Genomic DNA, 54173 nt, shown 5'->3' with positions numbered 1-54173 from the left:
GGTGGGGCTTTCGTGCTATGTTGTCACAAGATGAGTTACTCTCCACCGGTTCCATATGGTTTCAGTCATCTGTTGGGCTCATTTCTCTCTTTCCCCTTTTCTTTCTGCCTATTTATAAATACATGAAGCCGTTCGCGACGGTCTGGCCTTGGCCTGAGCCTGGGGTTAAGAATGGGAGAAACCACCAAAACACAAATTAGTTCATGTTTCATTCCAGTGTCTCTGAGGAGGTTGGTTTGTTCTGGGGCAGAAGTACGTGCCTTTACAGTAGACATGCCTGAGGATGCATAATAGTGGTCATTGTTTCAGGGTTACGCTGGTCAGCCAGCAGTCTCTCAGCAGAAGAGCACAAGTTTAATTGACCTCAAATGGCCAATTGTCGTCCTGGAAGAGTTTGTCTTTTGTACTTTGTGGGTCAACAAAGATTATATAAAAATTACAGACTGTTATATTGATGTAGGAGAAAATTGCACTGTATGTTACCTATGCTACCACAGTATAACAATCTCACTATAAAATAGATTTTCTCTGTGAACCCGCTGACTTGTGCTAACGCCCATAATTCTCCAAGTCATTTCAAGCTCAAGAGTACATTTACAACATTACAGCTGTCCAGTGAGGATGAGGCAATGGGGCGACCAGTGACCTGCTCTGTAAATACTTCCATGGAGCTTTTTACGCCTCAAAGACCATTGTGTCAGTGTGAATGTACTCGTCTGTGTCAGTTCTGTCAAGTTGTAATTGGGTGACCATGCAGAAGTTGCAAGAAACTATTCAGTGAATCCCCAACAAATGTGTTCAACTTTAGGTCAGAGGGCGAAGCAATGTAACTATCACTGGTGACAAAGTAACACGATTAATTCTCACCCGACTTTTTGTAGAGTATTTTTTCCTTGGTCAACAGGAAAATAAATACAATATTTTGGTTGTAAATGACTTCGAAAGCATAGGATTATTCATTATTCATAGTTAATATTAAGGTTGTCTTTAATGCAGAGAGAAGAGAGAAGCTTCAAATTGGAAAATACATGTTTGTATTTCTTATAAGTGGCAAAGGTATTGTCAGACTTGAAGATAGAACCCAATGGACACAAAAGATTCCAAAAGACTTAGTTAGTTAGTGAACGTTTTATAGTAGTAAATAGTAGTATACTGATAAAACTGACAGTTTACATCTCACAAGATTAGCATTACTCAGGGTTCACTGAAAAAGTAATCATTATCGAGATAATTACATATAATTGACTTTTGGTGGATCAAGCTAAAATGTAACTTTGATCTTAAAAATAAAACATTCCATGAGTTTTAATAGAGAAATTGTAATTCTAGTATTCATAGTCGATTTGTCAGTGGGTATCATGCACTCCCCCTTGATTACATAGACTCCAGCTCAAAAGTAAGTTGCGATTGGGAATGTCAGGTTGCCATTTTCTTATGATTGGCTGATGAAAGGTATAATTTGGGACTGCCAAGACAGCAACTTCAAAAGCTTCCAATGCCATATTAAGCTGGAATGTGAAAGCTGTCCAGGCAAAAAATGATCCAATTTTCTACTGGCTTTAATTACAAAGAGGATCCCCTTTCATTGGTGGGGCAATTGCTGTCCATTTCTGAAGACCATTGTGGAAAATGATCAAGTCAACCATATCCAGAATGCTTAAATCTGGACTGTCGTAGTGTGGCCATGGCATGATTATATCATATTTGAAACTCACATATCCACACACTCTGTAAAACAACCTCCAGACTGATGGTAACCAAGACCATTTTTGTGCCAAACAAGACACAATGATAACAGCAATGGCCATAGTCCAATTACTCTATGTCCAAAAAGTAGTTTCTTTAATAACCATTTTGTTTGTGCTTGTGGTGACGGGTAGGACAAAATAAAATAAGTGGGAAAAGGGTAATGTGCCTTGTAACCGTGTCTTTTTAGAAAGTTTCCCTTTCTTGGCTGTCACCACGCCAAAAAAATAAAAGCATAAATTGTGGTTAATCCCTGGAGCAGAGACATTGTGCCTGAAGCCTGTTGGTAATGGGCAATGCCCTTTCTAATCTAAATAAAGTTAAGCATTCGTAACAGCGACTGCATTATGGAAAATCCAATTTGTGATTGCAACATCTGTACTTAACCTATGGGTAGTTCTTTGTTGGTCCAAGCAGCTAAGCTGCATGTCTTTTCCATGATTAGTTTTCCAGGAAACTTACATGCACATGACCTTGCATGCAATGCTTATGATTCATATGCAAAAACTGGGTCCTGGTTATTATGGTGGTAAAAAAGAATTAACATCTAAATATTCTCAGACATGCAAACCCATGCACAGAGAACAGCATCCAGAGATACTGTATATGCACACAAGACAGCCTTGTCCTTTTCTCACATTCTTACACAAACACACATGCAAACAGTCATACTGTATGCATACACAGTATCATGCATACTACATACTAATAATAAGATGTTAGCTTACCATTTGTTTGAAAAATGGAATATATATCAACATGACATCATGAGACAAAGAAGCTTAGATGATTAGGGCCTGACTTAAACGTCATCACTGGCACCAAATATCTTTTCTTCTCTGCTCTAAAAATGCTTCTTCTATTTGTCTTGTTGACATAATGCCAAACCAAGCAAACAAGATGAGTTATTCTTCACCATCTTAGCCAACCCTTCCCTCTTTACCCCCACCTGTCAAATCCTGTCAGACCATATGTCATGAGGAGAAGGACACGAAGAAAAGGGACCATTCTCACACATTTGGAACGTGTCCTGAGGCTTATTTGTAAGCCTGCAGGGTGTGGCAGGTAAGCTACTACCTCAAAAGCAACAGCTCCCTCCCATGTAATTGCTCTTCATCAGATCAAGCTGCGTGACATTCCATCAGACTGTTTCAAGTGACTACTGCCAAAAGACAGAGTCAGTCAACTGCCCTCAAAGGGGGCTATCTCCAGTCTGTACCAGTGGAGGTTGATTGTGTCATTAGCTCGGGTTTCAGACTACACCCAGCTAATAAACAAGGCTAACACAAATACAGTACATTGAGAGACTTTAACAAGCAAAATACAACCGGAAAACATGAAGCTAATAAGCAGGTGACATGCAGCCCTTACACAAAACAGTGTTATTCACCCCAATAAGAGATCCTCTTATCAGAGCTGGGACCATTCTAGCGAGGCAGAGGAAGGATGCATCCTCAGGCAAACCAGAGATAAGGGCCTTTGATAGAATTAAGCCAACGTCAAACAGCCAGTAGATGAGTTCTGTGAAGATAAAGCAGCCAGGACTGACAGGTCTGATAATAGTCCAAACAAAGAGAAAGTGGAGATTAAGGGGTTTCTTTTCAGGCAGTTAAGTGGACTGCCCAGAGGACACTCCAAAACATGGCTCATCTGTCAGGGATGGGAGGAATAGATACCATCACTGACGCTTCATCCAGGGGACAGATAGTATCTAGGAATGCCTGTAAAGAATGCTTAGGCTGTTGTACCATAGTTCAGGATATTAACAGTCGTCTACTTTATCAACAAGTTTGCATTTTACATTACTGGAATAATAGAAATAGAAAATGCAAAGGAGAACAAGAACAACATACAGAAATACCACCTTCCAAGCAAACAAAATGAAAGTGCTATCAGGAGTATAGCTGTCTGAGGGTAATCTATATGGAAAACTCAACCAATTCTGACTGAATTCAACTGAACACAAATAAAACTGATTTATTTTTTTTGTTCACATTTGTGTTAAACAGGAAAATAAACAGACAAATAGGATAACAAATTGTAGCAAGCTCCCTATCAATCTGAGTAAGTTGTAACGAGAGCATGTGAAAGCAGACAAACACAGAGAAGTTGAAATAGTTCGTTAAAAGTAATGAATAAACAGCTGAAAAAGCTAAAAGTAATGGATAAACAATTGAAATATTTAGTAATGTAATGTAATGGATAAATGGTTGTATGTTCATTCATTCATTCATAAAAACATATTTGAGTGGTGCAGGTGAAGGAGTATTTGAACTCATCTGAAAGGGGTGTGGGGTGAAAAAGGGTCTCCAATACAGTGGTTCCTACTGTATTGCAGAATGATCAGCAAAAAGATGGTCTTTCAGCATATGAAGGAACACAGTGTGACTCTATGAAATATATTTAGATAAAATCAGTTGTTGAATGTGAGGTCTGTCATCCTTCTTCTCTAGCCCAGTGCAGTACATGCTCGCAACAAGCTCAATTAGTGTGCTTTATCCCGTGGTTAAGATAAAAGTTAGGAAACTTTAATGCTCTGTTAGACTTCTCATATCAACACATTAAAGGCAGTCATGCCTTTTTGTGCCCATAACCTTAGTCCTTGAAAAGCTGCTCTCTTTCCACAGTCAAAGCTAAAAGAGTGAATGAAAAAATGATGAGGAGTTAATGCTGAGGCAGCAGAAAGGAGAGACAGTCACAGCACTCAGTTGTAACACAGTCTGGCACAACACTAACAAAGGAAATGAGCAAACCACACAGCAAATAACAGACTTTTATTCAACACTCTGGGCCCCACTGCTTACATCTGGGTGCCAACCTCAGTCACATACAAATGAACGGATTTATGAGAAATATTACGCACAAATTACTACATTTGTCTAGACAGGACATTATTGTTGCTTTACTTACATTGGCATGACCAAGCAGAATTTTCATAAATATGTATATTGGTATATGTCAAACATTTACAGCTTCCAAATTTGCACTTAGGAGTAAATGGCATGAATCAGCAAATAAACTAAATTTCTCACAGTGTAAAACTATACATATGAGTGAGACTTCACTGCCAGATAAACTAAATTATACTTCCTACTGAGAATACATTTTCAAGAATTTGAGAATGTAATAGTTGTAATTCCACAGTTATATGGCACATTACATTCACCTGGGAAAATATTTCAACGTTATGTGAGGTTTTGTTAGTGAGTAAAGTTTTCTCTTTGTAGCCTACTAATAAGTATAAGCAATATTCTCATTATTGTGTATCAATAACTATAACAGTTTCAATCCACGACAATAATTTTACTATATTGCACTGACTGATCTGTCTTTCAGTCTGAGACTTCAAGTGGTAATGAGGCAATGCAAGGTACCAAACATCATGAATTCCTTCATTTTCATCATACACAACAAAAGCAGAACTTGATGTCATGATAGATCTTATTCTACAAAATATGCATTGATGCAAATAAACAGAAAACACAAACAAACCTTGCGGGATTGCTTTTTTAAAAAACTTTAAAAGTTTAAAAGGAAACTTAATCCCTCATTACAATGGGACCAAGTGTGAAAGAGCAAACTCTGAGTAGCTCACTAATGTAACAATTACAGTACAATACAAAGAATTCAAAAAGACTTCTGTAATGAGTATAATCAAGTAGAACACCAGAAAAAATGTCATAAATAAAGCGCACTAATTTCATCAGGTTTTGGGGTTTTGGTTTGTTCTGATGCCATAATACATAATAGTAATGTTTTAAAATGTAGTGTGGTCTTAGCATTATGGTTGTCTGGTGCAGACAAAATGGCTCTTGGGGCCATAACCATGGACACAGATATATGCACGCTGAGAATAAAAAAAACAGGCTAAAGGCTATATTCAAATCTGCAATTGGTCTTCCTGCATGTTCAAACTACACAGACTTGTGAAGCCAAGTTCAGTTCCAAGTAATCTGACCTTGAGCTCACTCTTGTTTGCACGTGGGAAGCAAGTGGGAGATCATTTTTATCACACCAATGACTGCTACTGGTTGGTTACAGCACCTGCATGAATGGAAGTGAGACCTAGGGGAGCCAACTACTGCATGCATTACACACTCCTGGTGAATTGTGAAGAAGTAATCGGTTGCTTCATATGTATAAATACATGGCTCTCCACAGTCTCCCCAGACCAGCAGTACACGGGGAAAAACTCAGATATTTTCAGGTCATAGCAGAAAAAGCACAGGTATAACCCATAATACTAATTATGGCTGCATTCCATTTAGGTTTCCCAGTTCCATGCTCATGATACTGATAAGCTCTGCTGTTCCTGTTATAAGTCAAAATGTGTACTGTGAAAAAAGTCAATCGACCATTCCAGTTTGGGAAGAAAACACCAAAAGACCAGATAAACATAATATAAATATTTTTTTTACTGAAATTATAAGAAAAGCAGACTTGTGGTAAAAGTAGTCAGTCTCAAGGCAGCCTAAACCTAACTCATGATCCCTGTTAAGCAGGTATTATACTTTAGTATGCTACGGTCCACTGGGGTCCGTGTCACAAAACTATCGCCATCAGACTTCAGAAAGTAGAATAAACATAACTATTATCAAGCATTTTCAGGCCTTTAGTGGATGAACAATCCAACGCTTGGTGAATCCTGCTTCACAATGAGAGGTGACATTGCTATTAGAGCTGGGCCGCGGTATTGTCACGTGTGACCTCACAAACCTGATCAATATTTCAAAACAGCTCTGTTGACTTGAATGGTCACAGTTCACAGGCTCAACAAGTCGTTCTCTACAGCTACTTCAGTCCTTTGAAACGGGCTCTTCCATTTGCTTTTTCATTAGCTTAATTTTGAGTGTGTAATATTCCTCTTGCAGCTTGAGGACGGCCTCTTGTCTTCTCAGCACAGATATTTCCAAATCCATTCGCTCTTGCAAAGTTGGGCAGTGTACTGAGGGCGGAGAAGTAGAGCAGGGAGTATCTAGTCGTTCTGCAGACGCAGAAAAGCCAGCAGCACGATGAGCACTAAACTGCACTGCGAGTGATTTCGGGACGTTGGTGAAAGTCACTTTCTGTTCTGCTGAAAAAGTAGAAGGATCTGGATACGTAGGGAGATCAAGCTCAGTCAGTGGATGTTTGTTTGAGAATCTTTCATCTATTGTGTGGTCATCTCCATCTTCATCACAGCTGAAAAAACAAGAATTGTTGACAAGAATTTGCATTTCATCCTTAACACATAAGGGTGGGTTCATCCAAATGACAAAAAAACAGGCCTCAATGCAGCCCTATTACAGATGCATATTTTCAATAAATTACTGCTTTCTAAGCACACAAAAAGAAAAAAAAATGTATTACCTGTTTTGTTGAGTTTCCACCAACTCTGAGATTGAAGAGTTTTCTCCATCCTGTTGCAGCATGTCTGAGAGGTTCATCACAGAAATCACTACTTGAGTCACAGTACTGAACTGATCAAGGGACATGCCTTCTGTGAATGAAAAATCAGGATGTCCATCGATTAATATGAAATACAATAAATTCAATACGGAAATCAACAATGGGGATTTGCTTAATTGCAGCAATCCCCACATATCCACCCTCAAGGTCTTGGCTTCTTTAAACAGTCTTAGACTGTAGATTTAATGATATTAATTATAAGGTATAAGGATTTTATTCCTAACAAACTTTTCCTCACCTGTTCCCGCTTGCCTTTTTTGTCGTTTGATCTCCTCCCTTGACTTTGCCAGCAAATTCTCCCACTTTTTGTTACAGTCAGAAACTGTACGCTGAATCTGTGGAAAGGCAGCATTGATGGCTTGGGCTATTTCCTCCCAGGCTTGTCTTTTATCCTGTATTGAAACTCCGGTGCTGCACTTCCCTCGGATTATGCCTTTCCTCTCCTGCATTAACTGAGCAAGGAGAAGACACTCCTGGTCTGTCCAGTTAGGTCTTCGCTTCCGGGTGGACATCCCTTCAATAAGTTGTAGGGGCATTTTACTGAGAAACACACACAGATTGATTAGATGATTGATTATCTGTATGTGCATTTGGTCCCTATTACATCCCTATTACACATGCATACAGTGCAAAAAATTCAACATGATTGAATTTAAACATATTATTTAACATGGTCATCTAACTAAAAGGTAAAGCCTTCCACTTAAGTCTCTTTAAACTTAAGTTGTTATATTTAAGAGATTTTTTGAAATGTTAAGATTTTCTCTACCTGCAACTCAATCAAGGCGAAGAGCAACTTGATACCAGCTCAGACGCTCTAAGGTTGTTAATACTATAAGGTAAAATACACGCTATAGTAAATAATAACTGATACACGCTTAAGGTAAAATGTAAGGCTTTCCTCTCCGTCTCAGGGAAAATCCACAGCGTCGCAGGATACTGACGTCCTCCGCTGGTGACGTGTCGGTTTGTTTACAGCGGTCGCAGCAGACATGGCTGTGGACATCACTCTGCTCTTCAAAGCCAGCGTGAAGACGGTCAAGACGAGGAACAAAGCGATAGGAATAGGCTTTGACTCGCCGAAAGATGACATTTTCAAGAGGAGCAGACCAAAGAGTGGCTTCTCCCCGAAGGCGAGAGAAGTGGTGAGTGTTTGCTCCAGCTAACTTTAGCTCACTGGGCTAGCGTCGACACAGACACACTGTGCATGCAGTGACAGATAACGTTAAGTGCTGGGCTGTGGTGGTGGTGGTGGAGTTACTGCTCGTGGTGTATTGTAGGAGCAGCAGCACGTTTAGGAAATGTGAACTTAAAGTTAGGCAGTTCTCTGGTGTGGTTGGGGATTAAACTGAACCTCAATGCGTGACTTTAGTACAGTGTGGACTAGCTAGCTGTTCATAGTTAGCAAGGCCTTTCTCTTTAGTGTCACAACTTCGCTAAATGCAAAATCAATCCAGTGTGACTGGGCTATATGAATAAAATCCTCTATTACAATGTATATGTTACTTTATAGGATGGTATTGCCTAGCAAATACACTGATGAACTATTGATTGATAAAATATCCAGGCAACAATGTCTGTTTTATGCTAATCAAGTAAAGTTAATAACTGACTAATCAAGGCACTTTAACACATTGATGCTGAAATCTAGTTACCATAAAGCTGACATGTTTATCCTTTATTGCACCCAGAGATATTAAAGGAATAACCATATTGGTGTAAAGTGTGTGGCAAAATGTGCCTTGTGTAGGCCAGTGATATATGATGTTCAAGAAACATTTTCATATGACCATATAGTATTGACTATGTAAACTTTATTCTCTAATTCTTCAAACACTCTTTCAAACCAGAAACTATGACCATATCACACAGTGAGTCAGAGCTGTATGTTTCTCCCTCTGAATTGTGTTATTTATTTGCAACTCTCAAAAAGGAAATCACTTTTCTTAAACTGTACAGTAGTAATAGTAGTGATGCACTAGTTTAGTCTTTTCTGTAAACCCAAATGTACATGTTAAAGGATGCATTGTCATTCCATGTATTCAAGACAAAGTAGCTTTCCACAGAGCCATTACCTACACAACGGCGCTAGGCTGGAACGATCTGTCTGCTGTTGACTCTGCGTCTTTCTCCAACTCGCCTTGCAGGGTGCCTACTCTTTTGGCATTAAGGTTGTAAATTGAAGTTAACAAATAGGTTAGATTAAAATTCTTACAGCTGGCATTTAGTTTTTTGCAGTTAATCTAATGTCTCTTTTGGCACATATTTGTACATCTTTGGCACAGGTTTTACACGTAACTGATCGACAGAGCAGAGATTCATGCATTGCACATGTTTTGTGTACAGTCCTGCTTGTCTGTACCCACTCACAAAGCAGGGAGGGACTGATGTTTCTACATAATTAAAAATAAATTGTCTCTCTCAGACAAAGCAATGTCCTCTTCTGCCCTGCTTTATTGTGCGCCTGCTTGACCATTATATTCCTGTGAAATGTGAGCATATCATGGCCAGCAATTATTGTTTTCAAGTAGACATGAATAAATACTGTATGGACTAAAGACTGCAAAGAATATTACAAAAACTTAACCTAAGTTAGACCACTTCTGAAGATAAATCACTGCAAAAATGTCATCTACTGTACACAGGGAACATACTGAAATAACATAGCATTCATACAATTGTCCCTATTTTTACTTGAACTTTGGTTGGACTACAGGAATTTTCAAATCCTGCCCAGTCTGGGCAGTTCAGAATAAATGACTGCTCTGCTTGAGATCTGGGAAGACAAAGGCTAAGTTGTTTGAAAAAAAAATCATAGTGGGCCAACTGGCCAGACTCAGCAGTTTTGAGCCCAGAATATTTTGTGCCAACTGTCAGGTTCAAATGTCACTTCTCCCCCAACACTGACAGGCCTGGATTCTGGGCTTTGAACTGACCCGGAAAATTGCCCAATGTGATCTAGACTTTAGGCTGCTGAAGCAGAAACATTACTTATAAAAGTAGTGGAGAGCCTTCTCCTCACTTCATTTAGATTGAAAGGACATGGCAAGTTTTCCTATAATGTCGTGAACTATTTGAAACGAGCATTCAAACCTAGCTCAATGTTTATCTATAGGTTGTAATTGTATTGACAGCTTTGGTTTCAGTACGTCTGTTGAAAGACTTAGCTTACTGTGTACTAATCTTGATTTAAATTGTTGAAAATTTCACATAGCCTTAAATATATTGTTGGGGGAAAAAAGTTGTTTTGAACCTCTTGTCATGGGAAACTGACCTTAAAAACTTGGCAGGGCACCATTGGCGTTTAATTAGTTCAGGAATTTTGACAAAACAGCTCAAATTTTATTCTTCCATTGAGGCACTTAGACATTGTCAATGGTTGGCAGTAGGAGATGAATTATTGGCAACTAAAAGGCTTTGCTCCATGCCACGATTGTTGCTTCTACAGCCAGAAGTCTTTGGCCTGACATGTATACCATGAACACAAACCTCTTCAAAGGCACCTTGAAGAACCACTTTACGTTTCCCTCGGGGAGTCAGGACTTTAAGTTGTACCTGATGTCTCCAACCATCAGTCTGAGGCAAACGTGAGCCCAGTCGCAGCAGCTCTGCACAACCAGGGTTTTGTTATGTTCTGTTACATTGATATTAGAAATGGTGGTTTAATAAAAGCAGTGGTGCTGATTCAAAGAAACCCAAACCTATCCTGTGGTGCCTTCCCTCTGCTCTCCTCCCCCCTACTGCTGTCTCCCTCGTGCTGCAGATATAATCTCAAACCATCTCGATGAAGCAGCTTTTGTAGAAATTGAAATTGCGAGTTTGGAATGTCCTGACTGCTTACAGTTATGTTGCGGTTTTCACCCACAACTCAACTCTCCATTCTTCTCTGTACAGCCTGACATAGGCAGCATTTTTTGTGCAAGTCCGCTCTTCACATGTATGATTCCATAAACATGCTGCAATAACATTTTCTTTCGGCTCTTGAACAATTTCTTGGGGAAAGCCGATCCTCCCAAGAGCCAGTGATTAAAGGTGGAAGATCAAAACAGAGAAAATATTAAATTAGGTCCTCAGTAACAATGTTGACGGCCGGCACCTAATGCACAACAGATGTGGGTGCCCTTCAAGACATGCATAACTCTCCAAGTTCCCACCGAAGCTTCACAAAAATAGAAAGAAAACATCAAAGTTGACAAATACACAGTGGTCCTATGAGGTTTTTTCCCATTCAAAAAGCAACTCAATGAGAAAGGAAATGCAGCTTCTTTCAAGGCAATTCAAAAAAGGCCTGATTGACTAATAAGAGGGCCAGTGTTTACAGGGTGGGGTTTGGTCAGGGGAATCTTTTACCTCATAGGGGTCGGTTTGGGGCACTATGATCTCCATTTCACCGCTCACCTCGTCTCTCTCCACAGCATGCTGCCCTTCTCGAGTTTAAATGGAGGAGGTCACTTTAAAATTGGTAAATTGTGTGTAGAAAATAGTGCTTCGCTCCCTACTGTGCCTTTAGTATTGGTATTCCAAAATAGGCTGCTTCTCACAGTGATTTCTTAGAAACCCTGAAAAGTGTGGCCCTCAGCCAGCACTTAAAAGTATGTTGTGCTGTTAGGGAGGGGGGGTCTCTTCCCTATGACAACTTTCACATTGAAAGAGTATGCTAGTATATTCTCAAAACATTTCGTTTGAATTTTAAGAGTCGGGTTTGCTTGATATTTGTGTTAGTAATGATACATGTCAAAGCCAAAATGTTTTTTTTAAACATTCACAATTTCATAAAAGGTATGTTTTGGAGATACTCTGGACTATATCTGCCCAAATAATTTCTTTATCTGATGATCTTCTGCATTTATTAGGTCATGTTGGGCAGATGGTGTACAGCAGTGACATTTATGAGTTAATGTCAGCCATTTAGGGAATAAAGTGCACTAGTGTGGAAAACTGCCCTTTTGACTTTTTTATATATAAATATATATAGTACTATATAATTACTGACTCATATATTCATTATACTAAATATTCTTCCTTAGGTATATATATTTGCCAGGCCTCTAATTAAAATAAAAGTTATTGTCGGTCAGGTAACAAAGTTAAAACATTTATGGTAAAAGCACAAAGCCTAAGTACTGTAGAGCCTTATAGAGAGAATAAAAAAAATATATATAGCAAATAAAAAACAAAATCCTGACTTTGATTTGATAGGATATTGTCTCATGAGACAACATAATTTCATTGAAGCTTCTTTATATTGCACATTTTATGGAGGTTTGCAATATATATTTTTATGTAACATTATTTCCAAAAACATATGAATAAAAGTGGAATAATCTTTCCAACCCCAAGACACCTCAAAACGTTTCCTCTTTCATTTCTACACTCATCGAGCTACATCGGCACATAGGTAAAAACATGCTCACGTATAGCTGTCAAAGCCAAGACTATACTAAGTCAGTGCTTCAGCCATGGGGAAGTGATTTGCAGGGATCACCATGAGATGAACGTGCTGCTAAATGGTCTCTTTACCAGTCGGCCTAATCTCTGCACTGTTTTCCCATGAAAGCCAGGCAAATTGAATTTTGAAGCATCTGCTGTCATGCCTGAGCACAGTCTTGATTTGGTTTCACTGCATGCAACAAAATGTTCCTGCATGATTCATGAAAATGAAAATAAAAGAGGAAAAAGAGGTGAAATGCAGATTTACAGATGTATGTCAAACTCTAAATCATAAGATGGACACCAGATACTGTACTCTGCAGACCAAATAGTTTAAGCGGAACAAAAGTAATGTTGAGCTCAATAGACTAGGTTCAGTTTAAACATTTAAATGTGTTCCCAAACCAAAGCAGCAGCTGTTGATGCTTTTTGAAGAATGTTGTCAGGCTTTGTCATTAGACAATCTTAGTTATTGTGAGTTACAAATGCTGAAATACTACCAATACAGATGACAGCAGACTGCATACTTAACCCTGACACTCCAAATACAGAGAGTCTGAACCATGAAACTGCAACAGATGTGTGCTCCTCTACTTAGAGACAGCTCTAAAAGAGACTAGTGTTCTTGTTGGTCTAGATTAAGATGTTGGTGCTATAACACATGAGGTATTAATTATGCATAGTCATTTCTCATTGATATTTAATACAGCAATTCAAACTAAAGCAGAAAATGTTGTTTACTGTAACAGTAAACACATTGTTTACTTTTCAGCTGTGATCACCATTCCTCTACAGTACATTAAATTCATTGTTTAAGGCAAAGGTCAAGAGAAAAAGTTACTCTGGTGCTTGTTTGTTTGTTCAAGCCTGAGTATTAGATACAGTATTAGAATTCTAGTCTGTTTCCAGGCATACCCACTTTGCTTATAGTTACTTTCGTCATTCCTCAAATTAAATGACTTTATTTAAATCAATACTGTATTAGATACTTATCCGACATTTTTTCTATATGCACAGTTCCTCTGGTTTTTGTCTTTACAACAGTTGTCTGACCTCGACCTTAAATGTGAAATTTGGAAACCAGAGCGAGAGTGTTTTTCTCTCCAGAAGTACCCACACAAATTTAGCAACACCACCTATGGCATAGAGATGGAAAGCTGCTGTATAAGCATATTTATTACTTATTATTAAATGACTTGACAGAAATAAATCAAAAAGAAGGCACTTTGCCAGTGTAAATCCAAGGTGTGTGCAAAGTCTTCAGGGCAAGTTAGTTACTGTATATTACAATAGTAAGTACTATCTAGATGTGAACACTGAGTGAGAGGAAGGGAGGGGAACTGGTGATTTACCTGACTAACAGACAGATAATTTGACATGTTCTGATTGTTCAAAGATTTGTTGCAGGAATCACAAACTACTATCACAGTGTTACATAATCACGCTCCTTAAAGGATCGCAATACATTCTGTACAATATATCAGATCTTGTGTGACGTGTGTCACTTGATGTTACCGCTGCCTGTTTTTATTCTTTTATTTTGTGCACTCTAGTGTCCACGTTTTGTGAGTTAAACGTGACAGTCCCAGCCAATACATCTGTTTCTTGTGAAATTGATTGTTAAAATGTGATTTAATAGCCTCAGAATGCAGCTGTGTAGTTTCCATCGAATTTTGTCCAAAACAGAACACAAGACCTGTCTCAACGGTGATGTCACCTACACGGCCGGTCTCAGTCGGATCTCTGATTCGCGACTGACAAAGATGCTTCTAAAACACTTTCAATTTGTTGTAAAAGGGAAAAGATATAGAGATGTGACTCAGCGTTACAGCACAGTGGCAGCTTTGTACTCTTTCAAACATACAACATCGCCACTGATGTGCCTCAGTATTTGTTTTTTGTATCCATGTAGGATCTGACCTGCATGATCAACAAACGGCAAGACTGTATACAAATGTCGCTTACTACAGCTTTGAATCTAAATGAAACACGTAGATATAACTTTAGCACATTTCAAAATAGGTCAAAGACCCTGTTCATAAATAATCTGAAAAGCTTTCGTTGGGGGAACCTTTTGTTTGTTTATAGAGCTGACTAAAGCACTTTAGCTGTAAATAGACATAAGAAGACAAAACTGAACCCATTAGAGAGTCAGACATAAACATGATAATAGAATCAACATGCGTCTTCTCCGCTGAAGCATCCTCTCTGTATCAGGCCCACATACACAACATAGCGTGGCGTCAGTATGGATAGCCTTCGGTCAGGACACACAGGGACTTAAACCAAAGCGGGGCAGTCATCATCAAATTCTGTCAGTTACCTGCATTTAACAAAACAAAGAGCCATCCAAGCTCTTTAGAAATCTGCTAGCTAAGCCTTTTCTCTTTTCTTCCTCATAATAATCCCCCCTGATGGTTTGTTTGGGCTCAATTGGGGCTGGAGGGAAGCAAGGGGGAAGGAGAAAGTGAGGAGGTAAAGTGGGGGTCTTTGATGATGACGAGATTAGATGTAGCCCGGCAGACTGTCTCCTTCTGCCTTCGCTGTGAGCTCTGCCTGACACACACCTATGGCGGTTGCATGTATACACGCACACACGCTCACATATAGCTGCATACACACACACACATATATACGGTGAGCCACATGCACATGGCCACCCCCTTCCTCATTGTTGAGGAATTACTTGCTCTTTGGGGTCTTAAGTTACAAGAGCAATTGATCCCTCTGACCCCCTACAAACCCTTGAGGTTGTGCGGGGAATCTGAGCTCCAATGTATACACACAAGAGACAGCTCAACCCCCAGAGCAGCAGTCTTGACACTCCCCGGCACCCCCACAACACACACACACACGCACACCTCCCACTCGTTCCTTGTCCGACTCAGCATGTTCCAATGCTGTGGATTTAGCACTGCCTGCTGGTCAAACATGTGCAGTGCCATGGACAGAGGTCTGCAGGCAAATATAGTTAGCACATAAATAAAAGGCTGAGGCTAAGTATAAAATATAATTTATAGTTAAAGATAAATTAGTCATGCCATGTAAGAGGTTATATTTTCCACTTTGTGGCAGGCCAAGGATAGTCTTAAAAACTGAGAATTACTGAAACTCAAAAGTGTGCTTCCACAGTGGTTTTTGTGGCTGTAAATAACCATTTTACCACCAGAGCTGGTTTTACTTGAGATAAGGGAGTCGAAGGCTTAATGAGATCATGACAATTGCCTCATCATGCTTCATCTTTAGCACTCAAAGGTCAGGTCTGGACAAATTTGGCCTCCTTTTAAAAATACAGATAAATATATTGACAGTAGTTTTACAAGATGACATTAGGGCAGTATTGAGCAGTTATTTTTTATTATCCATTGATTAGTTGATTATAGAATGTCAGAAAGAGCCCAGAGCCCATGTCATAAAACATCTTGTTTTCTCAGACGAATAATCCACCAAAAATATTTAATTCACAATCACAGAAGATTAAAAAAATATTCACATTTGATGATGATGGGGATAGTAGTAGTTATTTTTGCTTAAACAATGACTTATTATAAAAAAATAGTTGCAGGTGATTTTGTTTGATTGACTTATTGATTAATCAACTAATTGTTTCAGCTCTAGGCCAGGTTAAATACTTCACAATAGACTTGAGTGTTTCTTATAGGAGGTGAGCTATAATACTCCTAGATGAACCACCAATCAAAATGATCACAAAAGACTATGAATGAAGAAAAACATTTGTTTTCTTTTTGTACTGTAAGATACATATTGAGTTGGATGAATCCATGATTTAATTGCTGAAGAAAACATTATTGTCTGTTTGTTTAAAAAAAAGATCTTTTCCAACCAACAGGATCACGCAGGACATTATAAAAAGCAGCTTATTCAGTGGAGGTTTTATGGCTGCACTTTTGGAAAATCCTACCAATCTCGCAGGAGCTCGTTTCAAAGTTTCCTCATTCACTGCGACACTACAACACAGACGGAGTTTTAATACACTTTGAACCATGAGAAAGGTTGTCTTCTCCCCTGAACCCCCTCTAAGCTCAACTGCTCTGAACAACAATTAACTCTTGACCTCAAATAATTGTATTATTACAAGGGTCGGCTTGCCTTAACAGCCCTTGCCCGAGTTAGCGCCCCACAGCAGTGTCATACGTCACTGAATTACCTTCTAAACCAAAGACTGAGTTCTAGCTTTCTAACAAATTGCTTACCTCTGTTTATCTTGACACCTTCTTTCAGCATTGAAAAACTTGTCATTTTTCAAATGTCAGCTCAAATAAAACACTGCTTCAAGTCACCGTTAGGCTAGGAATGAATGTTTAGAGACATTATTAGACGGCTGGTGCCAGGTTACCCCTCACAGCCAAGGCAATTTGATAATTGAGGTTGTTAGAGTGAAAAAGCCGAAGGCCGAAGACAGCGTCGTTATGCTATCAAAATAATCTCCCACGCTCTGGGGTCCCTGTCACAGTCAAACTCATTGTGTCATTTTTCAATCCTTAGCTTGTCTGAGTTCTGTCTTCTTCTGGATCTAACAGAGCCTGCTGTGTGCGTATTCACACCCACTTGTACCCTGCCAGCAGAGCTCTGTGGACAGGGAAGCAATTTGGTCTTTTTTAATATTTGACCGAATTACAGGAGCAAATATTGGATTGAACCAAGTTTCCTCTGGTTTCCCTGTGCACACACACACACTTGGACATTTTCTCAGTGATAAATAGTAACAGATCATGAATTTAAAGCTTATTAGAGATGGCTCTTTCAGTGCTCTGTATGCAGCCGCTCATGGTTTTATTTATGAGAGCTGTTTGACGAGGAAATTGCAGGTTTGATTTTTGTATGTCCCAGACTTGATGAATTGTCAAAAGCAAATATTGAGAATTCACAGAGTTATACGGACATTGGTCGCCTGTCACATCCAATAAACACAAAATTATACATTTACTCTGGCTCTGTCTAAATGTAGTTGGGAGAAAATAGTTTCCTGGTACACGTCTAAAAACTTCTTTCTTGAGCATACACATTTGACGGAGCAACTGAGGCACAGCATTTAAACAGACTCATTGACATGATGGTAATGCAGTCAAGTAATGCTTCTTCTCACTTTATTTTGACAGATCACAAACATCACCAAGCTCAAAGACTTTCTACTACAACACAGGAAAGATTATGTGAGCGCCGGAAGGTAAGCCTCTCCAAACGGTCGCAGTAATCCACCACAATCGACAACAGCAGTGGTAAAAGCCCCTCAAGGTTGCAGAGGGAGGCCGGAGAAGAGACAAACACTTTGATTTTGACAAAATTCAGAGAAGGTCAGGAGTCAGGGCTACTTGAAGGTACTGTCAGATATGTCTCTGGTGTGTATGTGTGTGTGCTGCAGGGGCTGTCTGCTGGCACAAGGTCAGCAGCGAGTAGGGTGGTCTGTAGCGGCAGTCTCCAGTCTAATTGTCTGGAATAATTGAGCTGCAACCAAGTGAAGAACAAATCACGCCCTGGGACTAATCCAGGCCTTCCTCCCTTCAAGGCCCCCTCTGTGTTTTGTAGGTGTGGGTGTGTGGAGTAGCCAGTGTTTTGTTAGGTTTGTTGATAAAGCCTCAACAGAGCGCATTAACTAAACATTAGAGATGTCAGTGGGTGGAGCGCAGCAGTATTTAGTGGTGGGAAAATCCATCGAGAAGCCATCAGTGGTATGTGTGCAAGTCTCGTCATTAGCCGTTCCTGTTTTCCAATTTACTTATCAACTTCCTTTTTCCTCCACAGACAGAATAATTATAGACTATGGATTATACAGAGTTTACTTCCAAATGCTTACAGAATAGGCTTAGCTAGTAATCATTTCAGACCAAGTATTACTACGGTTAAAGTAAAAGCCCGATTGATGGTGCTCTTGAATCAAATAGAATATGTTATAACACGTTACGGCGGCATCTTAAAGTCCTTCTGTAGGTCACTGTAAGTAGGTTGAAGGATGACTTGTTCAACTTTGTGTTTTATCACTGCATCTTTGTTCTTTCATGTTTGATTTCTTTAGTGGCTGCCTCTAATGCTTATTTTCATTATCAATACATCTGTCAATTATTTTCTCAAAAGACAAGATCACAATTTCCCAGACATGCAACATCAATAAATTCTGATGTACAACCAGCAGTCCAAAAGCCAAACATATGAAGAAAATGTTTGCCATTTTTTTCTGAAAAATTACTTTAACGATTGAGTGAAGATGGGATAAATGATTCTAGGTAATGCGATTCTAATACAGTACATTTTTTTTCAAGTATCTCCTAGCAGTTTGCTAGCTTTCCACTCTGTGTACTCTGCACTGTATACAGCCCTGGCTCTGTAAATGGGAAACAAAGTGGATTGGACAAAGCCACACAATTCTAACTTGTTATTCCAGCTATTCCAGCCAGGATTTGTGTGTCAATAATAATAAGGTAATATTAAATGACTTGCCCCATGGAAATTCATTCATTCATTGATGTATTTATACAGTTTAAAGTTACAGGCACAGTGCACATTAATGGACATTCTGTAAATGTGGCAGTTTTGCCACTCACACTTTTTAACCGCAGTCCCTGGGCAAGTCAGCTTACTGTCTACTTTGTCTGGAGCTGGTGTGCTAGCTGTGGAAAACATTTCATCCTCTCTGCGTGTCAGCTTCACAGCAGCAACATTAGCAACAGTTTGCAAACCCACAACATAACGTTACATCACAATGTTACAACCTTCTCGGTTGTTGTTCACATGAAATCATTTGTCATAGTATTGGATTTCTCCAGAATTGCTTACCCCACCTTTAATTATCTAAGTAGTTGCTGACTTACCATTTTAAAATCCAATCTAACCAGTCCGAATCCACCTTTACAGCAGAATAGAATCATCACCATCCCTTCATGTTCTTAGCTACGGAGAGTCATTGTGTCTTGTGTCCACCAGAGGGAGACAATCTCAGATCTGACAGCAAGAAGGTCCTACAGTATGTTTCAGTCACAATAATGAGTTTTCATGTTTTCCTCATGTTTGTAAAGGTTTCCTCAGATTGTTTCAATTTCCTCTTCATGTAATAAAACCTGAACACAGGAATTGGAAACTTTAACTGGCCCATTTGTGGTCTGAAGGCATTTTCAGGGGTTTCTCTGCCATCTTCCCAGTGCTTGATGGGATTGGTCTCTGCTGCACATAATGCTTGATAGGGTTTGTTTGGATATAAGTATAAGGTTCAGCTTTTGAAACATGCCCTCAAAGAAATCACTGTGATTGTTCTTGTGTGTTTTACAGTCTCATCTCGTCAGATCTTACCCGTATGACGGACAATGAACGAGACCAGATTGACCAGGACGCTCAGATCTTCATGAGGACTTGTTCTGAGGCCATCAAGCAGCTACGCAATGAAGGTGTGTGCTTCTTTTACTGTGCAGCACATTAACCACTCTATAAATATAATTATATATTATAATAATAATATCATTGTAAATGTAGAATATGCTTTCAGGTGGTGCTAGTTCCGTCTTGCATTGTGCAGCATACATTAAAGATACAACTCAGATTAAACTGGCCTCTGAAGTTTATTGACTTTTAAATCAACCTGGGAGCTGAGAGGAAATTGGATTTGTCTGTACTTTTTTTGAGTTTGTTTTTAATAAGTGAATGTGTTACTCTTGTCACGATAGCGGAGAAGCAGGTGACATCAGCCCAGATAAAGGAGCATAGAGGAGCCGTGCTGGACCTCATTGAAATGTATCTGAGAGGTGAGTTCATGCATTCAGACAGCACACGTCTTATAGCTTGTCTTCTATGGACTATTGTGTATGCATCCATTTGTTTATCTTTAGGACATTTAAAGGCTCAGGGAGTAGTGGGTATGAGCCCCGATTGCTGTTTGCATTGGAAAACAACGTGAGGACCGCATGGTAACATCATGTGAATGTCGATTGTTTTTCAGGAGTATGCAAGCTGTACTCTGAGCAGAGAGCCATCCGGGTCAAGAGAATGGTGGACAAGAAGAGGCTGTGAGTAGTAAAATGTGCTTCTATGAGGAGGACTTTTTAGGACTGTTGCAACTTTTTGCAACAGTTTGCTCCTGATTCACATGACGCTTTGCTCTGTGGTTTCAGGTCCAGACTGGCCCCAGAGCACCACAGTAAGGTTGAGAGAGCGCCAGAAGTGGAGCCCACGGAGGAGAAGACTGTCAAGGAGGAAAGTACTGGTAAGTGAGTCCCCTGAGACACTGGACTCTATTTATGTGGCAGCACACAAAGAGGTACAAGATATTCTGCTACATGTTCGTGTTTACTGACCATGACTTGTTCTTTGCTGGTTTGGCATTATTGTGTATTTAGCTATTTCTGTGCCCTGTAAAGTGCACTTTTCCACGCATTCTGTGCAGGGCAAGAAAATGTGGAACTAATGATAGAAATGCACCGTAACTATGTCAACGGACAGAGGTTTATAGTCCCAAGAACAAAGTGGTATAAAATTGGCCTTGTAGTAGCAGTTTTTTACCTGCCCTTTCACCTCATCTATTCTAGTGACTGTCTATTTTAATGGTTTGTTTTTGTTATTTCTCGTTTTTATAATGGCACTTTTTCAAGTTGTGTCATGTTTGTCAATTGTCTGAGTTGTAAGGAATTCATTGTCTTTTACTGCAAACTAAATCTACCTATTGGTACAATTATGTACCCTGAACCTGAATCTAAATATAAAAGTAAAAGCCCAGGTTAAACCAGTAGGTACATTTGATTGAAGCCTATCATATTCTGCAATAAAGATGAATGGGTGGTTATTACCTGTATATTATCTGTCTTTACATTGTATAAAAGTATACAATGTAACATGTTATATACATTATTTACATTTCCACAGCCATCTAAAGTTAGCAGGCCGGTCTTTGTGTTTCATCTGCAGCCTCAAATTTGAAAAGTGCCATGACACAGTCAGCACCATTATGCCTGACGACGGTGCTTTGATGAAGCCACAACCATTACCTTGTAATTCTGCAGGTTTATGTAATCAGGAATCATTCACATGTAGGGATGCACCGCACAGTTCACAGGGACACATTTTTAGAGGCAATAAGATAAAAGTTCCCAGTCCTCTCTACATCACTCAACGTTCTCAGGGCCATCGTCAACTTCATTCCAGCTCTAATGGCAACAGCAGCATTACATTTTTAATTTTAAAATGGATTTTTAATGGCATTATAATGTGTTATAGCGTAATTATGGTAATAACAATGTTAGTTAGGTTTGATAGTAGTCAGTCAAAAAGCAATTAGTCTCATTGTTGTTATCATGTTAACAGGATTATTATGTGTACCATGAAAACTGCTTAAAGACACTACTTCCTCAACCTTATTATCACTTTAGAGAAACAAACTGAAGGCATCAAAATGATTTTAGTTTAAATTGACTCATTTTCACTTTAAAAAAATGCACATAATTGCTATTAAATTGCTGTCACTGTGTTGCATTATAAAATATATGTCATTATATAAACATCATACCTGGACCTTTTTAAGAATCTCTATAAACAGTCATTAAAGAGGCTGATCATTTGTGTTTGGCAGCACAATGTTTGTACTGTATATTGTCACCTTGCCACTGAACCTCTCAGACAACAATGATATTTCTGTTACCCTTTTCACTCTCCTATCCTATTAATGAGCCATTTTCATCAAGCCCCACTGAGTCCACAGCCAAGGTGTAATGTCTCATGATAACGATTAATTACTGCACTCCTTCAATTTATATTACTGTCAGTCCAATGTGCTGAAATGTGAAGTGACTACAAGGCACTAAATAATCATCTAAATAAATTAATCTAAATAAACACACAGGGTTATATTTTTCCCTCCAAAGACAGAATTAGGAACTAATCGAGGGATTTAGATGGACAGAGGGAATGATGGAGTGAGCGTTTGGAGTTTTTGTAGACAAGTGAAGTTGTCTGTTTTCTGTCCTGTAGAAAAGAGTGTATCAGAGGTCCTGGACAACCCTGTCAACCTGTGGGAGGAGGGCCGAGCGGAGGATGAGCTCTCTCCGGAGGAGATCCAGATGGTGTGGCACCTCAGACATATTCAGTATTTATGTCATACAGAATGATGTAGATTTGTATGATTCATGTGTGTCTCATGAGGATTAAGAAGTCTAAATGCACAGGGATTCAGTAAAGAACACATTCAATGCTTTACTGAGGAGGTTCAAATAACAGACTCATTTAGGCTTTTGTCATTACAAATATAACTTGCAGTCTGTCAAGTCACAAAAGTACACAGTTATTTTAATTTAGCCTTTTTGGCTAGATAGTTTACATAATACAGCATATCCTAACTTGTAGTTACTCTACAATCTACAATCTACATAGGCATTATTGATGAATATGTTCTATTTTTGTGGGTTTATGACTAGTTTGAGCAGGAGAACCAGAGGTTGGTGAGTGAGATGAACAGCCTGGTGGATGAAGTGAGGTGAGTCCCACTCAGCACAGACGTTACTTCCCCCTTTTTTTCCTTTTTATCTGTTCTGAACAGCATGGCTATTACCAGGGGATGTCAGTGCTTGCATTCTGTTTACACACACCAGAACAGTAAAATTATTTACCAGCGAGCTGTGGTAAAATCCAGAGGCACTCTTGTGTGAATGTGTTACGCAATGTCACTTCCCCTCCCACTAAATTACATTGCCCCACTGATTGAAATGCCAGGTGAGCAATACAACAATTATGTGAAATACCAGATGTCGATCCAGACAGGATTAAATTGACCCAAGGACATAGGTGTTTGCAGATGAGATTATAACTGTGGTTATATGTTTGTTCCAGATGGAACTAAATGGTCCTGAGGTGAAAATTATTAAACACCAGACCTGTCCCTGTAATCCTAATGTCATCTGGAAAGGCTTAAATATGCTAAGCACCCAGTTTTTATTCGATATTTCATGTGCTCCTTTTGTGTGTGGCAGGCAAATCGAGGGAAAGGTGGTGGAGATCTCTCGACTGCAGGAGATCTTTGCTGAGAAAGTCCTGCACCAAGTGAGTTCTTTCCATTCCAGTCACTTAAAAACACAGTATTTTGAGGACAAGGTGTACCTAAACTCATTTTCCACCTCACTTTCTTTGACAGGAAACGGAGATAGACAGTATTCATCAGCTGGTTGTGGGTGCTACAGAAAATGTCAAAGAAGGCAATGAGGATATACGAGAGGTAACATTCCCTAAATGAAAACAACCATTCCATCTAGTCCACATGTGCTATTCATTTTTTATTTTATGTTTTCCTTTGGTTGATAAATCTGAGCAGTAAAGGTAATTTTGTTTACTTCTATCATAAGGCAATCAAAAACAACGCCGGCTTCCGGGTATGGATCCTCTTCTTCCTGGTCATGTGCTCTTTCTCTCTCCTCTTCCTGGACTGGTATGACAGCTAACACAGCTGGTCAGCATGGACTCTATACGACAGGAAACAGTCTAGCTCCGGCACATTTTGGTTATCTCGATAAGAAACGACGACAACACTGAGACTGAATGTACAGTTTACCACGCTGGACCTGATGTACAAAGCAACAGCATGTTCTTCATGAAGATTCTGTGTTCAAGTGAAGACGGCAGTTTGTTCTTCCCTAATGCTATCTAGTTTCAGTCTTTAAAAGCACTTCTGTGGAGGAGAACTTTGTATGGAGCACTGTCTGTGTGTCTGTGTGTGTGTGTGTGTGGTTGGACAATTGGTCTTTGTCCGCCACTAAAAGCAGTGATAATGGTTTGATTGGCTACTACTCTTGTTCTGACTGACTGAAAAAAACCATTGATTTCTGTTGATGCCTTTTGGAACAGACTAAAGGATACTGTGCAGACTGACATTACATTGCCTTGCTGTCTCATGTACATTATTTATATACATTATAAACTTGTGTCCCTCAGTGACATATACATTATACTTCACTGTCAAATGTAAGGAATGTTTTCCTTTCCAGGCAATTATGAGAAGCAGAACAATTTATTTGATGTCTATCACAGCGTAACTGTACTGACACACCACTCACATTCTAGTAAAACTAAGTAATTCTCTTAATTAAATTCTGTATCGTCTTTCTTTACCTCAGGGTATAACAGTTAATGAATTTCATATTTATGTCAAGCTTTCAGATAACATCAAGAGCAAGGGCCTGTCTTGGCTCATGTCAGCGAAAGAAAGGAAGCTGTTGACAGGAGATTTGATTCACACAGCCTCCTGATATTTCAGCTAATCTGTTTATTAGGATTAACCTATATTCTGGGTAAAGCATTACAAGGCTTAGACATTTTTCTTTGATCTTAACTCAAGGGAACTGGAGCTGTTAACTGTATTTATTTTCTGCACTGAGGGAGTTTCAGCATTACTGACTAGACTTACTCTTGAAATAGTTCATGTTGTTATCCATACATTAATTCCACTTGGACATTGATGTGAAATGTGGGCACTTTATTTCAGTTTTTCATTTAACATTTGTATGTAGCAAATGCACTTCAATGGTAATCATTACATTGTTTGAAAAAGGTACATAATTTGTGACAGTTTAAGTTAAATGACAAATACAGAAAAAAGCAACAGGACAAGCGACTACTGTCAGATTGTTCCACTACATCAACCTAAGTCTAGTATCTGTGATGGCTACCAACAGCCATCTGTGGTGACATTAATCAATGCAAAGCATTGCACAATACAGTGTCTTCACTAGCAATGCAAAAACATTCAATACAGTAGCATAAAATGTATGCTATTAAAGTAACCATTAACTAAGTCTTGTGGAGCTGGCAAAGAAAAGCACATGGTGTTCACAAGAGTTCAAATGAATGGAGACAATCATTAATGCTGGTTAAAAAGATTTGATGCATCAAATACTAAAAACTCCTTAACAGCACTATATGCAGAGAGCAGTATGGGCTGCGTCAAAAACAACACGATTAAAATAGTTTTTTTTTCCGCTGGTTAAAAGGTTTCCTCCAGGTCAAGCCTCATTTATTCACAATACCATGACAGTAAAATATTTTGACACAGATAACCTTGGTTGCAAATATGCTGCAAACTTCGGCACTTTATGAAAAAGTTACCACTTGCTGGACCTCACGAGGTCTGACATGCGCTATCAGTACTTGATGTATTTGAAAAGAGGTTCAAAGCAAAATGATTGTTTTTAGAGTCGTGCGTGCATGTGCGTTAAAACAAGCGACGCAGACACGAGATGGTTCACAGTCATTTCACAATGTGAGTACTAAAGTGAGTTCTGTTACATATGTGTATGTACAAAGACAGTGTGTGTGTGTCTGTTTGTATTTCTGTGGCTTTTTCTACACGTTTGCCACTCTGTTTTGAAGTGTGAATAAATAATAACATATGCTATTCAAACAAACCATGAATCCACCCAACTGTAAGGCTTGCTTTGCTAAAAACGCTCAAGATTTCCACAGATTTCCTGCTACAGTACACATCAGCTGACCAAACTACATCAACAAGGCAGCAGAGCACCTCAGGTAAGAGAAGTTGATTTTTCACCCACAGGACTCTGAGGTTTGCTTGAATGGCACAACCATATTATTTATTATTTCCTGCAGCAGGTGAGGCCACCTCCTGAGCCCAGGTTGGTTAAGCCAGTTTCTGGGCAGTCTCCGTCTCCTGCTGGGTGACCTTCTCCTCAGACATGATGGTCATCCATGGTGATACTGACCGGGTGATGGTCTGCTTGGCTATGTTGTAGTGGTTGATGAGGGTAAAGAGGCGCCCGCGGCCCCCAGGGCCCTGAGGGGGGTAGTTGCCATACATCCCAGCCGGCATGCAGCGACCTTGCTGCTCCAAAGAGAGAGAGAACGAGATTGAGAATATTCAGACGAGACAATGTGAAAAGAAAAGAAAAACAACCACAAGGTGATAAAATTACAATTCGGGAAAAGTGTCATGGAATTCTGGGAAAGAAACTGCAGTTAGATGACAAAAGCTGTCGCTTAATACCAAAAACAGACCGGAAAAAAAGATTCAATACAAGTTCAGCGTCATTACCTAATCTGTACAGGTGTCTATGAAATTGAATAAGGTTTATTTAGAAAATAAGTAAAACCCCATTTTACAGTAAGATCATGTAACTTTTGCCGAACAATGCCACTACAAGCGACAGTTGTGGGACATACTAAATGCTACTGTTAAGCAAATAGTTAAATGCTAAGCTACTGGAAGAGTAACACAAGTGGAATATTGTCAGATATTCGAAGGGTAGATTTGAGGGGGCCTGCAAATGCTTTGCTTCTTTGCAACGAATTGTAATATAAACACCGTTATATGACAGGCTGGCTGTCTATATGGTTAATCTATATGGCATACTTTCTGTATAATAAACTTAATTTATATATCACTTTTTAAAACAATGCTAAAAGAACATTGGTTAACTCAGGTAACAATAAAACAAAATGATCGCTGTCAGTCAGGGTAAAAAACGAGTGTTTACCGTGTAAATGAAGCTGTCGGGACAAGGCTGCTCGTACTGGTAGACCTTGTAGACGACCAGGAACACCACACACACCAGGAAGGCCAGGGCACAGATCACCAGCAAGGTCACCTAAAGGAGACACAGCCCCATCATCAGACCTGTGTGACAGCTCTGCTAAAGGACACCACAAATCAAAAGTCTTCAAAAGATTTTATTCATATTGTTTTCTCTTTTCTTTATATTACAGGTTAAACAGCGGTGCAAGGCAGCAGAATTCAAATAAGAAAGGTACATGGAGTTGCACACTGGTGTAGGCGAGCTGTACAGCAAGTTATACATCTAAATATATGGATGTATATATAACAGTAACTAAGAGCCAGTCAGGGCTACAGGACATTCTGCATATAGTAACTCAACTAGAAAATAGCTTGTGTGACCATCTGTACTGCCCAGCTCTCACCTCTCAGGGGAGTTATGTAACTGCCACTGGTGTTTCGGGAGGGGGGACCCCTGGGAGGGCTTTAAGACAAGGTGTGGGAGAAACTGCCTCATTATTGCCGAAGATGTTAAGCCCCAAGGTGTGCGCAAATTATATTTATGAGTCGATAAGAATGAACAAGCTACTTTGCTTGTGCAGAAATTGATTATTTCAAGTACCAGCTGAGATTTCTTTTATATTTCTGTAATAAACAGTGAAAAAATTTTGATTTTTAATGCATGCTGTGCTGAACATTTCTTGGATTGGGAGCAAGGTGCCATGAGTACTTTTTGTATTGTTCCCCAGTATGTTTGGCACAGGTTTGATAAGATTGTTAACAGCATGTATCAATTTAATAAAAAAAAAAAAGATATTCTTTTTATCTGTCTGTACGAATCCTGCAGTTGCACAGCAGACAGTACGACATGTACAAAGCAAAGCAACAGGAGATTATGAAAGAGAGACTATCTGCGATGAAAGGGCTGCCTGCAGCATTTCAAAGCACTGAGGATGCGAGCTGTGTTCTCTGAGACAGTGATGTGCCTCCTTGCCTTTCAGATGTTTGAGAATTAAAGCTCCACTACTAAAGGAAGCTTGACACACCTCACAGGTACGGTTTCATCTGTTGATTTTGAATGCACCGGGAGAGTACTGCACAGTCTGTATGCAGAACATGTTTTATGCGTTTTATGAATTTTAAAGTATGCAAGGAAGTCTTCTACATAATGCAATTCAGTCAGCCAAAGTCAAGATGTGGATTGCGTTCTGATCTTTTCTTTCACAAGAGCATATGCTTTAATCCTTCTATATGGTGTGAACGGTTGCCAGCCACGGGGGGCGTTGAGGGAGGTGGGAGAGATGCTGCCGTTTGGAGGCCATCGCCATGGCAGCAGCTGAATTAATGAGGGTTTCAGGGCGGGGTTAAGTGAATCATTGTGCATTATGTCTCCCTGTGTAGCCCGACAAGATGACAGGCTGCACAGGACACAGGAGATGAAGGTGGCCCGAGCAAAGAAGGGTATAACTTGGATTGGAGAGGGGAAATATTATGACGGCGGTGACAAATGTCCTGAGCTGCAGGGCGACAGCTGTCTGCTCTCCTGGCATATGGATGTGTAGGAGCGTGAGAGATACTGGAAATGGGATGATGTAAGAAACACATGATGGCAGCGACATAATTCTTACCTTGAGTCGCTCGGATACACCTTCGATGATGCTTATTGAGAACTCTGCAATTTTAGGAGATCGTAGCTTTCCCTTCTTGCTCTCACCATCATAGTCTGCCTTTGTCTTCACCACCACCTGGTAGGAAACACATAACAGACACATGTACATGAGAGAAAATCCAATCAGCTTGCAGCTATAGCTTTAGGAGGAAATGAGAGTTCACAGAAGCAGGATGGGTAACATTATTTGTATTGTTCTACAGAAAGAAACAGTAGATCTGTAAAGATTATTGGTTACCCCCCAAAAATGTAGTTTTACTTCATTTTCACCAGCTTAATTGGACTAATTGGAATTACATAATTACACTAATCACTCACTCGCTGACTCTCCTAATCAATGGAAAAAAATATCAAACAAAAAAATCATTCTTACCTTATCTGGCGGAGGAAACTGCAGTTGACTGGCATCTAATGGTGTTATGAGAGGGATGGTGTCAAATCCGTCTTCAGAAACCACCTTCCCGTTATTTTTCTCGCTGAAATTATTCCCCAGTTTAACCATTTTCCCTGCACGAAAAAACACCAACCTGAGGGGGGTGAAACAAGCGCTCATTATTCCTCAACGTGAGGCATTAACGATTATTCTCTGCTCCTTTGTGATTACATCAATCGTTCAAGGAACCATAGTGTGGAATTGTGATTTTGTTTTGTTGTTTCGTTACACATGCAAACAGCAGTACAAATCCAACACAACGATGTGCATGATGTGAGGCGCTTTGTGGGCCACGAGAAATCCTGTTAACCACAAAAGCGCAGGAGAGGACACGCAAGGCTTCGCCATAATGGGACTGATGCATCACCGTGAAAAAAACATATATGCGATTTACCGCATCCGAACACTTACCAGCTCAGCCGTGGACCGTTTTGAAAAGAGCGAATTTCTCCTGATGTGCGGACTTTATTGCTCCAGCGCTGCTTTTTGTGTTTTTCAGGTGTGACGCAGCCGATTTGCGGAGAGCTGGTGCACAATATGGCCAGCTGGGTTTGTGCGCCGCGTTACCTCCGAGCTGGATGCTGCTGCTGGCGTCTGGCTGCACTGCAAGTGATGTAACATCCTCATCACAGCCGTCCATACATCTGATCGGTGGCAGTAAACCCAGGAGCTGGAGCCCATTACCGGCAAAGATGTAGAGCATCAATCTGAATGTACTTCATTTTGTATTGAGGGAATCCTGCTTTGTTTTTGGGTTGTTGGTTTTTTTTTGTCTTTATGAAGAAGTTTTTTTTTACTGGCAGTGCAAAAGCAGAGTGTACATGTAGGACATTTCAATATGTGGTTAGCATACTGCCAGTAAGTGTCCTGTAAAATTAACAGATTTTTCTTTGCATTTATGTGCAAGGTTGTTGCAGATTTAATGGAAGATAAACTGACATAAATTCATGTAAAATGTTAAGTAATCTGGAGATTAGGTATTTGAGAGTATTGTTTACTGAAAAATGTTGATTTAGTGCATGGTTGGTTGGCTGGCTGGCTGGCTGGCTGGCTGAGGATGTTGCTTGAAAAATCAATATTTTTATAATCACAATGTATCAAATAACAATGTGAAAACAATGTGGCAGGTGTAAGGTGTTGCACATAGCAATGCACCTTCTGAGAATTATCACCTGAATCTGCAGCTCCCCTCAGCTTTATGGAGCTTTATGGAGCTTTATGGTGAGTTTCAGCTCTTTGTTGAGCTGTCTGGCTGCAACTGTCCTGGTTCACTCTCACTGCCCTCAAAGCGTTGTTTTCAGCAAAAAAAAAGCTCTAAAAGCTCACTGCTCACTACTTGCTCGGCACCAAACAGTTAAACAGACACAGTTAGAGACTAGTTGGTAAACATAGTGGAGCATTTAGGAGCTATTGAGGCAAATATTTCCCCCAAGAGATGGTAGAGACCAAAAAAAGAGCTAAAAAGAGAATGAATATTGGACTCAAGTGGCCAAAAACGTCAGGTAGGCTATTGCAGGTTTAAAGAGCAACTTGACAACAGGCTGGAATGCAGTGTTTCACTGATTCAAGCCTTTCTTAATTCTGGCTGGGTGCAGGATTCAGTGGCATCTATAGCAGTGAAGTTGCAGATTGTAACCAACTAAGTACTGCCTTCCAAGCATGTGGGGAAACTACAGTGGCTGTGAAACTTGCAAAAAAAAGCCTCTAGAGCCAGTGTTTGGTTTGGCTGTTCGCTACTGTAGAAACATGGCGGTTCAACATGGCGTCCTCCGTAGAAGAGGACCAGCTCCCTCTGTAGATGAAAACAGCTCATTCTAAGGTAACAACAAACACAACAATTCTTATTTTCAGTTCCAATAGACCCTCCTAAATGTTACACACTAGACCTTTAACAAAAACACTTCCCATCATGTACATAATCCCAGAAAAAAATACACAACATTTTGACTTTACTTAAGTCTTTTATATGACTCCTCATAATGTACCGAGACATTGTGAAATTAAGCTGTGTCAGTGCATATTATCCAGTAGCTTGTTGCCAGGCTACAGCGTGAATGAAAGGGGGTTAGAAGAGAGGATGCATGAATGATCAAGTCCAGTGTGTTAATCCATAGTGAGAAGGAAGCAGCAGAAGAGGAAATGACAGTGATCTCAGCTCATATTTAGACAGAAACTACAGCTCTTTGGTGGACTGTTAACGTGGCCTTCTGGCTCTGTGACAGCTGCAGTGCCTCCGCGTGATGCCGTTTGCTGCAGATAAAGAGTATGTGTTGATGAGTCAATGGTACAAAGTCATCAGATTTTCTTTCCTGAGGCCCAAGAGGTGAAGTCATTGTGTTTCCTGAAAGCAAATATGGTGTGGTGAGGAGGTGACTGTACAGTGGCACAGTTTGATAGCTTGGAAGTGTATTCCTTTACTGTTTTTTTTTTACCAGCGCTGGGTGTGGGAAAGCATTAGTTTTTGAATTTTATTCTGGATTCCAATTTAGAAATATCAACATTATAAACAAGTAAACATTCATGAATGCGTTAAAGATACATATGGACTATTCAAGAAGTCCCTGTCAGATATTGTTATTCTTATATAGATCTAATCAGTCATCAGTGCATAATCTGATTTTAGCAAGCGACTGTTGCTGCTGGTTCTTATTTATAGTATATAGACTGGCACAAACACACAGTCTGAAAGCATTGAAAGCACATAGAAAAGTAAAAATATTAAATGATAAAGCAAACTTGTTTCTTATTTTATTTATTCATTCGTTTCTGGTAACCGGGAGGTGTGGGCCAGGGCCTTCTGCTGCAGTTGCCTTTTCAGGAAAAACCACTAGAGGGAGACACCAGCTCACTTATTTACAACCCATGGTTGTTTCTTATGACTAATGTGATGATTCTTTTTGAGTGTGATCATTACCATCACTATAAACTGTGAAATTATGATACAGAACTCAGTGTTTTTTCTTTAAACAGGCACTACAAAGAGCAGCACAGAACCAACTGAACACATGTTTCCTTTTCATTACATTTATGCTGGACATTTAAATTCAATATAATAATACTCATTTCCAAGGGGATTTGGGTTAGATCAAATCACTACTGAGTTTGAGCATAAAGTAACATAAAATTACTCAAGTAATGTACAAACACCTCAAAGTTGTACTTACATACAGTACTTGAGTAAATGTACTACTTTTCACCACAGAAAGAGGAAAATCCTCTAAATGTCAATGTAGATTTCAGCTAAAGTTGTGAGTATGAAGCTATAATATTGATAGACGATATGACTATACAGCCTTTTTAGTCTATTGCAATGTTAAATGCTCATTAAAACCTAATTTTATACCATTAAGTAAGAGTGAACATAAACTCAGCAGTATGCATGGAACTGATAAATACAGCAGGTGAAAATGCCTTTAACTTGCACAGTAAAGCGTGACTAAACCTTATATAGCACTGTAAACTGTGTCTTTAAAACCCACTCTGTTCTTGGCTCTTTGCCCAGAAAGTTCATTTCCCATTTCCCATCCAGCCACATGGACTAAGCTCCGCCACGCAGAGAGAACAAGTATTTTCACTCAGAGAACAGCCCCTCCAACAGCAGTCGGAGCACAGACTCCCTGAAGGACCTCTGTCACTGACCACGGACTTTTCCATCCAGTGTGTTGTGAAGGACACAAACCTCCCAGCAGATCCGTCACGGCCTGTCAGCTCTCAGAGAAGTCGAGGTATGATTTACACTCTGAAACTTAAAGTGTGACAGCCAGTCTGCCTGTCAGGTATACCCGTTATTCGTATCATTATGTGCTTTGAGTACAGTTTGTGTTTGCTTTAGTTAACTGTGTGTTTTCTGGTGTTGATCTGCTGACGTTTCAACAGTATGTCAGATGACTCATTGAATGTGCTGTGTCTGGTTTAAAAAGTCCAGCTGCCATGTGGAACCTATTGTCTTTTGCATTAACACAAAGCCTCTTTTCATGAATCTATAACTCCCGTCACTTGTCTACTCAGCAGTTTGTGGTGGGTGTGATGTATGGTAGAAGTACCTCTGTTCATGTAGACTGTTTTGGTGAAGGCTCACAGTAACAGGCAGGTTACTGAAAGTCTGCCCACATGAGATTGTTGCACTTGAGGAAGAATTAGTCACAAAGATTTGAATGGCAAGAACTTAGGCAAGAACAATAAGGTTGAGACTCAAAGTTTGGTTAGTTTAAGTTCCCACAGCAGGCAGCAGTAACCAGGCTGTATAAACAGGATGCTGCACACAGACACTCACACACTCTGCTTCATGCTCTGGTTGAATGAACAGGCTGGGGCGCCGGCACCACCATCAATGCTAAGTCAGATGTTTTTCTATAAACTGGCCGGTTTGTTATTGTGGACAACTTGCTTGCACAGAGGCTGCATCATGTGAGCGATTGTGCTGCTGAGATTTCTGGAGGATTTTCTGGGAGGATGAGGTCACAGGGAGGAGGCACACCCAGAGTCTTGGGCTCGGAGCAGGAAGGGCCGGGGGTGGAAGACGTTCAACAGCGGCTCTGACTGAGTCACTTGCCAGGAGGAAGCCATAGTTTTGTTGGAATTTCCATTCAGTTGTGGTATTTGTGTGGTATTTATACTGAGACACATGGCATGGGAAGGGCCGTTTCCCCCTCAAATACACAAACAGAAGCCTTATGACAGTTTTAATAGAATTACATAATGCACTTTATTCTTACACAAATCATAACTTCTTTTTCCAAATAGTGTAATCTTATTTCCTAACATGAAAAGGAGCATTTTGAAAGAGTGGGCTTCATTAAGTAAAAATACAATTCACATTGGTATGTGGCTGGAATGAGGATCATTTCCTTTCAGCCAAAAAGATCAAGCTGGATGACCTGTGAACCTTTAGAAGCATTTAAACCCCTGACTTCCTGACCTCTCCTCACACAAGCAGTCACATCCAACAAGTGCTTTTTGTGCACTGCTGGAATCTCTTGATGGCCTCCCAAGGATCACAAACAAGTTTTTTAAAATAGTGCAATCTGCTGCAGTGTTTTCAGCCTGTGTGCTCTGTTCTGATTTATAGAGGCTCGGTCACCGGCGTGGACGGACGTGGCCGGGAGGGCTGACTGAGCCGGAAGCGGGGGGGGGAGAGAAGTTGAGTCAACACAGGAGTGTTTCTCAGACTTGCGTCGCTTCTGGTCTTGTGCCTCTCAATGGGATCACAGGCACAGACTGAAGCTGCAATAACACAGAGTTACAGACCCAGGCAGACAGATATGGTCTGGATAAAATGAAATGAAAGTGAGTTGAGTCTGGCTGGGAGGGGGGATTTTCTGTTTCTGTCTGTAACTGAAATAGATGTCGAAACGCCTATCTGTCTGTAGAGCTATTGTTTTTTTGTTTTCTTTTTGTGGCTGTTTATATGTGCACTGTATATTACACAAGGACTTCATTCTGCTGTTTGACCCACTCTGATAAACACATTGTGACTGCCATTTCAAAGTCCAACAAGCTGTGGTCAGCACTGAGCAACGCAATACACCAGACGAGCTCTAAACACACGCAACTGCTATTCAAGTTTTTTAAATAGTGAAACCGTCATGACGTTTTCCTCACTCAACTGTATTTCAGAGGTACATTTTCCAAAATTACAGACTCCAGTGAGCGATGCTAGCCCAGCCCTTGACCATGATGGAAAGCCGTAGAAATGAATGACACCCTGCCCTGTGTAGGGAAACGAACGAATGATGATGATGGAAGAGTTGCTCTCTTACTATTACTGTGTGGTCGCTCTCACACACAGAGGGAAGGTCTACAGTACACAGACTCTAGTAGTATTCACAGTCTACCAGTTGATGTAGGCTTCACTTAAAAACAGATCAGAATAACCTGCCTGGACAACTTTTTCTCTCCACCATCCACAGAGTGGCACAGCGGCGTGAGAGATTATCTACAGTCTACATCTCATCTTCCTCTGATTCTTCGAGCAGTCCAACCAAAGAGTTAGACTTCCTTCTCACATTGTTTCATCAATTTTAGAGATCAGGGCATATTCACAAAACATAAGGCTCGAAGAGTAATTCACCAGGCATCTTAGTGCTAAACGTAGGTCCTACCTCAAAGAGAAGTTTGTTTTACCTTAGTTTACTATTAGCATACTAACATTTGCTAGTTAAGAGGATCACCAAAGTCATTAGGATCCATCCTCTGGGGAACGTGAATGTCAACATGTACAAATTGCATAGTGTTAGATTTTGTCATACTCACTTTGGTTCAAGACATTGTTGTCAGCTGAAAGAAGAGTACTTGCTATTGTTGAGTCCGTAAACAAAAATTAATATAAAAGTCAATTTTATCCATCCTGGAAATCATCAATGGAATTTAAAACGTGAGAAAAACAGACAAAGATGGGTTCTACTCACCGTCAACACTCACAATGACACGTCGTAGCTCCGACTGATACTTGACTGAACTGCGGAAATCATTCAGTAGAGTAGCTTATCAACTTTCCATTTTTTAAGGTACAGATTGAAATTTTGGGAAATCTGCTATACTGCTAATCTGATAAGAAGATTGATACCACAGATATACTATATGTCAGTTAAATATGAATCTACAGCCTGGAGTCTGAAAAGTTTCCAAGCAAACCAGCGGATGCATAGTCCTGTTTGTACAAACTAAACATTCCTTGAAAGTCTGATATCCAAGAGCACACAGAAGTGATGTTAAGAGAGATGTTAAATTTAAGTAAAAGATATTACTCCTTTCTTTTAGAAAATTGTAGAGAAGACATTTCTTTCCCAACAAAACTCCTTTCTTTTCATTATACTTATACTGAACGAGGTATTGAACATTGATGGTCTGCATTTAGTGACTTGGAAAAATCTTTGGCAAAGAAGAAACACAAATCATAGTTTTTTTCTATGTATGTTGCTATGGGAAATGTTTATGGTACAAGTGACTAACTTGGAAATTGCCTGGACGACAAAACAGATGGGGTGGCTTTCTCCGGCTTCGTTCTCAGATGGCGTCCATCTCAGGATGTATAGTCCTTCCACTGATGTAGTCTTGATTGTGTTGTACGGCCCGCTAAACAGCAGCTCAGAAATCCTATAACCAACAGAAGAAGAAAAGGTTTGGCTAGTTAAATAAGCATTTCCAAAACCAAACCACCCACAAATGGAGTAAAATTCTTATTTGTGATGACATGATTGAAATTCAACCACAGACTCCGTATGTGACTTCTTTTTAATAATGTTTCCTTCATTGCAGTTTTGTTGTATTTTTGGTGAGTCAAATGTGCAGCTGATTTTGTTTTTGTTGCTTTAAAGTAGTCAAACCAGCATCAGCCTTCTTTTACTGAAACAAAATGGTGCAAAGTCAACAGGTGCATAGACACAGTGTTCTGTTGGCAGTTTTTCATGTATGGATTTTGAATGCATACTTCTGTTTATATTAAACCTACCTGTATATGCTGTCAACACTATACAGTTGCTTCTGTATTCTTGACAAACCTGTCTAGTGCATCAATACGGGGTTATACAAGAGTCAATGAGCTCGTGAAAACTATTTGTGTATGTGACTTACATCTTAATGTGGAGTAAAGTATTTAATCTCTATCTAATCTGTGGTGTTTACCTATCTAAATTCTTTAAAATCTGTATTATCTTTGACTTATGTGGAAATATTTGCCTCGGCCTTGTTGATGTTACAATGTTTTTTAAAATGATTTAAAAGAAAATATTAGCATGCTAACATGCAAAGCTAATCGTGAAACATCCTTTAAACATCAGCATGTTAAACAAGAAAATTGTTGTGACTGGTTGATTAAATATTTATTTATCTCATTTTGATAAGAAAGCATGTGATCATAATGAATGCCAAGTAACTTTGATTGTAACAATCCAAAAACTGATTGTTTTCACTGACTGAGGAGGATCAATCCAACTCTTAAGCTTATTTCCAACTTTAGTGCAGCTCTGGCTCTAACAGACATTTGTGGCTATAAGTCCAGGCTGTCAAAACAAGAAATCTTACCCATTAAAACAAACTGGATAGGTAGTTTGCTGATAGCGTCATTGGTGGTCTTCACCGAGTGCGAACCGTTGGTTTGAGTCAGGATGATGTTCTGCCTGGGAAAGTCTTCCATCACCAGCTGTACAGCGTAAGGGCCTTCATTACTGCTATTGGTGGGGCTGAATGACAGAGTACAGGACTGCATGAGGACAAAAAGGGACATGAAATCTAATCTATCTAAGTATTTACTGTCAGGTAATGAAATGCAAGACTGTAGATTTTATTTTATTTTTTTATAAACATATTTTAGAAGAAAAAAAACAATCTTCCCCGACATTATGTTCCTTTAATCCAGGAGTTTGTTCCAGTTAACATCATGAGGAGGTTTTCATTTCTTTCTCTCTGTTGTTTTCTCACTTCTCAAAGGTTACTAATTGAGCTATGACTAAAACACATCCAGTGTAAAAAAAACAGAGAGATTAATCAAGATCGTTGGCTACTCACTGATGAGAGGTTGAGAACAGACAGTGGTGTGCAGAGATCACACTCTAACAATGATGAGTTTCCATTCCTGCATTTAACCTCGTCTCCGTCAGGGTCAAACATCAACAGGTTGAAATCTTTCTGACAGTTAGAAGGAACTCTGAGAGAGAGAAAGAGAAACATGTTGGCATTGTGCAACCCCCTGCATTAGTCTCTATATTAAACATGAGCAAGGCAGCCAACTGTGCCAAAGTAAATGTTGGATTGTCTTGTCCATTGTCAAATGCCATTCTATTTGAATTGTTACTGTACATTACTCACTTATTCCTCAACGTTTTCACTGGAAACTTATGGCTGACACTTTTTTTAACTTAAGCTTAAAGTGAACAGAAGCCAGCAGAAGGTGATTTCCTATTGAAGAAGTCATTTTAATACGTTTGGGGCATAACCATTTTATTTTTTATTTTATTTTTTTGTCTCTTTTTATTATGCAAGAACAATAGCTACTAGCTAAAAGTGACTCTGCAAATACAAAAAAGAGAAACAGGAATATGATACAAAAAGTAAGCAAACAAAAAAATATACAAATACAAAATATGACATGCTGAACGTGACGTGATGCGTATATATAAAAAACAAAAAAAATGACAAACGTCATACGAAATGTAATAATGATCGTGACATAATGCTGTTGCTGCAGGTAAAAAGGTTGTTTCAGGGCATAACTATTTTAATTGTAGGGGAATGAAAACAATCAGTCTGGTGTTTTGGGTTTTTTCCCCTCTTTTTTAAAAGTGACAGTTTATCCCACAAAATGAAATGCAGCAGGAGCTGCAGATTCACTTCATCAATTCAACTTGCTGATGTCATTGATAGTTTTGGAGTCAGTGTGTGAAGATAATGGACTAAACACTAAACACACAACATTTTCAGATTATATTACAAATGCGTTTCATTTAACCTTGTTTCTTACTATAAGTAATTAGACTATGTGAGGCATCTAAAGTGCAAAGGATATATTGAGCCAAACGTGTCACAGATTCAATTCTTTAAACACAAAATTACTAACAGACAGAAACACAAACAGTGAGGAGGCTTACCTGACGGCTGGCAGTATGGTAGTCTGGGGTGATCTGTTGGCTTGGTTGACCGGTTCCTCAGCTCCACCAGAGTCAGATCATTCAACCATGTGATGCCATTTTTAATATTATGTATCCAGTAACCACCATTTAACCTGTGGTGGAAGTTCATGAGAGAGTGAGTTTTTAGTGTGCTACACAGAATCTGGGTGTACTCATATACTGTAGGCATATATAACATTGAAGATATTAAAGTGTATTAATAAATCATTGTTTTTTTTGTCAAGCCACCAGAACAGCAGCACAGACAGCTGACATTTTAAAAATCTTTGAATTGTTGCTGCAGCCTCAGGATGTATAAGGGGATTCATTTAAATAATTCCAGTTTAAGTTCACTTGAGCTATTGATATTTTGGAATAGGAGGTTTTGGGTTTTTCTCCTTTCAGTGACTATATAAAAATTATTTTAGTAATATAGTGTTTTTTTTCCACTATCAAGGTGCACTCACCACAACTCAAACGGAGCGTTGCTGGGAACCTGTCGAGTCGTGATTCCCCCTGTCTGACACCATTCTCCACCACTCTCCTCATCTACTTTGTACAGCATTTGGTCCGCATTCCCACAATCCCCACTGAGGCACCCCAACCATGCACTTTGTGCACAAGAGTGGAAGCCTAGCTTATAACGAATGACCACCTGTAGTATTACAGTGAAGACATGTTATGGCAATAATAACATCAATGATAAAAATGTAGTTCATTGCGATAATAACTTACTAGGTGCTACTTTTGAAGACAAGAATTTGTTTGTGATCCTGCTGACATACAAGACTTTATAAAATCTTTTTTTCTTGAGAGAACATGAATATTTAAGAACCTCATGGAAATAATGCTATCCTTTATGATACAGTACATTTAAAAATATAGAGAATCGCCATTGTTTCATTGTTCCTAGGACTTATGAGGATGGAAGATTAAGCATGTACTGTTCTTTCTCCATCCCAGAAATGCTGTTATCATTTTGTTTGAATTGTCAAATTTCAAAAGGTGAATAAATTGGATTAGAACAAAGCTTTACGTACCGTGATAGTTCCGGCTGCATTAGTGTTTTTTGGGTAGTAGCTCATCACTGTCCCATAATAATGAGATGCCTGGGCCAGGACAACCAGCAGCAGCAGCAGCAGAGAGAGAGCGACATGGTGAAAGTGTCAGTCTCTCAACACAAAGACAGCGAATTAATACCAGCAAGACATGTAGGCCTACTCCCAAAGACAGCCTCTCTTTCACTGTCTCGCCCCTTTTCCACTTGGCTGTCTTCCACACAGAAGATTGTTTAGGTTGAAAACAACCATTAAACCAGGAAATGGTCTAATATGAGGACATGTTTCTTCTTGTTGATACAATAACAGAACTGATAAATGGTTGATTGCAACTGTATTCATCAATTTTCAGTAGTGCATAAATGAAATTGATTTGTAAACAGAAAGTAGAAATCAGATGTCTTGTCTTGTTCTTAATTCAAACCAAAATGTTAAGAGCGCATGTTGTATGACATAGTACACAGTAGTTGTTTGATGTGGCATTACAGTATTATTCTTCATGCCCTAACAATGAACAATGAACCACTTGATGTCTGATAAAACAGCAGTCCTGTGTGGACCCTTGTGTGAAGATCATCAATGTCTCAGAACAAAGTGCACCATCCAGTTTTAGATGGTGTTGGCACTGCTTTAATCAAATGCACAGCAAGTGTGAGAAAATTAGAAAGCTGTCTTGTCGATATCATATAACTCATCAAAAGAAAGTCATCAAGGTGGCAGTAAATTAATTATCCGTCTCAATTATCGAAAGCTAACAATTAGAATTATGACATTTGTGCTATAATGTGATCTACCATGAATACATGAGGGAGCTGCCTGTCTGTCTAAACATGGCCTTGGTGCCTACTTGTTGGGCCACTATGGCAAGGAGTACAAATTCTAATAACAAAAAAAAACATACAATAAGAATATAAATAATTCAAGATTTTGAGCATGTCAGTTTTACATGAAATGCTTCACCAATAAAATTTATTTTTTAACAGCAGACTAAATTGGGTTTTTTTTGTTTTATTTTTTTGTCCTCCATATAACCCCATATTGACTGCTTTTAAATGTTAAATGTTCCATATTTTGCTACTCTTGAAGCCAAATGGTAGCTCAGCAATTAGTTAATTCGCTAATTAAGCAATCAGTTGATCAATAGGACATTAATTGACAACAATTGTAGGCTACTAATCAATTAATCTAATCTTTTAGGTCAATTATTTTGCAAAAACACCAAACATTTGCTGTTTCCAGCTTCTCAAATGTGAGGATTTGCTGCTTTTCACATATCATTTCAAATTAAATATCTTTCGGTTAGTTAGGACAAAATAAGCAATTTTAAGACGTAACATTGGGCTCTCAGAACATGTGACTGGCCTTTTCACTATTTCCTGATAGATTGTATAGGTGAATCAATAATAAAAAATAATTAACCTAATTCAGTTTCAAGTACTTAAGTATTTCTCCATTGTATCCAGACTTGCCAAAGAGTATATGCTTAATCCCATATTTGGTCATCTTGTGATCTCTGCATTGTCTATTTCCTCTTTTTTTCTGTCTTCCTGTGTTGTTTCCTGTTAACTGTGAATTTAAATCCTCTTTTTCACACTTCCTTCCCTTCCTGTATTACACTTCAATGTTTACCCCTTTGTGCGTGTTGCTCACTCATAATGCCATGGTAACTGATGTAACTGTTGCTGATATCACTCCTTTCAATTGAGCAGTAGGGAGGTGGGACCTTTATTTTATTCAGCTGATGCCTGTAATAGCAGCAGGGCGCACCAACAACCACCAGGTGGGATAAGTGAGCTTTGTGTCTGTGTGAGCACTGTGAAAGCCATACTGCACACTAACAGGTATCTAATGCAACAGCAAAATGTTCCCATACAACAATTTCACTCAGTGGATAAATTCTTGTTTCTACTTTCTTTATGTGAAGAAGTGTGTAGGACATTTTTTTAAAGCATGGCTCACCATTTTGTTGTAGTTAATACAAAACTATTTTCAGTGTCATGTTTTTTTTTTTCTCAATTTGGTTTTATTAAGCTTTATTAGAATTAAATCATCTTTTCAACAAGTTTGGGCTCAAATGATGCAAACCTGACCAATAATATGGTACCAGAATCTTATTAACATGTTTTTATGTACACAGGCAAAAAAAAAAAAAACATGCACATTTCATGTCCACTTTAATAGAAACTTTTTCTAACCCCTGATCTGATACTGGCACTGCAGTTCCATACCAGATTTGAGATGGACCTACTCCTAACTACCTCCTATTTAACCTACTCTCTCTCTCTGAAATTAAATGGACTTTTCTCCTGTACTCATAGGAAAGTAGACTAGACAAAGTAGTAAACAATGATTGCTAATTCTAAAGTTTAGTTTTTAAAATATATTTAAGTTTATTTTATACTGGATAAAACTAGAAACAATAAAAATTACAGCATACTTTAGCAATGGTTATTTAGAAGGGGCATGCTTTTTTTGCCTTTTAATTGTTAGTGACAGCTGAAGATAGACAGGAAAGGGGGGTAGAGAGTGGGGATGACACGCAGCAAAGGGTCACAGGTCGGATACGAACCCTGGGCCGCTGCAGCAACATGGTTGCCAGCTCTACCAGGTGAGCTAACCGGGCACCCAGAAGGGGCATGCTTTAATTGTACATTCAAATTGTTGGAAAAGAACAAAATATATTTTACATTGTCCATTTCAACTTTTACCATTCATACCACATTTATGAAAGATCATTAAAAAACAGTTTGTCCCAGTGTGTAGGCTTCAGCTGCACAGTAATTTATTACTGTATATCATTCATTTCCCACCTGTGCTGCTTTAATTTCATGTTTCACAAAGCAGAACTTCTAAAAACATGTTCCAAATATTGCATGGATGTGCTGAGTGGTGGTCTTTTGAGATGTCAAACAACTTCTTGAATACTTGGAAAGTCTGTGAAAACTATTCATCAGACCAAAAATATGCTCAAAAGATCCACATTTATTTGACAATTTATTAAATGTACATAAAATAATTACCAAATTTCATGGTTATTGACAGATTATCTGTAGAATATGGCTAAATTACATCACCAAAGGATGAAGATTTCCACAGACAAAGCATTGCATATGAAAACTTATTTAATTTAAAGTTAACTTCATTTATTTGAGTTATTTTTACCATGTCATCCATAGCAACCAACCAACGTCCTGTAGCTCTGGAGTTCTGTCTGTGCTTCAGTAAAAGTTGCTCAGCAGCTTTGTGAATACAGTGGCTCTATTCAGCATTTCAGCGTTTTATTCAGCATTTCAGATGGAAAAAGCAAAAATGTGAAAAGTAAGAAAAATGAACAATCTTGTGTAGCAGAAACATTTTTCTTTATATAGGGAATGACTGCAATAACAACAGTTGAGGCAACACTGAATGCCTCAAAAATAACCGTAGCTTTGAATCAACATTTATCTGACAGTCTCAAGAAAAGCTGAATATTATATTATATATATCTTACAGTGTAACACACTGAATGTAACATAACCCTTGTATTAAAAAATGACAGTATCTAATAATTGATCGTTCTGTATCTGTAAATTAAACCTTGACTCATCTCAACTATCTAGATTGGGAGTGAGGACGTAAACATCTAAATACCTGAAACACTCATTGACAGTAGAAACATACCTTTGTTATCTGCAGATGAGACGCTCCCTGCTTCCTTGTCTCATTTAAACGCAGCACACAACAGTGTTTTTTACAAGTGTGTGTGATTGGGTGTGTATGTGATGTGACGTGCGGTATGAAAGGGGATGACCTTTTTCTTGCTCCTTGACCTTTAACTTTAACCTGTGTACAGCTCCGAGCTAGAAGGGATGGGAAACAAGATGTCCTTTGCAGCGGTAGGTTTTAGTGATGGTGTAAAACTTCCAGGTGTTTTTATAACTTTCAAAACTCTCATCACACCTGTGGCTTCTCTAATTAGCTCAACACTATTTGACCGACTTCTTCTTTTAACTTCAAGCCAAAATGTTCCTCCTCCCTTGGTTTTATTGCTATCCCAGCTCAGGTTAGTCTTGAGCAACCACAAGGATTACAACACAATTTCTTGTCTGTCACAGAACCTAAATTCAGACTTGTTTCCACTTGCCTGTGAGAGTGCAATTCAAGGAAAACTGCATTAGAGTTGCCTCAGGAGAAAAAATGAAAGTGTATTCTCTCTTTACAAGATTAAAATGCACTGGCACTGCTTGTTTTTTTATTTTTTTTTCACAACCCGTGTATGCTCTAGTATTCAGTCTGAAAAACAGAGGAGATTCAATTACTGTTTTTTTATTACTGTCACGCAGCTGGCCATGAATAGAACTGATATCAGCTGATTTTGCCCTTAAGGACTTAAAATCACTTCACGTTTTCCATAATTTAATTATACATAAAGAACAGTGGCCCAGTGTTCCTATGAATGCTCCCGCAGTGTCAGGAACTGGTCAAGCCAGCTTTCTTCAAAAGCCCGGAGCCACATCCTCACCCAGGAATGAATTCCCACTTTATCTCATGACTCAACAACATCTTTTTATGGCTGAGACTTTCTACCCAATACAACCAGGCAGAGAGGACACAAGCTGATCCCTCCCAATTTTATTACAGTACAGTATCAGCTGCTGAATGTTTACTTCCAGTATGTGCAGTTAGGTTAAGGGTGGAGACTTGAGGAGGGAGGGACAGGAGGACCCACCTGTCAAGAGAAAAGAATCTGACAGCAGAGCGCCGCTGCTACCTACTGAAGAGTCTCAGACGAGTGCAGGAGAGTAATGCCCACTAGCTAAGGGAAGCACACTGGTGGCGGTGTCTATCCATCGACTGAGGGAAAATCAAAATGGGTGGCAATATAAGTCAGAAGAAGGGCAGCAGACGAGCCAGCTCAAGGAGTCACGCCAACAGTGTCATGTGAGTCAGATCACTCACCTGTTTGATGCAGATTTTACAGTGCATTAGAGACAACTCATTGACTTGCTTGTATGGTTTACAATTGAACCAGAGGCATTTTACCTCTCCCATTTCACTAGTTGATGTGTATGAGGTTGTGTGCAGTTCTAATAGCACCAGAAGCAGCAAGAATATGAAACATGTGCTACTATATTTTACAATACTGAGCGTATAAACTGAACTTATTTTTCCATCTGGTATGAGTGGCCTCTGTTCAGGCGTACACTTGCACGCACATGCAAATATTCACACACCCTCAAAATGAACCACAGATAAAGACTGCATACAGATGAACTGTTAAACATGTTTGCTCACTGGCCTTATATAAAAATGTGGATGTGTGTCTTTGTGCGTTTGAGCAAACACACAAAGACAATAAAATAGTCAGTGAATCATAAAGCACCAATAGCTTGAGCATGTTCAAAATTTAATGTGCAACATTAAAAAAGGGGGAGGGTGGGGGGACAGTGTTAAACCAAGCTGTTGTGACTGGTTTAACATGATCAGTTACAGGGTTGTCTAAACAGATACACAGTTGTTTCATTACAGCATGATCTCATTGTGAGAAATATAGCTTCACTGTGTTAATATTTGCTGGAGGTGATTCATGTCCTCTTTGTTCTGGGTGGCAGCTCTGCCCTCCTCTGTAGGTTGGACTACATACACACTGGACCATGAAAACACACACTGCTGTTCTTCTTTTTGGGACTGTAAACGTTCCACACACTTCACTTATGAAAGAAAGAAACAAAAACATTCTACAACCACAGCTAGTGACTTTTACACTCTGTTAATGCACAGCACTTTGACAACCAGTTGATAGATAGTGTTTGTACATAATTATGGTCACATTCTGCTCTCTTCAGCGATGTTTCCTTAAGGCTGAAGGCTGAGTAAAGACAAACGGGAGAATAACAGTATTTTCTTTGCTCACTGTACTTTACAGACAGTATATCACATTTCATCAGAAAGTAAAGAGACTCCCTTTGCTCATTTGCATCAAACGAAATCCACAATAAATACATTCACTCTCATGTATTCCTAACTTTGGCCGTCTGTATCAACACCTGCTTGTGTGTTTGTGGTCTCTGTCTCATCTGCTTTGACCCAGGCTTTGGGTGATCTGCTCTTCTGTGGTTTAGGGGACAGCATGTCAGGTTGGCACGAATCTGCAAATCTCTCGCGTGCTTTCTCCCAGTTCTTCTGAGACTTTGATCGGGTCACAGAGACACCGTCTAGAGACATGGCGGCACCGGCCCCCAAACCTGACTGGGACTTTCTGATTTTCAGTTCAATCTGTGGAGAAGAGAAACGAGAAAGAAAGTGATTTTGTTGCTTCACAACAGATTTTAGTCAAAACAGAATCTGCCTAAAGGACATCACCAGATTGTCTTACCGGGTCTTTCATTCCTGTTCCCTCTTTACCCAGCCCCTCTCCTTTCTTCCAGCCCATCTTTTCCAGCATTTTCCTTCCTTTATTGACTTCACTGATCTCCCTTTAAGAAGACAAGTAAGAAGACATGATTACCATTGAATCCATTCTTTTCTTTCTCTAGCATTTACACTCAATGACAAAAATACTTACTGATGGACAGAAGCGGGTGCATCATCTCGTTGGAAAACACCCTCACTGCCCACTGTCTGTCGTCGAGACTCTGCTCGGTCCTTATATCTGGGGTTCCTCAGGGCTTTGGCCTCTTCGTACTCACTGCTCTGTTTACAGAAAAGCACACAGGTGATTAGCTGCATAAAGAGATAAGGGGGGTTTAAAACTCAACCAGGCTGCTGCTTGTCCTGATGACACTCACCTGCAGGCCATATTTGGCTTTCATCTGCTTCAGCTCCTTTTGTCTCAGTGCTTCTTTATCCTCTTTGGTAAGAGGAGGGCCTTTGGGAAGATACAAAGTAAAGCTAAATCCTCTGTATCACTGCTGCCGTGAATCTGTGGTTGTTTTCTGTTAAGGTGGCTCACCTGTGTTCTCTTCTCTCCTGTGCTTGCTGAGGTGAGCCATCACCTGACCCGGCTCACAGCCGTCACAGGTATCGGTCCCCGAGTGGATATGGAAGGACAGCACAGTCTCTCCCATTTTCACCTCATCACCGTGCATCAGTGCATGTGGCTCACACTTGGTTTTGGGCTGAAAGAGAGATTTGTTGATCCTGTCACTGCTGAGTTTTAGTTTGATTGTTTTATTTAGAGACAACAAACTGAGAAACATTTTTTTACCTGTAAGATCCTGTTGCCATTGATGACTGTTCCATTCTGGCTTCCCTGGTCCACCAGCATGTAGCTCTGCTGCTCCTGGTCAAAGTACACCTCTGCATGGAACTGGAAGCAAACACAGTTCACAGTGAGAAACATCACATAACCCTGCAACATGCACAAGAAATATGTCGATCCCTGGAGAAAAATAATAGTGGAGAGGGGTACCTTGCTCACTCCCATTTCTGGTATTCGGATTGCATGGTCCATATCTTTCTCTCTGCAAACGAAAAGACAGCAGGTTGTCTTCAGTGAGTTTTGTGAGCCAAATTTTCAACTAACTAACTGATCAATTCCTCATATTTTCACTAAGTGAGACACTACTTGTTGTCCTGTAAAGCCTCGTCATTCTGTCTTTGGTACTGCACCCTTCGCACTAATGTTTCCCACTGTGGCCACCTATTCTAAAAACGACAAGAACTCACTTTTGCTTGGTACAAAACTATCAAACTTGTTTATGGATCTCCTGCTGCCACACAAGAAAGAAAGAAGCACAAACCTGCCGAAGGTGGCCGGAGAGTCGGCTGTGATGATGAACAGAGTGCCCACCTGCAGCACTGGAGATCTGACCACTGTCACTCTTACGCAGGGTGGCCAAATGTCTTTCACTGCAAGAAAAGTAAACCAGTTGCACTGACATGGGAACATAGCAGCCACAGAAAACAACAGTGTTGGGAACAAATGACAGGTGATGATCCAACCGGCTGGTACCAGAATAATTAAGATGTGTGTCCCAAACAAGCTCTGAAATTGGGCTTGTTTTTTCTCACCTTCCTGACTCTGAGACTCCATTTCTGACTCTGGGCTTTCCTTTGAGGAGGAGCTGGAGGATGACGAGAACGAGGGTGTGGACTCCCACTCCTCTTTCTCTGACCCTGTGATCTCCCCCTCTTCCGGCTCACTGTTCCCCTCTGAGTTATCGCTCTGAGCCGGGCTCTTTTTCTTCTTCGCCTTTTTTGACTTGGATTTCTTCCTTTTCTTCCTTGATCTACCCTTATCGTCAGAGTTTGAGCTGTTTTTCTGCTTCTTCCTCTTTGACGAAGATTTGTCGCTCTCCTCCCGGTGTCTGGAAGAGTCTTTTCTACGTGGAGCCACATCTGGACTGTGAGACCTTCGCCTCTGTTTTCGTGATTCCGTGGTCCTCTTTGTTGTTTGCCGTTCGACCCACTCAGTTTCTTCTTCTTCCAGCTTTACCTCATCAAAAATGAGTTCCTACCATCAGACAGTCAACAGTGAGATTATCATCTCCGGTGATGTTCACTGACAGCGTGCAAGCACAGGCTTTGTAGACCCCTTGTATATGGTGTCAGTCTTCAAAGACAATTCACTATAGACCTCCATCCAACTTCAGGATTAAGAGGAGACATCTACAGCACCCAGATTTAAAAGCACATTTGTGGTTCATGACACTGTACAGGGTAAATAATGACCGTCTGAACAGTTGTTTGATTACCCAAACAAGTGTTTGATATAATATGAAATGACTGAATGCTTCATATTTCAAACTATCTTCCACTTGGGTTTAACTTTTCTAGTTTGGCCATCACATTATTGTGTTGAAATTCACTTTAGAGTTGTATATATACACTGGGGATGATTTCAGCACATTCAAATACCTTTAAAGGTGTTGCTTGTGTGAAAAAGCAGAATCTGCCTCCTTTATTGAAACTGTATGAGTGATTTATGACTTTGTATTCCTCCTATTGTGATGGCAAAACTATTGAATTAAGGCCCAGGTTAAAATTATCTTCAACTATTCTTATGAATGGCTTTGCATGTTGGTATTAAAGGAGTACCTCTGTGGGAAGCCGTAATCCAGTAAGAAGAAATCTTCATATTAGCCAATGAGTTAGTCACCTCTTGCACCTAGGTCAGAGGATAATCTTTTAGTCAACTAGCCTCGCATTTACACAAAAAAGACAAAAAGCAAAAAGTATTTGAAGACTGAGACCAATAAAGTCATGGGGATTTGAAACCTCACAGTTTTCAAGGGGAACTACAAAGTCAAAAGCCAGCTGTCAGCCACCAAGAATAAACTGCATCTATGTCATGCGTCAACAAAAGATCCAGGTGTGACATACCTTATCGTCCTGGTGTGAGCTTTTCTTGGACTCTTTCTTAAACTTTCTGCTCTTCTTTTCACCAGTGCTCTTGTCTTGGCAAAGCTCTGCAGCAGTTTGTGCAGCAGGCACTTCGATCCTGGAATGAAACTGGTATCGTCCACTCTCCGCATCGTAGTAGTAGTAAATGCCTGTGTTGGCATCGTAGTACAACTGACTGGCCTGAGGAAGAGAAAACATGTATAAGATCAAAACACTACTTGCTACTAAATTAACTCTACTATAGACAGCTTATTTGGGTTGAAAAGGGTGTCTGACGGACCGAGTCGTAGTAGAATCCTGTGCTGTGGTCATAGTACATCCCCGTGGTCTCATCAAAGACAAACCCAGTCTGTGTCATAGCCTCTTCAGCAGTGGCTCTCAACATGTCCGCTATGGATCCTCCATCGCCCTCCTGAGAGATAAACGTGTCGGTCATAACGTGAACTCTAATTTATAAATTCAACAACTCCGTTCATATCAACATCTTGTCATTTTAGTTTTGTGGATTAGTGTTGATACAATTGTGATCTCTTTTTTGTGTCGTTAATGATTTAAAAACACCAATAACACAAACCTCTGTTGTGGCTGCAACACTGTTGTCAGGTTGTCCTGACACATCAGCGACCGCTGCTTCATTTGTTGTAGAAACCTCTGCTGCCTCGCCGCCATCCGCTGCATCCACTGCTGCGACTGCGTTCAGGCCTTCCTGAGTGTCTGAAGCCTCGGAGTTCTGAGAGCAGCCTCCATAATAGTAGTTGTAATAATCTGGAAAGAAATATTGAAGAATGTGTTTGTTGAACAGTTCACTCACTTTAAGCTCATCTAATGAGTTCATGTACGTAAGATACACACCGGTTTCTGTCCATACATATTCTTCTGTCTGAGTTTCACTATTTACTCTGTCTTTATCCTTCTTCTTCCGTTCATGAATCTCTGCGCTCAGCTGGGCAACCTACAACAATACATTTCAGGTCAATTTAACTGGCAAACATTATTGAGACACTCACAGTAATAACATATTCATGGGATTAGCATAACTAAAAATGTCAGACTGATTTAATTCAGGGTTTTCCATCACGTTTTACTGCAGACATGGACCGCCTAAAATAAAGACCACTTAGTTACATCATTAAATATTAATATTAGAGAAAGAATCTATTTCACACAGCAAATGTTACAGATTTTGAGAGTGTTTATTGGTTATTAGGCATCTACGAACAGAAGTGATCAAGGTGAGAAGTGTTACTGTAAACCCTGCCGTACTGTCAGCAGAGTCATGACACAATGGAGCAATAATAGGGAGGGCGTTAAAGTGATTGTATATCAGGCATATTCACAACTAAATACAGCCTTTAGGGCGAACAAAGCTATATCTATATAATCTGAGTAACATGTTCATTTTCAATTATTCCTATAACTTGTTTAAATGTCTGAGACGTAATGACAGACAGTACTTTTAGCTGCCTATATTAACACCAAAGCACAAGCACACTGCGGTCTGTACAATATGCAATAATACAATATACTCTATATAATATATGTAATAATAAACTGACCTGTTTCCTCAGGTCTTCGTTGTAGCTCTCGGTGCTCCTCTGCAGTCTGTCGGACTGGTTCAGCTGTTTCTGTAACTTGGCCAGCTCGGCTCTGCAGCCGTGCAGCTCCCGCTTCAACGCCTCCACTTTCAGCCGGAGCTCAGCCTCTTCAGCCTCCTCAGCCTCCTCAGTCTCCGTGTCGTTTTCTCCGTCTTCGGTCTCCATTAGCTCAACTGAAGACGTTAACATTCAACTGTATAACTCGTGTAGGAAAGCAGCTTCAGAATATCAGCCATAGTAACTGGAGGCTAGCTCGTCTGTTAAGTCAACAGAGAGCAGAAAGCACAGAGACACTGAAGTAACCGAACTACACATTGCTATGGTAACTAACCGCTGCCGCTCATTAACGGTCTTCAACCGACCTGACAGTAACGGTAGCTCTGTGAGGCTCTTACCGTTCGTTCCGTTTTCGTCTCTTTGGCAGTGAGTTTCCTCTCAGCGCGGCACATGAACCGACCTGAAAGTTGAAAAAGGACATTTTGTAACTACCCTGTATGTCCGCCACAGTCGAGTACATGTTTTGATGATAATTAGACAGTTAGAGTTATAACCGTGGTAATGTTTACTGTCCACCCTGCTCGTAACCGCCATTTACTAGCGGCTAGCTACGTCACTAAACGGAAGTACTTCTTCTTCGGGTTTGGCGGACTTCCGTTGGCGCTGTGAAATCTGACACAGGTAGAAGAAGTTTACCGCCACCCATCGACGAACTGTTTTCATAGTTTCTCAGTAAAAACTAGTGGTACGTTTGGTTTTTATCTTTTACCTAACTTCCGTGCTTTTACAATGTCGGATTTATGTTCTTGGCGGCGACACTTTTTACTACGGAGCCCGGTAAGTGTCAGAAAACAACATACAGTGTGCCATTATCGATGTGCTTCATCTGCTCTCTCTTTTCACAATTGTCTGCTCCGTTATATTTATTATTGTAACGTTAGAGAGCACTAATCTTCTTCCAGCTGACATCAGAGGACAGGCTTGTGATAAACGTTGACATGATCATTAGTTTGATTTTATTTGATTTTTGATTTTTGATTCTAAACATCTGAGAATGTCACTGACTTCAAAATGTTTTTATTTCTAAAGGTTCTTGTTATGAAGTTGCTGTGTTCCAGAGAAATGTATATTTATGCAGTGTAATAATTGCTGATTATAAATTCTAGAGGATATAATAGCTGTGTTATTAAATACTAAAGTAGAAATATATTGTATTAAAGGCTTTAATACGTCTTATAACTTATAATAACTCACAGACTGCATATGATTTATCTATAGTTGATCAGTGTGCAATAGTGGCCATAGTGAATGAAGTCTGAGCTGTATACGTTAATGCATTATTTAACTCATAAAATGTACGTGCCATCACAAGTTATTTCTTTTTAACGCCTCTTGTCCGGGTGTTGTTGTCTGCTTTGACCACTAGATGTCACTCCAACACACTGATCCTGCTCCTGGACAGTTATGTGATATTATGAACAGGCCTCCTTTTCTGACCTGAGAAAATACTCATCTCTGGTAGAATGTGATGATTTTAGGATGATTTTATCTGCTACTTAACAGACTTTCATCTCACACTATTCAGTTTGGCTGATATTTTAGTGTAGATGTCAGGACTTCTGTATGCTAACGCAGGCTGCTAACTGTGAACACATTGCTCCACATGTCCTTCCTCTTCCTCCTCTGTTTCTCAAACACACATCTTCGGGTCACATTTTAATGCACTTCCTCCCTCTCTGTGTGTCTACTTATTTCAGCCTCCAGAGAAAGGGCTGTTACATAATGACGTGGCTCCACTATTGTCCTCTAAAAATTAATGTATTTAAAGTATCATACTGTAGACACAGTGTAAATATACCATGTGCTCAGTTGTACATTTTATCTTTGCATTCTTTCAGACACTTGAGCAGCTTTGTTAGGAAAATACTGGATGTTAATCCTGACATGGGGACTAAACATAAATGTGTCATCTGTCACATTTGTACTGAGACAGGCTGAGTTGTTGTGTCAACAAGAGGTTGGGAGGGCCAGAATTGTTTTTCTTCTAGTTTCAGCGACTTTCTGTTCTCTCCAAAAAGCCTTTTGGGTTCCTCCCACTGTGTCTGAAATCTGAGCTCTTTTGAGTTGTGTTTGGATTTTGGTGGAGTGTTACACCTCTGGTGTCTGTGGTGGTGGTAGAGCAGCCTGTAAGAATGGGGTGGTCTTTTATCTGGAGACACACACAGCCGCCCCACACTACCTACTGATGTTTATTGATGCCATTTTTAGACTAGAAAAGCAGACATAACAAAGCTGTCATCTGTGAGTAGAATGGTTTGTTTTTAAAGGAGTGGAAAAGGGGATGGTAGTGAGTTCAGTTTCCTTTAGTATGTTTCTAAAAAACTGTCAACAAATAGTCATGATTTTATGTTAGGAATGGTAATAGGAACCATTTCTTATGTAACCTATTTATTCCTGGCTACCAGGAGTCTTTACTAGCTGGTGCAGGGAGCCGTTTAGAATAAACAGAGAATCCATGGAAACGAAGAGTTTATTGGTCTTAAAGACTTATAAGGATGCATTTATTGTGAACAATAACAATAGATGCAGAAAACACACGTTCCCTTTAAGGTTTCTCATGTGTTTGTGGCCTTGATCAAATATGACCTACGGTGTTGATCAAGGATTATTGACAAGGATTTCCGCTCATAACGTGTGAAAAGATGGTGATCTTTTGTTTTAATATGCCTGAGCTACTGAGGGATTCCTTAGACTTAGGAAATAGGAACGCCTGGTGTTTTTGTGAGCAAACACTTCAAGGAGAAAAAGAGATACTAACCCTGGGATAAAAGCACAAATTGATCCTCGTGCTCCAGTGATAATCTCTTTGTACTACTCCTTAACTACTACTTGCACATGATCAGTGCAAGCAGGGATTGCCCTCACCCCAACCTCAAGCTCCACCAGACCCAGACAGTAAATAAGTGGGTGGGGGACCAGCTCCACCCTTTCTGGTCCAATGTGGAAACTCTGAGCCTGACTGAGGCACGTGTGTCTCTGCTCCTCCACTGGAATTTGGGAGGAGTTTCTCTGCTGCGTGGCCCAGTCAGACCCTGGAGGAGTTTCTGGAGGAGGGGTACAGTGTTAGAAAACAATACACACAGGATGCATTATAGATATACCGTACAAGTGTTCTTGAAAAGGTAACCAAATGACCATTGCAAATACTGCTGTGGGTCAGATTAGCCATTCATAAGAGATTTGTCATCTCAAGGTAATGTATGCACAGAGGAACAGAGTCTGTTCAATCCCTGTTGGTTGATTTCAACTGCTTCTGTTTCTATATAGTTTATCTGTGTCATGATTTATGGGACTGTTCCTGTTGACAAAATAAATAAATT

General features: G+C 39.7%; 4 protein-coding genes across 9 annotated transcripts; 1 reads left to right on the top strand and 3 right to left on the bottom strand.

The window, feature by feature from the left end:
• Positions 1-4499: 4499 nt before the first annotated feature.
• LOC118328277 (myb/SANT-like DNA-binding domain-containing protein 4) lies at positions 4500-8163 on the bottom strand. 2 transcript variants are annotated; one of them, XM_035661929.1, is made up of 4 exons: positions 7964-8163; positions 7433-7734; positions 7096-7225; positions 4500-6927 (listed from the first exon to the last, which is right to left on the bottom strand). In XM_035661929.1, the coding sequence occupies exons 2-4, from the start codon at positions 7728-7730 to the stop codon at positions 6543-6545; spliced, it is 813 nt and encodes a 270-aa protein (XP_035517822.1). In that variant the 5' UTR covers positions 7731-7734; positions 7964-8163; the 3' UTR covers positions 4500-6542. The 2 variants fall into 2 exon arrangements, with proteins under 2 accessions (XP_035517822.1, XP_035517823.1); XM_035661930.1 differs by having other exon boundaries at positions 7096-7222.
• stx18 (syntaxin 18) lies at positions 8155-24691 on the top strand. The gene is made up of 11 exons (XM_035661928.1): positions 8155-8339; positions 17745-17812; positions 19906-20021; positions 20298-20375; positions 20570-20636; positions 20742-20833; positions 22591-22682; positions 23034-23092; positions 23586-23655; positions 23747-23827; positions 23955-24691. Exons 1-11 carry the CDS (start codon positions 8187-8189, stop codon positions 24048-24050), a joined length of 972 nt encoding a protein of 323 aa, XP_035517821.1. The 5' UTR covers positions 8155-8186; the 3' UTR covers positions 24051-24691.
• Positions 24692-25723: 1032 nt separating this feature from the next.
• LOC118328278 (neuronal vesicle trafficking-associated protein 1-like) lies at positions 25724-29951 on the bottom strand. The gene is made up of 5 exons (XM_035661931.1): positions 29626-29951; positions 29155-29308; positions 28741-28857; positions 27096-27206; positions 25724-26443 (listed from the first exon to the last, which is right to left on the bottom strand). The coding sequence occupies exons 2-5, from the start codon at positions 29281-29283 to the stop codon at positions 26243-26245; spliced, it is 558 nt and encodes a 185-aa protein (XP_035517824.1). The 5' UTR covers positions 29284-29308; positions 29626-29951; the 3' UTR covers positions 25724-26242.
• Positions 29952-45242: 15291 nt separating this feature from the next.
• aggf1 (angiogenic factor with G patch and FHA domains 1) lies at positions 45243-51415 on the bottom strand. Of its 5 annotated transcripts, none has more exons than XM_035661626.1 (16): positions 51348-51415; positions 51192-51253; positions 50758-50969; positions 50054-50153; positions 49776-49966; positions 49482-49613; positions 49181-49381; positions 47870-48311; positions 47599-47707; positions 47268-47319; positions 47064-47165; positions 46809-46974; positions 46645-46724; positions 46422-46549; positions 46233-46332; positions 45878-46132 (listed from the first exon to the last, which is right to left on the bottom strand). In XM_035661626.1, exons 3-16 carry the CDS (start codon positions 50959-50961, stop codon positions 45878-45880), a joined length of 2262 nt encoding a protein of 753 aa, XP_035517519.1. In that variant the 5' UTR covers positions 50962-50969; positions 51192-51253; positions 51348-51415. The 5 variants fall into 5 exon arrangements, with proteins under 5 accessions (XP_035517518.1, XP_035517519.1, XP_035517516.1 ...); XM_035661623.1 differs by having other exon boundaries at positions 50758-51053; positions 51348-51406; XM_035661627.1 differs by having other exon boundaries at positions 51192-51411.
• Between the last annotated feature and the right edge of the window lie 2758 nt (positions 51416-54173).

This window comes from Morone saxatilis, unplaced genomic scaffold (genome assembly GCF_004916995.1).
Source record: "Morone saxatilis isolate NCDOM2014 unplaced genomic scaffold, NCSU_SB_2.0 Contig18, whole genome shotgun sequence".
Taxonomy (NCBI): domain Eukaryota; kingdom Metazoa; phylum Chordata; class Actinopteri; family Moronidae; genus Morone; species Morone saxatilis.
This window is presented reverse-complemented; position numbering and strand designations above follow the sequence as displayed.

Bases quoted from the DNA above. Each gene is read 5' to 3' on its own strand.
- LOC118328277 (XM_035661929.1), bottom strand. From the start codon at position 7,730: ATGCCCCTACAACTTATTGAAGGGATGTCCACCCGGAAGCGAAGACCT. The intron at 7,226-7,432 runs GTGAGGAAAAGT...TTTCATTCACAG, and splicing joins AAAAAGGCAAGCGGGAACAG to AAGGCATGTCCCTTGATCAG. The intron at 6,928-7,095 runs GTAATACATTTT...TTGTTTTTTCAG, and splicing joins GTGGAAACTCAACAAAACAG to CTGTGATGAAGATGGAGATG.
- stx18 (XM_035661928.1), top strand. From the start codon at position 8,187: ATGGCTGTGGACATCACTCTGCTCTTCAAAGCCAGCGTGAAGACGGTC. The intron at 20,376-20,569 runs GTGAGTTCATGC...ATTGTTTTTCAG, and splicing joins CATTGAAATGTATCTGAGAG to GAGTATGCAAGCTGTACTCT. The intron at 20,637-20,741 runs GTGAGTAGTAAA...CTGTGGTTTCAG, and splicing joins ATGGTGGACAAGAAGAGGCT to GTCCAGACTGGCCCCAGAGC.
- LOC118328278 (XM_035661931.1), bottom strand. From the start codon at position 29,283: ATGGTTAAACTGGGGAATAATTTCAGCGAGAAAAATAACGGGAAGGTG. The intron at 27,207-28,740 runs GTAAGAATTATG...TGTCTCCTTTAG, and splicing joins GTGTATCCGAGCGACTCAAG to GTGACCTTGCTGGTGATCTG. The intron at 26,444-27,095 runs GTAAACACTCGT...TCTTTGGAGCAG, and splicing joins CCGACAGCTTCATTTACACG to CAAGGTCGCTGCATGCCGGC.
- aggf1 (XM_035661625.1), bottom strand. From the start codon at position 50,985: ATGTTAACGTCTTCAGTTGAGCTAATGGAGACCGAAGACGGAGAAAAC. The intron at 48,312-49,180 runs GTATGTCACACC...GTCTGATGGTAG, and splicing joins GCTCACACCAGGACGATAAG to GAACTCATTTTTGATGAGGT. The intron at 46,333-46,421 runs GTAAGTATTTTT...GTCTTCTTAAAG, and splicing joins GCACCCGCTTCTGTCCATCA to GGAGATCAGTGAAGTCAATA.